The sequence below is a fragment of the Eptatretus burgeri genome, chromosome 7, assembly GCF_056783735.1.
Source record: "Eptatretus burgeri isolate ZD-2024b chromosome 7, Ebu_testis_v1, whole genome shotgun sequence".
In the NCBI taxonomy this organism is placed as follows: Eukaryota; Metazoa; Chordata; class Myxini; order Myxiniformes; family Myxinidae; genus Eptatretus; species Eptatretus burgeri.
The window spans coordinates 89,924,842-89,996,930 of record NC_140967.1 but is presented as its reverse complement, the minus strand read 5'-3'; the positions used below and the strand labels follow the sequence as shown (position 1 = coordinate 89,996,930).

General features: G+C 45.6%; 3 protein-coding genes across 12 annotated transcripts in view; 1 reads left to right on the top strand and 2 right to left on the bottom strand.

Moving 5' to 3' along the window:
- The window catches only part of LOC147023765 (B-cadherin-like), a 101,589-nt gene extending 92,944 nt beyond the window's left edge, over positions 1–8,645 (bottom strand). The window contains exons 1-4 of one of the 5 annotated variants that reach the window (XM_085889533.1): positions 6,705–8,645; positions 5,960–6,009; positions 5,248–5,433; positions 4,641–4,796 (exon numbers count right to left, since the gene is read on the bottom strand). In XM_085889533.1, coding sequence (XP_085745659.1) covers positions 4,641–4,796; positions 5,248–5,433; positions 5,960–6,009; positions 6,705–6,753 — 441 coding nt within the window. In that variant the 5' untranslated portion in view covers positions 6,754–8,645. Of the gene's footprint in view, positions 1–1,199; positions 1,508–4,640; positions 4,797–5,247; positions 5,913–5,959; positions 6,010–6,704 lie in introns of those variants that run through there. The other 4 variants (XM_085889534.1, XM_085889535.1, XM_085889537.1 and 1 more) reach the window with 4 other exon arrangements.
- A 19,581-nt stretch (positions 8,646–28,226) lies between these two features.
- NELFCD (negative elongation factor complex member C/D) lies at positions 28,227–57,576 on the bottom strand. 6 transcript variants are annotated; one of them, XM_085889522.1, is made up of 15 exons: positions 57,400–57,566; positions 55,118–55,218; positions 54,897–55,006; positions 54,634–54,743; positions 50,345–50,452; positions 48,342–48,494; positions 48,087–48,217; positions 47,600–47,765; positions 44,884–45,018; positions 43,999–44,138; positions 43,180–43,294; positions 42,976–43,071; positions 40,816–40,956; positions 40,480–40,609; positions 28,227–29,271 (listed from the first exon to the last, which is right to left on the bottom strand). In XM_085889522.1, exons 1-15 carry the CDS (start codon positions 57,463–57,465, stop codon positions 29,240–29,242), a joined length of 1,734 nt encoding a protein of 577 aa, XP_085745648.1. In that variant the 5' UTR covers positions 57,466–57,566; the 3' UTR covers positions 28,227–29,239. The 6 variants fall into 6 exon arrangements, with proteins under 6 accessions (XP_085745648.1, XP_085745647.1, XP_085745650.1 ...); XM_085889521.1 differs by having other exon boundaries at positions 55,118–55,224; positions 57,400–57,562; XM_085889524.1 differs by having other exon boundaries at positions 55,118–55,244; positions 57,400–57,496.
- Positions 57,577–60,834: 3,258 nt separating this feature from the next.
- IMPA1 (inositol monophosphatase 1) overlaps positions 60,835–72,089 on the top strand; it is a 55,788-nt gene continuing 44,533 nt past the window's right edge. Inside the window, exons 1-4 of the mRNA XM_085889528.1 lie at positions 60,835–60,985; positions 64,506–64,614; positions 65,110–65,243; positions 65,815–65,919. Of these exons, the coding sequence (XP_085745654.1) occupies positions 60,891–60,985; positions 64,506–64,614; positions 65,110–65,243; positions 65,815–65,919 (443 nt within the window). The 5' untranslated portion in view covers positions 60,835–60,890. The remainder of the gene's footprint in view (positions 60,986–64,505; positions 64,615–65,109; positions 65,244–65,814; positions 65,920–72,089) is intronic.

Sequence of the window (72,089 nt, the reverse complement as noted above, 5' to 3'; positions counted from 1 at the left end):
CTACGTTTCAAATTCAGCCTCCAAAGTTAGTCATCAACTGGACATCCCATGTCATACAAAGTCCTTCCTTGGCACACCTGAACTTCTATCCACATACAAGGACAAAGCTGAGTCGACTGTCAAATCGTGCCTCTTTTCTGGTCTTGCACCCTATGCTCTTTCCGTGCCTTGTATGGAAAGAGCCAAGGGTGCTCTTTCTGTGCCTTTCCTATGCTCTTTCCCCAACTCCCCACCCCCTCAAAAAAATCCAGAATCACTGCTCACCTCCAATCATTCGTTCCTCTCTTTTCCCATCTTTGGAAGCAACTTCCACATTCTCTTTAATCTCATTCTTCCATTCAGATCTTCAAGACAGCTGTTCACCACCATCTCAGATCATCCCCCATCCAAAGCCATGACAAAAATAACAAGAGCGAGAATTGCTTTGCAATACAAGTCCTTTCCGGTTCCAATGAATGTTTGGGAGATAAAAATCTGTTTGCGTTTAACGCATGCTCGAGCCGATAACGGAACCAAAATGAAGAAGAAGAACCCCTATAACCCAACATGTTTGGGTCTATTCGGCAAAATAAATGGAAAAGCAATTTCTATTTACTGATATATTTTGTAGATTAGAAACCAACAAAGACAATGAGGATAACAAATTGGAGATAAAAATGAGTTTGCTTTCATGCACGCTCGAGCTAATAGCGGAAAGAAAAAGAAGAAAAACCTTTCTAACCCACCCTGTTTCGTTTATTTCTAGGCTTTGCCCATCTTATATATTATTTCCGAGTTTGTGGTTTCGTGTTGCGCTATCTTCGACTTTGTTCTGCGCTCGAGTAACGTGATATTCGGCTTACATTATCTCAAAGACCATATGAGGTGCATGGTACAAAAAAAAAATGGAAATAAAATGGTTCTGAAACAGTGAAATCGTGCCAAAAACGGTTACTGCATTTGGCTTTGTGTCCTTTGGTCTTACGTAACCTAGATATAAAAAGAGGGTTATGTAATGGTACACGACTGATTGTTAGGAATCTCCACACCCATGTTTTCCATGCCGAGATCCTAACTGGGGCAAACAAAGGTGACTATGTGTTGATACCACGAATCAAACTGGCCCCATCAGATGTGAACTTGCCATTCATTCTTGAAAGAACACAGTTTCCAGTAAGAGTCAGCAACTGCATGACTATAAACAAAGCGCAAGGCCAAACCTTTGATAAAGTTGGGTTATATCTTCCACAGCCGGTGTTCAGCCACGGTCAGCTATATGTTGCCTTCTCACGATCACGTCGGTTCTCGGACATTACGGTGCAAATTATACCAACTACAAAACAAGGGTTCCACAATGACAATGCTATAACCCAAAACATTGTGTATCAAGAAGTACTTTGAACATTGTATTCCACTTACTGCATTAAAGTAAAATTACTACTGATACTCTGCATCAGTTCCTTTCTCAAACACACCCACCCCAACATGTCGCGCAGAGCGCGGGTTATGCTAGTTTCCTATTAATAATAACCCGATGTACATACGTGAAGCAAAAACATGCGTATGGCTTATGTGCATGCATAATACATCGTGATTATAGACCTGTGATCATTCCAATTTCACTGGGCCATGGAATAACATCCAGGCCTGAGGCCTTCTGATCTGTGCTGCTTCATGCAATGGCGGTGCATGATTTTATTGGGGTGGAGTCAGGCCAGCTGTCCAGCCAATGGGTTAGGGCAGGTGAACACTGACCCATGTATAATATGTGATATTTTCTAAGTTTAAAAAGGGCGTAACTCTGAAAAATTGATGAAATGCCCTGAATCTCGAACATGTTCTGTAACTTATCATAATAAAGATGCACCAAGTTTCAGTTGAATATGTCAAAGGATATGGGAAACTAGAACGGCACTCTTCGACATCGCGACATCTCCAGATATGCCTCCACCCACATTATTAACATCATTATGCATACTTGTACCAAGTTTGATTTAAATCCCTGAACCCAGATTCAAACAAGGACAAATGTGTCCAAAAGCCGTGTCATTCCACCAGTCAATCTCCTTGCTATGCTAGCTTCCAGGGCATCGAGTGCCTCCAGGGCATCAGGTGCCCTCAGGGCATCAAGTTCCCCAGGGCATCAAGTTCCTCCAGGGCATCAGGTGCCTTTAGGGCATAAAGTGCGTTTCGGGCATCAGATGCCTCAGGGCACATCAGGTACCTCCATGTAGCCTCCTTGCCTGCTTCACTCCCTATTCTCACCCCCAGAAAGGTTTTGTATTCACCAGAAGAAGAACAAGAAGAAGAACAAGAAGAAGAACAACGCAGAGCTCTCTTAGAGCCAGCATTCGCTTTGCAACGCGGCTAAAAATGAATTCTGGCTGCCAGATCCTGTGTCCAATCAGGTTGAAATTTAAAACATACAGTATATTCCCCATGACAACGAGATCATAATTGTGAATTTTCACTTCGATTGATGAAGCGGTTCAAGAGAAATAACATTTTAAAGATTTTTGTTCGATCCAATATGGCTGCCAGACCATGTGACCTATTAATTAATTATTCGTGAACACCGGTGTATTGCCAAGGCTTGGGGAACATGTGGGTGAAGTTTCCCCTCGATCTGTCAAGTCGTTTTAGAGAGGAAGATTTTGAAGGTTAATTCTTCAAAAACTCATAGTTGCCAAACCATGTGATCAATGACGTCATAGGTGGAGAACCTTTTGTTCCTCATGGATAGGCGATCATACTTAGAAAGTTTTGCCTCAACCTATTCAGCCGTTTTGGAGAAGAAAATTTTTGAAGGTTTTTATGTGAAAAATATATGGCTGCCGAACCACATGACTGATGACGTCATCAATTTTTTTCCCTCCATATAATTTAGCCCGAGATGACCCTCACATTTTCATGCTGATCGGATAAATGCTAACATGCTAACAAATCGGCGTATGCAAGTATGACATCATAATGAAGCCACTGATGACATAAAAAAAAAATCACCCTTGTTTCCCATGGGGAGTACTTCACAAATGCCAAGTTTAACTTTTTACCATAGAGCAGTTTCAGAGATATAAAAGGTCCAAAGTTTTTCCTTTTTTCCAACATGGCTGCCACACCACGTGACCTGCAACTACTCATGCAGAATGTTCTAATGATAATGATTACATCATCATTATCATAAGAACGTTCTGCATGAGTAGTTGAACCTATGGTGAAAATTTTGTGTCGATCGGATCAGTGGTTTTAGAGAAAACAGAGAAAATTAGCACGGACAGACGCAGGTATGTACGTACAGACGTACAATCCGAAAGCATGCCTCTGGCGACTTTGTCAGCAGAGGCATAAAAAGTCTGAAGAACCACAGGTGGGATGGATGGACAGATGGACAGACGGAAAGCAAACCTATTGTCCCCTCCAGTGAAACCGGTTGGGGACTAATAATATGTTCCCTTTCAAGGAACTTTTGATGCAGAAGGAGGCCATTAAGCTTATCAAAGCCTGCGCTATATTATTCTCAACCTATGGTTGTTTGTCCATGCTCTATCCTTTTAAATGCTGAGCTTCAAGAATGAAAAGCAAAGCAAAGCAAAGAAGCAGCAAGTATCGTTTTTTCAATAAAGTCTTTGGTACGACTCAGCCAGGGTTCGAACCACCGACCTCCCAGACTTAGAGCGAACGCTATGACCATGACATCAGCAAAACTGGTGAGCTTTTTGTACCCCTGTTACCCCCTCCCCTAATATAACCCTTCAAGCCCACCTCCTTCCAAATTTCCAGTTTTTCCTTGCTGAAAGCTTACTTCTGTATCAATCTTGTCCACCCCATGTGTCCTCCTCTTCCCTTCATCCTCCCTACACCCATTATTTGCCCAACTCTCCCTCTATTTTGTCCTTAAACTCTGCTGTTGGTGTCCCCCTCTCCTTCTGCTGTCCCTTTTTTCTGTTGCATCCAGATTTATTCAATGTTTTTACTCTTCCATGAGTCTTGATTGAATGCAAAAATAAAAATAAAAATCAAAACTTTTATTCAAAGGTTCCACTGAAATGGACATGTAATTATTTAGCGTTTATTTCTGTTGGAGGTTTGCACCTAATCTGTGTCCCACAATGTCACAAATGAATCACATCAACAACTCGAGGGGGAGCACTCGGTAGTGCAAAACCTCCGCCGCCAATACTGCTCGGTCACTCAAGTGAACCTTATATCTTATTCATTAAATATGACGTCAACAGTGCTGACAGAGTTATAGTTCTGTTCTCCAACATTTTTTTTTTGGGGGGGGGGGGTGGAAATCACTTAAAACGTGTAGAAATGCAAAAAAAATTCAAATATTTTTCATAGCAGTCATATTGGATTTTGGACCTAGTCCAAAATCTAATGGCATGGTCCTTGGACTATACCAAATCCCCCCACCAAGTTTCGTCGAAATCCGTCGAGGAGTTTTTCCGCAATACTGTTCACAAACAAACAAACAAACAAACAGAAAGGGGTGAAAACAGTAACCTCCAATCTTCGATGGCGGAGGTTAACAATCAAGTGCTCGTTTTTTTATGGCAGAGAGTGTATATGTACATACATTCATACATACAAGCAGCAGAGATGGATAGCAAGTGAACCTTCAAATCAATATACTCCCCGCACTCCCAGCACGGCCGCACCTGGTACTCGGACACCTCCTCCCGGTCCAGGCTGTGCGTCACGTTGATGCGTCCTGTTGAAGGTTCGATTACGAATACGGTGAGCGGTTCCACATCCACACCTTTCCCAGTCAGGCTGTATCTCACCTGCTGATTCCTTTCATGATCAGACTTGATCTATGAGGATAAAACGGTCAGCCATCTGATTTAAAACATACCAGGATCGATCAGTGCTTATGCTGGTATGGAAAAGGATCATAAATCTTAACTGTGATGCACAATCCTCCTTTTGACCAACATATTTCAGCAGAAATGTCAAATGATCAAGGTTTTATGAATAATGTATAACTGGGGTAAGAAAGACATCCAAAAAAGACTGCTTCCTCCGCTCACCCTGGGTCGTATTACTCTTACATACAAGTGAATCAACCAATTATATTGTTATGTTTACCAAGAACAGCAGGAAGACCAATAAACACAAAAGGTCGTTTGCTATTCATGCTCATTGGTCTGCCTGGTGTTCTCAGTAAACTTCAATGTCTGTATTAAAATACTGTATATAAAATAATAAAAGTATAATCTACTCTTCTATACAGATGCCATGAAAATCGAAAGCTTCGCATCTCACCACCATTATCGTTTTTGGAAAGGGTCCTACATCCCTCTCCACTACTTTAATTGGGGGTATGAGCCACGTTCGCTTCTTCCGATTCATTCGAACAGTTCCATCACGTAGAGAAGGTGTCACCAACCAGCACCCCGATCCCTCTCTTCCCACCTCCTCGATCCACCAACCTCGAGCATCACGTGCGGCCTGTCGTAGAGATGAACGGCAGCAACACGCCTTCAAATTCCAGGTCACCTCGGTTTCCCAAGCGATTACTCCACCATCAATGGAGGTTTAAATAAGTAGAACATCTCCGTGTCTTACTCAAAATGGGGAGGGGGGGGTTGGTTGTATCGTTGATGGCAGTTTTCCCAAACGGCGCTCCCTGCACGACGAGCAGTGATAAAAAGCCTGGCAAGTTGTCAAACAGCTCTATAATTAACAGCAATTCCAACACGCTGGTGGTGTAACAGCTAAAAGAGACCCCTTTCCTACGGGTAATTTCTTAAGATGAAAAGACAGCAGAAATAGGTGTTGAAGTGCTGCAATTGGGATGAACTACTTGCTACTCCCAGGAGTTTACCAGCACAGTAAAAAAACATGCTTCCCATTTCTGTACACCACCTTATAGCTTCCATTACCATAGAAGATACTGCATAAAATCCCTGTGGGTAACATCACTTGTGCTGCTGCAGAAGCTTAAAGAAACATGAAAGGAGTTCAGGTGCCTTACCCAGAATGCCATGGGCTTTCTTTCAAACAACAAGCCTCCAGTGTTCTCAGCTGCTTTCCATCGAGACAGACAAGTGGTTATACTGTGAGAGTTACTCATATGGGATACATCAGTAATGAATGTATGTGATCATATAATCCAAAGATACAGGGTATGCAATAAGCAATTTTAGATCTGTCTGTATTTGATGACCCAATGCAATTTCCTGCATTTACCAAACTGCTTTCAAAACTCGTGTAGACTCCGTGAGAGTGCCGCTTTAATAGCACCACCATTACTGCTGGGATTGGGAAGCATTTAGAGTCTCCTTTGAGGCTGTGGGTGACCCCGTCAGACTGGCGCGAGGACATGGCGCAAACTAGATTTGAGAAGACCTCAAGCACCATGGTATTATGGTTAAAGGAGTCAAACCAAATGGAATTTTTTTTTGGTACCAGTGCATAACCACACCATCTTTGCCCACAGGTCATTATAACCTAACTTTTACTCTATCTCCAACTTAACATCTCCAATCATGAGATTTCAATCCATCTGGAATGAAACAGGTATGGATTGCTCACTGGATGTGTGTACATGTGTGTATATGTACGTGATAGAATTGTGAGGAACAGAAATGAAAAAAACGAGGTGTGTGTGTGTGTGTGTGTGTGTGTGTGTGTGTGTGTGTGTGTGTGTGTGTGTGTGTGTGTGTGTGTGTGTGTGTGTGCGCGCGCGCGCGCGCCCGTCAGATTTAATGCTTGCTCACCAGTCTCTGGATTTGTAGCATACAGCGGTACAGAGATCTGGAGCATCATACTTGGTATTGGGATCTGCGTTCAATCGGAAAATAGTCCACAATTTGCTTCTTCCAAGTGACAAAAATTCTCCAAGAACAATAAACCATTTTCTTCACTTTTCCAAATTCATCACACAAACACTCATTATAATTATTATTATTACGATCCATGGTCTAGGCTCGTGGAAGAGCAAGGACACAGAACAGATCAGGACACAATATAACGAGAACAGCAGGAGAAAGGGGAAACGCCAACAGCAGGCCAGAGGGGGGAGGTAGACGGAGAAAAACAAAAAAGGGATGCAGGTAACGATGAGGGTTTGGGGAGAACGCAAGGGGTGGACAAGATAGACACAAGCAAAATTTTGGGAGGTGTGAGGGTGGTTTAATGGGTGTAGAAAAGATCATGGCTTTGGATGGGGGATGACCTAAGATGGTGGTGAACAGCTGTCTTTAAGAGTGGGAGAGAATAATGAGATTGAAGTGTGTGTGGAAGGAGGTTCCTGAGGCAGGAAAAGCAAGGAATAAATACGTGGAGGTGAGTATTCGTTCTGGATTTAGGCAGTTTCACGAGGAGAGGGTTACTGGTACCTGGTGGACGACGTGCATCCTGCAGATACTTGGAGGGAGGGGACAGAGCACGGAAAGGGCAGAGGGTACAAGATCAGAAATGAGGCAGAAGACAGAAAGACCACTAACCTGTCAGCAATGGTGAAACGATCAGCCCATGAACTCGGCTTCATCGCGAGAGATTCCAATGATCTTGAAAGGCTTGGTTTCCACAACGTCAAGCTGAGCAAGATGCGAGGCAGGGGAGCCAGCCCAATGAGGAGAGCAGTATTCCACAAGCGGCAGATGAAAGCCTTGCAAATGGATAGGAGCTCAGGTGTGCCAAGGAAGGACTTTTCACGATGGAGGATGTCCAGTTGGCATCTGGCTTTGGAGGCCAACTTTGAAATGTGGCTTTCCCAACAGAAATATGGGGATTAGGATGTCCAAATCACATTTGGCATGGCCTGTTGTTGTTGTTGTTGTTGTATAACTCCAGACAGTTCTCTCGAATGGAGACGGCTGTTTGATCTCCCATGAGCGACCCAGAGATCCCCCACATCCAAGATGGTGTACCTCCGCCACCTTCACAAAGTCAGGGCCACAAAAGAGTAAGAGAGTGAGTGAGAAGAGGGAAAGGGCTGGCCCATAGGGACTGATCGGCACTTTGACCATGAACACACTGGCCTGACAAATCCAGGCAGAAAGGAAAAATGGGGTTAGATTTGGCCCCCGATTTGCATTTGGGGGTACAACCACTGCGAAGAGGCATCCCCAATAATTGCTGAGCCTGTATCATGTCACGTTGCAAATATAACACTTTTGTTCTCTTGGCAAGACCGGGCTCATGAAACAATGTTGGGAGTTGATGTTGGAGGGGGGTAAAGAAGCAATAACTAACAGCAAGGTTAAAGTTGAACACAACAAACAAGGAAATAAACAAACAGGAGAGAGGAGAGAGAGGAGGAGACTAAACACTAACCTGCAAGAGGGTTGGGTTGGATAGGATTGATTGGGTAGAAAAGATCACGGGTATGCATGAGGGATGCCACGTGATGGTGGTGCATCGTTTGCAATGGTGTACTGGAGGAAAGAGTGCGAATGAACAGTCTCTGGAAGGAGGTTCCATAATCATGAGAAAAGAGTTGAGCTGTTTGGAAATCCTGGATTTCAGGACTAACCAGGAGAGGGTTCCTGGAACATCACGTGTGAGCTGGAGGGACTGAAGAATGAAAGAGGAAAATGAGCAATACTTTGTAAAACGCTGTCATAGTTTATATTGCATATTCTTCTTCTTAAGTCAGCCCTCAGATGACATTGATCCTCAGCTTCCAATCCTCTTGATCAAGCATTGCTGTGTGCAGTTCCTCTCCAGGCCTGTATCCTTCTTGAACATATTGATGTAGTTGAGAGCAGGTCTCGCCCCACTTTGGCCTAACATGTTTAGGTGTCAAGAGTGAAAGATTGGAAACAGGTCCATTTTTTGCGGTGGTTGCAGTCTTCTTCTAATTTTAACCGACAGTCTTGGAAGAGAACCAGAGCTCTTTCTTTGTTCAGACCAATGGACACTGTAAGCTAAACAAAGAAGTTGAGTCGAGCATCCATCATATTGACGGATTTTGGAGACTCCCGGGATAGCACATACCAACACACACACACACACACACACACACACACACACACACACACACACACACACACACACACACACACACACACACACACACACACACACACACACACACACACACACACACACACACACACACACACACACACACACACACACACACACACACACACACACTTTCCCTGCTAGAGCAGGGGTTAGCCTTGCAGGTCCATGACGATCTTCTATAATGGTTCCCGTTTTGATGCAATGTTTTTTTTTTTTATAGCTGAATGCCCTTCCTGACACCAACCCTTTGATCACCTCTTGCGACACGCAGGGATACGGTGTACCTATTCCAAGCCGGGGCACACACCAGGACATTGTACTCATTTTGCCGACCTCGGAAGGATGACAGGCTGAGTCAATCCCACTTGGTATTAATTCAACGGCAGAGCAGGATTTGAACTTGGGACCCGAGGATCCCAAGCCCACTACCCTAATCATTAAGCCAATGACAGGCTTTGCATACCAAAACACATTAAAAAACAAAAAAACCCTGATATAGTTATTTTGTACTATATTGTGTAGCTAACTTGGGAATCCAGTGTTTTCAGTACGGGAAGGGAACATGCGTTGTGTTTGTAGTAGCATCAACCCCATTGTAGTTAGTACTTTAGTTTTCAAATTAGTGTTCTTTTTTTGTCTCTGTCTCTCACTCACTCAAACACAGGACAAATTCAACAACTCCACATGGGAAAAGCCTGCATTTGCCATGGCAGAATGGCATCATTAGGGTAAGAAAGAACAGTGCAGGACTCAGCACGTGCTGCTCCACCCCATCCCCCACAGCGATGCCCAAATCTCGGCACACACTGGACCTCAGCCCCAGCCACACTGCCAGGCTTCAAGGTGATCAATGGGCTTCGCAGGATCACACGGCCAACCAATAGGAAAGCAATCAGATCAGGGGACTAGCGAGCCTGGTGAAGAACACATTTTCCGCTATAAAAGTCAGAGTTCAAGTTCAGAACAGTACGCCATGTATGGGAGGTGGGAGAACGAGAAAGCTGGAGCCCAGAGAGAAAGCTGGAGCCTGGAGAGAAAGCTGGAGCCCAGAGAGAACGCTGGAGCCAGAGCGAAAGCCAGAGGGAACAAGAACCAGTTTGAGGCAGAAGGGCCAATTTAGTGAGAGCTCCTGGGTGCGGTCGCCAGACACGCTGACCCATCCAGACTTTCTTCCTTCTTTACTATCTCTACCTCGTTCCCTTTGGACAAAGAGCTATCAACATAGCATCAACTGTCCTTTGCAGGCCTGACTTTCATACTTCACACTCCCATCTTACACCCGCACAATCACCCTACACATCTCTCCAAACACCCACATCACACACTCTGTTCGGGCACACTTGAACCAGCTGGTTTACGTACGGGTGAAATCACGGTCGACCCTACACCCCCATCACCATCTCTCGGTCTATCTTCTTGCCCATCTTCTTTTCCCAGAATGAGAGTGGTGACGATGTATTTGTACTGGGGAACTGAAAACCCTGGTAATGCATCAACTGAACTGCTGCCTCGATCTGCTCTCAAAGTCACCATGTGGGTGGTAGTTGGTTGGTATGGGATAATTAGTCCATACTTCTTTGAAGATGACCAGGGACGCACTTGCACGATAAACCAGAGGAACTATCGCGAAATGATTCAGGAATTCTATCTGCCTGAGCTACGTACTCAGGCCCGTAGGAGAAACAACCTGATCCAGATGAGAACCCAGTGGTTCCAGCAGGATGGGGCACCGCCCCATACAGCCAGGGAAACAAGGCGTTTTCTCAACCAACATTTTGAGGACCACTTTATCTCCCTCTACGAAGACGTTGAGTGGCCATCGTATTCCCCTGACCTTACTCCTCCAGACTTCTTCTTGTGGGGGCATCTCAAGGACAGGATCTATGGAAACCCAAGGCCTCAGACTCTTGATCAGCTGAAGGAAAACATCCACTGAGAAATCAAGAACATTCCTCAGGAAACGTTTCCCAAAGTGATGGAGAACATGACAACGCGTTTGCAGGCACTGATCGGACAACGTGGAGCCTACGTCGAACATGTGGTCTAAAAGAAAACGACGATTCTATCGCAAAATTTAAATTCTGGTGGCAATTTTGACATTGGTACAATAAACTTCAACCTTTCAGCTTTCTATCCAGCCATATATCTTTTTTTAAAATATGTTATGACCATCCTCTTTGCAGATGAAAAGTTGTATATTTTTTGGGACACCCTGTATATACAAGCCAGTAGGCGGACATGGGTAGTCGCCTACTCAATAGAACCTGACACGATGGGCCCGTTCGATGGGGAATGACCTGAGGATTAAGCACAAGAAAATTCATGATTTGCTTCAAGGGTTAATGCTGCAGATGGTATTTTAACGAAAAAACACCCACATTGAGGTTTTTCGGCCGTTGCTAGGCAACGGAGGGGTCCATAGCAATGGTTCTTTCTCACACATAACTAGGACATACCATGAACCTACTATGCCAGTTTCATGTATATCTGACTCAGTCTCTGAGATATAACGAACTTCGTTTTTTTATTGTTTTCGACCAGGGTTCATTCAAAGTATATCTTCTCCGACAGTTTTCATAGGATCCGGCTGGAAATTTTTGACAATATGGCTGAATGTACTGCCCACAGTCGCTCGTGGCCCGATTTTTGATTTTCGAAAAAATTAATTTATGATTTTTCAAAAATTTCAAAGTCCCGTTGCTCGGCAACGGTGGTATCCATAGCAACGGTTCGCATTTGCACACAACGAGGTCATGGTATGAACCTACCAACCAAGTTTCATAGAAATTGCCATTGTATTAACTGAAATCGCCATTTTAAATACTGATAATAAGGGTAGAACAAGTCTCAAAAATTTTTTTTTTCGACTCGATGGATGACCCAACAGACAGACAGACAAACATATCGATGGAAATACTGATAATAAGGGTAGAACAAATTTCAAAATTTCTTTTTGAAAATGTTTTTTTTCGACTGGATCGACTACCAAATATATATATATATATATATATATATATATATATATATATATATATATATATATATATATATATATATATATATATATATATACATATATATATATATATATACACATATATATACATATATATATATATATATATATATATATATATATATATATATATATATATATATATACACGAGCAATGCCTGTGCACATGCACGGGATAGCAGTACAACATAGCTGGTAGCAGACGACAGACCGTACACGGGGAATGACAAATACGCATTGTGCAAAATGCAAGTGGTACTATGGAACGCCAAGACTTCCCAAACATTGTCGGCATGTCCGCTAAGTGCCACAGCAATTTCATAGGGATCGTGTGACGGCGAGCCGAGATTTTAGTGTGCAAGCTTGGTATATATATATATATATATATATATATATATATATATATATATATATATATATATATATATATATATATATATATATATATATATATATATATATATATATTGTTGCGGATTCGCGCCCGCCGGCGTGCTGGCGGCCACGTAACTCGAATCGCGGCACGTCGCCCACCGGACGGACAATCCAGTCGTGACCCTCTCGGACTAACGCCGGGAACCAGTCACGGGTGGACCTTTCGGTCTCACCGCGATCGAGCCAATCAGCCCCCGCGTGGGATAGGGTTGCTCGCCAAATTCGACCTACCTAAGTACCCACGCGGAGGGTAGACCGGGCGTCGCACCTCGCCGCAGGTCGACTTCGGACACGGGCCACTTAAGCGACCCGTTCCGTACTATCAGAATAACCGAGCGGTGTTATCGTCGACCTCGACGGTTCGATTAATTATCGGGCGTATTCAGCCCACTACCAACCCTTTACGTGAAGCAAGATGAGGATTCAATGAAGGAAATGACGAAGCGAAGCGGGAAACAGTTCAACACAAAGCACATTTATTCGCGACGAACGGAAAGCACACATATTCAATTCCACCAAAAGCACACAGAAAAGACACATTGCAATTTACACAAAAAGCAAATGTAAGCGAAAACACAATGCAGAGCTAATTACCGACTAGCGAGCACGCGGCAACACTTATACATTTCTACCTCACAGACGGCGCCGACAACACATACCCAAAAACAAGGAAAAGAATACCCCCAAGAATGAGGCGGGCCTGAGGCCGAGACCGGGTCGCGCCTACCCGTCTGGTGATGAGACGCGGAGCGGCGATGGCGCCCCAACCCCGCGGGCCTCGCGGGCAGTGTGTGGTAGGGGGGGGGGAAAGGGGCCCCTTGGTCGCACTATCTCAGCGCGGGGGGAAACAGGAGGGGTTGCTGATGCTCGGGGTATAGAGGATCTTTATTATCCCTGGTGTGCGTCTCCACCTCGGCCAGGTCGCGCTGTCGGCCTCCCTCGGGTGCAGCTCCCTGCACGACGCGAGCACCCCCTCGTCTGGTGTCGCCGCCTTTCCACAGCTCGTCCCCTCCGTTCCGACTCCAACGCACACGACGAGCAGCTCCTCCGCCCGCGAAGTCTTGACCCTCTGCTTCCGACTCTCCTACTCTCCGCCTCTGGACTCTCCGACTCTCCACTTCTTGACTCTCCGACCGACTCTCCTGACTGACGAACACGGTCCTTTTATCCCCCCGTAGCTTCGCCTTTGACCCCCTCCCTTTGACCTTTCACCTCGCTCCCCATTGGCCCGAGAAAAAGTGGGCGTGAAGGCTTTTTGATCCACAAATGGGGTTGCATATATCGATCGTCCTGGAGGCGGGGCCAAATCGCCCCTCGCTCACCGATTGGACGGCAAAAAGTGGGCGTGTGTCGTTTTTGATCCGTTTTTGAAGCACAAAATCCGTGATTTTGTACACGCTGTTCGGCGCGCGCCCTGCACGAGTCCAACACCGGTACCCACAGGCGGCGCAAGAACGGTGGCGATGCGGACGATTTGCGAAGTGTGACGTGAAGGTCGTGGCGGTTGTGGTGAAGCGGCGTTGTGGTTGGTGGTTGATGTTGTGGTTGTGGTGGTAATCATGGCGGTTGGTCCAAAATAAAGATAGCAAAAGAAAAACGGCTATCCTGAAGAGTCGCAGCACGCATATATGACATGTATTCCCACTAGACAACGGGTTTCGGCCTAACTACACATGCACTTACCGAGATACCTCACCTAAGGGGCCTGAATGGTGGTTTGCGAATTTGGTAACCACAACACTACCCCCTCCCCTTTTTACAGACTCGTCCCGAGTCGTCAAATTTTCGTGTGCCATCATGTGTAGTTTTCCCCTAGTACATTTTACCTACGGATCCCTGAGTGCGACATTCATGGTATTCGTGTCCCCAAAATAAATAACCTGAGGGCTGCGTAACTATCTAAACAAACTCACTCACACGGACGACTTAAATAAAATTGCCGGCGCTAGACAGACATGCCGGGGGCGCACTCATATTTACAGTACATCTTACCTTAACTTACAAATTTTACACTAAACCATGGCCCAGGATCATTGAACTCTGCAAAAGAAAAGCAGTTAGCAGGGAGCCAGGCTGCCCACATGCAGTCTCTGGCTCAAACAATGCAGGTGACAGGGAACGTGGCTGGCTACTCACACGCAGTCCAAGGCCTTCCCTTTTGAACTGAACGCAGTGAACCACAACGGTGCATGGGCTGCACAAACGCAGTCTCCGTGCCAGCTCAAGTGGCACACGCAATGAGCACAACGAATGGATGGATGAACACAAACACGGTGCACGGGCCGCCACTGCAGGCCCGTGTTGTAGCTGCCAACAGGGCAGTTCTCGCAGCTTGCAAACTGTTGCCTTGATCCTGGCGCACATGGAAATGAACAGGGGGGGCAAAGCAAAATTGAACGGGGCTGGTGAACATGGGCAATGGGCATGGCATGGCAAAGGTGAGCAGGCAAACACAGCCCGCAGAAGAAGGCCGCTGCAGGCAAACACAGCCGGCAGACGAACTGGTCGGAACAGGCCTTGAAGCACCACAGCTGCAGATGATCCGGCCGGCACAAGCCTTGCAGCAAAACAACAGCTGCCGATGAAGTTGGCCGGCCTCCGCCTTGAAGCAAAACACGGCCAGCCGATGAAGTTGGCCAGCTTTTGCCGTTCAGTGGAGGTTGGTGGAGGGAGTGCGGTGGTGCTGGCCACTTGGAAGGCGGGCTCGGACCTACCTACCTGTCTCCCTCCCACCTATCGCCTTTGCCTGTCACTGTACATACCCACTCCCTTAATTTGTCAAACCCCAATTTAGCCCCAACTTATTTTTTTTTTGTTGTTTTTATTTTTACTTCCCCACTATAAATCGTCCCCTAACCCCCTTTATCGTCCTTGTTCGGCTAACCTATCCTGTCACCTAGCCTACTCCCAACCCCTACGTTCCCTTCCCGGAGGGGAACAAGGGAGAGCTAGCGTCCTGTGTCGAGGCCCAACGAAGCCTCAGAATGGCCTCCCCAGAGTTCGGCGATCTAACCCAAAGTGGGTCCAGCGGCCCACAACGAGACGAGGGATGGATGGTGCGGAGGGTACATCTCCTAATCTACCCTATCCATTTAACAGTTAAACTACCCGGGGTTTTCAACAGCGCCTCTCGCTTAAACTATTGGTTCTAACAACCCAGATTCCCGTCGCCTGTGTTGGTGTCCTCACAATTTCGGGCCTCGCCCCCAATTTTCTCTCCGTGCCCTCACACGGTCTCCTGGCTGGGACACGTGGCTCTCTCTGGCAGGCACGACCCTCTGCCGAATCTCCCGCTATGGCACCCCCGGGCACTACACTGCCTCCGAGCCTACCAGCTCCCTAACACCGGGAGTGCCCCCATGGCACCTCCCTGAAACGCACACGTGGCAGGCCGGCCTCCCGGGCCCCTTTCCGAGGGTCACCCGTGCCCACAACACTGCCCACGCGGCTAATGGCGCCCCGGGCCCCGCACCAAGCAGGCGCACCCCGTGCCCACTACGCTATCCCGGCCCCCCATGGGCCCATGGCCTACCGCGGCCGACTAGCCTGGTGCCCGGGGTACCCACTCAGCGATACTCACCTTTCGCAGCCACGCTCCCAAGCCCGTCAACAGGGCTCCTGCACCCCTCCAAATGGGTCTCGAGCCTACTTTCCCACCAACAACAAAACGACCTCCATTTTTCAATTTGACTAACCCAGCTAACTCACTCTACACTGACCCCGGGGTCCCTTGGGCGGGAGTCACTCCTCCCCCCAATCACTCATCGCACCATGCATTCCCCATTCACTCCACACACACAGACCCGCTGGCCTCACTCACTCACCAAGCACATGCCTCACAACTCACCAACTCTTCAACACACACACCACTGAACTCTGCCATCCTTCTAACTACCTCCCCTAACTAACTCGTGCTGAACTAACTCGTGTCGTCCCTTAAACTACAGCACGTTCCTTTTAACACTACGTAGCTAAGCTACGTCCCCTCTACACATTCACAAGTCTGTCCATGTCCCCAAATAAATCATTTTATTTCCCCACCTAAATCTGGCTACAATCCCTCTAACTAATCCATTCCACGGACTCCATGAGGACTTACCCCTGCCCCATGAAGTCGGTCTAGCTAAGCTAACCCTTCCCCCTAACTAGTTTCCATCCTGTGCCCAGGGGTCAAGGGGGTCTTCCACCCCTTGCCCAGGAATCCTGTGCACCCGAAAGTGAGGCTTGCTTTTTCTTTTTTTTTCTTTACATGCGCAGCACCTGCGCGGCAACTCGCGCACTTTGCACCTGCCCGTGACGTCATGCAGCTGCACGTGTTCCTCGTCCCTCCTTGGACGGTACCATCCGGCAGAGATACCCCTCCTGCCGGATTCCAACCACACGTGCAGCCATGACGTCACCGTGCGCATAAAAAAAACACAAGCCCCACGTCTCGAGGGGTTCCCCACGCGAACACATGTGCTTTGCCCGTTGGAGCTTAACACACACGATCGCGTGGAGAACCCGTCCGGTCCAAATCCATTTACCTGCCTAAACTTTGTCCGTCCGCGGGATCGGCAAATCCACCGCGTGCGTTTCCGGACCGGGACTTCACTCTCGCAAGCGAGCACGTGGTGGTCTCGTGCGTTGCACAGCACGAACCGCGTGCTCACTGCTGGGTGAACACGGCACGGTCCCCGAAACAACTACAGCCGCTACTCGGCTTTCTTTCTTCTGTCGCCGTCTCCGTCTCCATTCCACACACGCATACCTGCGTGTTACGACGCACACAGTCCACTCCATCACATTCACACCGGGAGACGCGGCTGCGTGCTCCCGCATGCCAACCGACATCTCCCTCACATACCGCTCTCTCACACACACGGTCTCCCTTGCACACAGCGACCTTGCACACGGCCGTTCACTCACGCGTGCGGGGGCACTCACCCGCGGTGCCTCACCCACACACCGTCCCTCGCTCACACACGCGGGGGCACTCAACCGCTGTTCCTCATCCACACTCCGTGCCTCACTCACACACGCGGGGGAACTCACGCGCGGTTCCTCACTCATACACACGGCGACACTCACACCCGCGGTGCCTCACCCACACACCGTCCCTCGCTCACACACGCGGGGGCACTCAACCGCTGTTCCTCATCCACACTCCGTGCCTCACTCACACACGCGGGGGAACTCACGCGCGGTTCCTCACTCATACACACGGCGACACTCACACACGCGGTCTCTTCCACACACGGTGCCTCACCCACACACGCGGGGGCACTAACCCGCGGTGCCTCACTCACACTCCGTGCCTCATCCACACACGGCGTGCTGGGAAGCACGTACTCCGGCACCATCGCCACCACACCACTCACACACGGGGTCGCTGCCACACACGGGGACGCACTCACACCCTGCACCACACACACCGGGACAACCACACTGGGGATTCGTGTCCCCACAAGGGTCTCCGGGGCCTCTATACCCCCCAAGCTCTCCAAGCACCTGTCCACAGCACCCGTCCTCTCAACCTCGCAAAGCACGACCGAACTCACCTGGTCGTGACTCCCTCCCCTCGTTCCTGGAGGAGACCATCCAGGTGCTCGCACTGGGTCTCTGCACGCTCCGCGAGCTCACCCCCATTATCCTCCACTACCTCCGTGTGTGTGTGTGCGTCACTTACCCCGTCTTCCTCGTGTAGTCTTTCCTCTATTTTTTCTATCTCCCGTGTCTCTGCCAACTCTTCACCCTTTACCTCCCTTGTCTCAACTATTATTTCCTTTGTCACGGCCTTCATGCCCGCCTGCAGGCATCGGCCCATGTTCTGCGTCTCACCCCGGAACTTTTTCATTTCCTCCTTCATGTTTGTTTCCATGGTGTTTATTTGCTTGTTCATTTCGTTTTTTATTTCATTTGTCTTTGTATCCATCTTTTTGTTCATGTCTTTCATTTCGTTTTTTATTTCATTTGTCATTGCCGCCAGCATGGCGCATAGCTGGGCCACGTCGGGTGCGCTTGAGTGAGCCGTTTCGGCAGGGGTTGGGGAAGGGTCTTGGTGGAGAGGGGGGGGGGAGGTGTCATACACCGCGGCCGCTGCCGCACCCACCTCGGGCCCTGGGTTCAGTTGGGCGAGTCCGTGTTCCTGCACAATCATCATTTCCTGCTCGGGGATTCCATCCTGGACCATGGATCCTACACATTCTACATCCATTTCTAATACCCCCGGCTCCCGCTCGCCTTGAGACGCCATCTTGCTTCTCGTGAAGGGTTAATTTGCTCGCTCGTAATTTGGAGGGGAATCGGGGGTCGCTTCTCTCACCCCTGGACCGATTCCCGTGAATTTAGCCGGAGACAGGAGAGCCCGTTTTCCTGTTCTCCGATACCAGTGCCGCGAGGAGGGCGATGAGTTTATATCGCACGACCTGACACCAGTGTTGCGGTATTTCGCGCCCGCCGGCGTGCTGACGGCCACGTAACTCGAATCGCGGCACGTCGCCCACCGGACGGACAATCCAGTCGTGACCCTCTCGGACTAACGCCGAGAACCAGTCACGGGTGGACCTTTCGGTCTCACCGCGATCGAGCCAATCAGCCCCGCGTGGGATAGGGGTTGCTCGCCAAAATTCGACCTACCTAAGTACCCACGCGGAGGGTAGACCGGGCGATCGCACCTCGCCGCAGGTCGACTTCGGACACGGGCCATAGCGACCCGTTCCGTACTATCAGAATAACCGAGCGGTGTTATCGTCGACCTCGACGGTTCGATTAATTATCGGGCGTATTCAGCCCACTACCAACCCTTTACGTGAAGCAAGATGAGGATTCAATGAAGGAAATGACGAAGCGAAGCGGGAAACAGTTCAACACAAAGCACATTTATTCGCGACGAACGGAAAGCACACATATTCAATTCCACCAAAAGCACACAGAAAAGACACATTGCAATTTACACAAAAAGCAAATGTAAAAGCGAAAACACAATGCAGAGCTAATACCGACTACCGAGCACACGGCAACACTTATACAATTCTACCTCACAGACGGCGCCGACAACACATACCCAAAACCAAGGAAAAGAATACCCCCAAGAATGAGGCGGGCCTGAGGCCGAGACCGGGTCGCGCCTACCCGTCTGGTGATGAGACGCGGAGCGGCGATGGCGCCCCAACCCCGCGGGCCTCGCGGGCAGTGTCTGGTAGGGGGTGGGAAAGGGGCCCCCTTGGTCGCACTATCTCAGCGCGGGGGGAAACAGGAGGGGGTTGCTGATGCTCGGGGTATAGAGGATCTTTATTATCCCTGGTGTGCGTCTCCACCCCGGCCAGGCCGCGCTGCCGGCCCCCCTCGGGTGCAGCTCCCTGCACGCCGCGAGCCCCCCCTCGTCTGGTGCCGCCGCCTTTCCACAGCTCGTCCCCTCCGTTCCGACTCCAACGCACACGACGAGCAGCTCCTCCGCCCGCGAAGTCTTGACCCTCTGCTTCCGACTCTCCTACTCTCCGCCTCTGGACTCTCCGACTCTCCACTTCTTGACTCTCCGACCGACTCTCTGACCCCACGAACACGGTCCTTTTTATCCCCCGTAGCTTCGCCTTTGGACCCCCCTCCCTTTGACCTTTCACCTCGCTCCCCCATTGGCCGAGAAAAGTGGGCGTGAAGGCTTTTGATCCACAAATTTGCATATATCGATCGTCCTGGAGGCGGGGCCAAATCGCCCCTCGCTCACCGATTGGACGGCAAAAAGTGGGCGTGTGTCGTTTTGATCCGTTTTGAAGCACAAAATCCGTGATTTTGTACACGCTGTTCGGCGCGCGCCCTGCACGAGTCCAACACCGGTACCCACAGGCGGCGCAAGAACGGTGGCGTGCGACGGTTGCGAAGGGTGTGACGTGAAGGTCGTGGCGGCTGTGGTGAAGCGGCGTTGTGGTTGGTGGTTGATGTTGTGGTTGTGGTGGTAATCATGGCGGTTGGTCCAAAATAAAGATAGCAAAAGAAAAACGGCTATCCTGAAGAGTCGCAGCACGCATATATGACATGTATTCCCACTAGACAACGGGTTTGGGCCTAACTACACATGCACTTACCGAGATACCTCACCTAAGGGGCCTGAATGGTGGTTTGCGAATTTGGTAACCACAACAATATATATATATATATATATATATATATATATATATATATATATATATATATATCTATATCTTCTTCTTCTTCTTTCGGCTGCTCCTGTTAGGGGTCGCCACAGCGGATCATCCGTATGATCCGCATAGTGATTTGGCACATGTTTTATGCCGGATGCGCTTCCTAACGCAACTCTGGTCGCCTCTTACGACACAGGGATAATAAATAAATATATATATATATATATATATATATATATATATATATATATATATATATATATATATATATATATATACATTGTTACGAATTTGGGAATTTGATTGCACATAACAACATTCAGGTTCCTTTAGTCAGTTATGTCGATAAGTGCTCGTTCCCTAGATAGTTCACCTTCCATTGTTTCATGGGCAGAAATCGATTAAGTGCGCTGCGAGATTCAATTTAATAGTTTGGGAGCAATCATAACAAAATGGAGACGCCCCTCCCCCTCTTCTGCGAAGAGGACGAAGAGCCCTCCTGTCCCGTGATTGAAGGCTTTCTGCTTTGGCTTGGCTTTTACTAAGCTTTTTGCTTCGGCTTGGCTTTTCGCAGGCCTTTGGGTTCTGCTTGACGAGGGTTGAGACTTTTGGTTCAGTGAGCTTCGGTTCTGCTTGGCGAGGTGGAGGCTTTTTGGAGAGCTTTTTGCTTCGGCTTGGCTTTTCATCAGACCTTCGGGTTCTGCTTGGCTCGGTTCATTTTTTGGCTCGGAGTTCTTGGTTCGTGTCGTCAGAGGCTTTGTTCATCAGAAGAGAGTTGAGCTGATTGCTCGGCTGGCTCTTCTTGGTTCATGGAGCTCCTTGTTCTCCGCTTGGTTCCCGGCTTGGTGCGACTCATCGGCCTCATCTTGGTGGTGGTTCTTCAAGATAGCGACGCATCTACGGGAAGGATCGGCGCCTCTTCTCACCAGCACGTGTTCGGAAGTGCGAGAGGATTCGCTGGAGCTCGGGAAGGATCGCGGCTCACGGCGATTGGATCCAGCTCGCTCTCGCTGGAGCCCGGGTCCGAACAGCAAGAAGACCACACTCGAAGACCACAGGTGGAGAGGTTCGAGATAGGTTCTGGGTTTCAGCTCATCTGTCCCTCCGAGCTGAAGTCCATTATTAAAGGCATCAGCCACCATTTATTGTGTGTGTGTGTGTGTGTGTGTGTGTGTGTGTGTGTGTGTGTGTGTGTGTGTGTGTGTGTGTGTGTGTGTGTGTGTGTACGTGTGTCCGTGGGCCCGTCTAATAATTAGGAAACTGTTAAGTGCTTTGTGTGCTGTAAATGATTGCATTTCGTATAGTCGGTATAGTTCTGCTCTTACGTGCTTCCCTAGTTTCCCATTATTATTAATAAATACCCCAATTGTTAAAATGTTTTCAGCTCGTCGCGTCGATTCTTTCATTCAGCATTTCGTGTGTTGGTAATTAGAAAGCATTGGTTTGCCGTAAAAGGGGGACATTCGGATCGACGGTTCTCGGCGATTACGCCGCTCGGAATCGCACACGGGACAGGCTCGCTTAAGCAGCCTGTTCCGTACGAGTTCCGTCGAGGGTGGAATACCCCGGTAGTTGGATCACGTGGGTATTCAGGTAAATTGAAGATTGGCAATCGACCCTACCCCACGTGGTCTGCCCATTGGCGTATTTCGGTTCTTGTACAAGGACCCATCGGCCTCGGAGTTATCCGGGCGGCGATCTATATTCCGGGCGATCGGTCGGGCCGACTCGACTTGCGGCTCCGTCAGAGCAGTCGGCTCGCGGGCGACGCACCGGAACCGTAACAATATATACATATACAGTATACAATATATATATATATATATATATAAATATATATATATATATATATATATATATATATATATATATAAATATATATATATATATATATATATTGATATAGTGTTCATTCATTCATCGTCATTGTCAACAAGTCTATAGACTCGTCTCAAGTCTTGAAGGCCAAGTGTCACGTCAAGTTGCAAATCACAAAATTTGCGACTTGAGTCGCCATCTCTGACCTTTGGTAATGCTTGGCCGTACCTTGATCTCAGTGGCACGTTGGAAGCACAGTTCCCTATTTAGGGTGTTTAATTTGGCTGCAAAGTAAAGCGGAATTTGAACACTGGACCCTATTTAAATTCAATGTCTCAGACGGCATCTGTGTTTGCCTCGCAACTCGTCGCAGAATGTCGACCACTATCGGGAATCGATTGTAAGAGCTGCTCTGATAATCCACTCAGAGGCGGATCCGTGACTGTGTGTGTGTGTGTGTGTGTGTGTGTGTGTGTGTGTGTGTGTGTGTGTGTGTGTGTGTGTGTGTGTGTGTGTGTGTGTATGTATGTATATATATATGTATATATATATATATATATATATATATATATATATATGTATATATATATAGTTACAGATCTGGCTTAATGGGTAAAATGGAGAAGAGATCACAACAGTTATTTCATAGTGTATGCTTGAATAAGTGTGTTGTAATTGCTGCAATTAGATAGTGTCGAGCACATATTTAGAAAGCCCTTGTCTTCTCCACCACCCCAGTGTTCTGTCTCAGCCCTGGCTTTCCCCCTTTCCCACATTCTTCAATATTTCCCGGTGAAACGATCTGCTTATGTGTAAATTTTCATTCTTAAGCAGTTTGCAGCACCAAAGCTCAATGACGTAACACAACTGTTCAAAAGGTCGTGACATACTGGGGACATGCCCCTATATAATCAAGTCCATTGGACCGTGCATGGTGGGAAATTCTCCGACTTGCCCCGCCAATCAATGCAGGCCATTGATCGCCACCTGACAGGCTGTGGCGGCCAACAATGGACACACGCTGGGGGGTGGTCCGGTACGTCCGGCATGACTTTATACAAGCTCGCACACTGCACTGGCCCTGTCTTGCTTCTGGGTCCCTGTGGTTGGTTGCTGTCCTTACTGCTGTCGTTCAATATCCACACGTCCTGAGGTACTTTCCCAGTCTGCTGTTCCAGTGGTTTGTGGTGTGCTTCCTGGTCGGACCGGCATGCAAGGCACCTTAAGGACAACTCCAGATCAATCCACTGCACACCTGGTGGGAAGACCATGCCAAGCGTGAGAGCATCGCACGTGTTAGCAGGTTTTCATCTTCTGTGTCCCATGTGTTCCTGAGTGAATGCAATGAGGGATCCGTTCAAGCTGTCGAGGTCCTGATGGTGCGTCGGCTTATTTGGTATATACAGCAATTATTTGTTGGAGTCAGTGATCGTCACTTGATGGCCATGTTCTTCTGCTTCTTCCACCTCCTCCTCCCCCATTTTTCTTGTAATAAAGCTTATGTTGGTAATGTGAATTTGTGTGTGGTCATCGGGAGCAGGCTCCACAGCATGTGGGAAATTGGCAAATTAACCCTTTCGACAGGCACATTGGGTTCGCGTTGAAGTGTTTGCAGGGTGAATCGCTTGGTCAATGTCAGGCAGATGCGCCATGATCATATGTTTTCAAACGATGATTCATGACAGATTAAAAAGTGGACATGGGGGCTTTTTGACCTTTACGCAGCATGACCGTAACAAGATCATATATATATATATATATATATATATATATATATATATATATATATATATATATATATATATATATATATATATATATATATATATATCGACTGCTACAACTAAATCACAAGCTCTTTAATGGCCCCAATCATTCCCTTCTTGTGGGGTCAGCTGGGGAACCATTTTGGTTCAAGTCTTTCACCAACCCACTAGCCAGACCTGGAATTCGAATGAAAGCAACTTGAGCAGCAATATGCAATTTTTCCAGGGTGTCAGTAATTAACGCATCTACCCTTTGTGAAGGACACCATGCGATCTTTAACGTCCACCAACTAATGATAGCACACGAGATGCCCAGTGTAACGTTCATCCGAGGGACAGCACACAATGATGAAATGCCTTGCCTGTGAAACACCAGGTGACCTGGATGAGTTTCAACCAGGATTCTGCTTTTTAACACCCTCATGATGTCCCTGAGCCTGCAACACCTTTCTCATCCCTCCAACTCCCCCAATGAAATGAAGTCATCAGCTTGATGGATTTATTTAAGCTGGTGTTGGTGTAGCACAGGCATAACGGGACGAATGGCCTCTTCCAGCATCAAATTCCCTCGTTACCTCCACCATCGAAGGTGAAAGAGGTTATGTTTTCACCCCTCTCTATCTGTTTGTTTGTGTACAGGATATCTCAAAAAGTTCTGGGCGGATTCGGATGAAATTTTGTGGACAGGTTGGGTGTGTGACAAGGACGAACGGATTCGATTTTGATGAAGATCTGAATCTGGATCTGGATAAGATAGTTATTTAATTTTTAAAGTGATTCTTCACCATTGAGAGGAAGGGCCAAAAACCATATATAGCATGATATTTCAAAAATGTAATGGGCCTGATATGTTCTCGTGGATCAGGCATTACGTGGTGAAGGTATGCGCTCCACCAAGTGCCCTTCTAGTTTCAGCTGGATCGAAATTCAAACCCAGGGTAGACAGCTCAGAGGCAAACTAACGTGATCACAATGCTTCGCATTGTCGGACCGGTCACACAGTCAACAAAGATGATGTTTTGGAAGGAATGTTACGTGTTCGTCATGGTTCGTGCCTTCGTCACTTCTCGTGCATGGAAATTTGTGCTTTCGTTTTCTATCAGGGCATGTATGGGGCAGGAAACAGGTTTGAACTCATCCCTTCTTTGAAGGCGATTTCTCTAGATTCACACTCAATGAATCACATCATGGGATGTGAACCATAATGACCACTTTGGATGAGCCAGGGTCGAGCTCAGGATGATCATGCCTCGACGGGACATCGTTCCCACCTTTGGTGAATTACACCAACTCATTTGGGAAGGTGGAAGAAGCTCAGTTGGTGACGTTCTCACTTCCGAATGTCTGATTAGGGATTTGTTCTCCTGTGGAGCGGAATCCACATGGGGAGAGGAATTGGGGAGGCGGGAGGTAGGGTATGGGAAATTACCACCCTGGCGCAGTGCCAGCAAGGATGCTGCATCTTGTAGCACTCCATGACTTTGTGACAGTGAGAGCAAGCCAGCTGTCCTGTCTGCATTTATCGAAAATAGTAGGCCATTGTGTGCCAGAACGATAATGACATTCAACAGTATGATATTAAATGGGATATGTTGATTTATTATAAACACAAGGGATGGTATCAACAGAATGTTCATCGAAGTGTGCTAATCACCGTGGCTTACCACAACCGTTAGCACAATTCGATCAACATTCTGTTGATCCCATCTATAAGCCGACACAAATTCTCAACCACAGACCTGTACTAGTTTTCATTCCATTAAGAAAAGTAGATGAACCTCTAGACACTCAATTACGATTGTATATTTTGCACTTTTTTTATGGCAGATCCGAGAATTTTTTAATTTTTTAAAACTGATTCTTCACCATTGAGAAATGGAGCCAAAAACGAGATATAGTATGACATCCCAAAAAGCTGTGGATGAATTATGACAAAACTTGATGGATGAATTAGTTAGATGACAAGAACAAGCCAATTCGATTTTGGTTCAGGTCAGCAGATCCGGTCCATCAATAAAATACAAAACGTAAACTGCTCAGCCTGGCGGAGGTATGCGCTCTACCGAGTGCCATTCTAGTTTCCCATGGAAATGGATCCAACAAAAAGACAACAACATTGTGGGGTGTTCTCATGAAGTTGTTGTCATAAGACGTTGATGGCTCCTGTTGCATAAATTCCAATAGATGCATCACAGTAATCTGAACTCTGAATGCATAAATCAACAAACAGGGATCAAGTGCTGCATATATGCAGTCTTTGTCCTCATAATTAAATGCATAAAAATTAACAAACGATCTATGAACATTCACACAACGGAAATCAATCATCATGGATGTTGGAGCACCTGGGCAGCATTATTACCTCCACTACCGAAGGTGGGCGGAGTTCATGTTTTCACCTGTTAGCAGGATATCACAAAAAAGTTCTGGACAAATTTGAGCAAAACTTGGTTGACAGGTTTGGTGTGCGACAAAGAAGAATCGATTTGATTTTCGTGAAGATCCGGATCCAATAATTTTTTTCAATAATTATTCACTGTTGAATGAAGCCCAATGTTGTCCTAACAGTTAAAGTGACTGGCGTAAGATCTTGGAGTCTTGAGTTTGAGCCCCCAGTTGGCCGTTTAATTAACACTAGTTGGGATGGACTCAGCCTGCCATCCTTCTGAGGTCAGCGAAATGTGTACCAGTGTACTGGTAATAGAGGGGCACTGCATCAGCAGTAAAGCCATGCCCCCAGAAAAATTATACAACCAACAGCTTCAGACTGCACACGATAGCTAACAAAAACGATATATAGCCTGTTATTTCAAAAAGTTGTGCATGAGCTTTGAAAAATGAGATGGATGAGTTGGTTATGTGACGAGAACAAGCCATTTCAATTTTGGTTCAGATCCGGATGCAGATATGGCCTTTCAGTGGGATTCGAAACGTAAACTGTTCAGCTTGACGGAAGTATGCGCTCCGCTGAGCACCGTTCTAATTGTTGGAGAATCGCAATTGTATAAATTATTTCACCTCCATGATCAATGATGAAGAGTAATGGGTGGTGACAAGTCACAATAACAGCTCAGTGGAGCGCATATTTTCACCAGGCTGAACAGTTTGCATTTTGTATCCCATTGATAGGCCATATCTGCATCCGGATCTGAACCAAAATTGAATGGCTTGTTCTTGTCACCTTACCAACTCATCCACCAAGTATCATCCGAATCCCTCAACAATTTTTGAGATATCATGCTATATATCGTTTTTTTTGCCCCATCTCTCAATGGTGAATAAGTTCTAGTATCCAGGTCTGGATCTTCACCAAAAGCAAATAAATTCATCCTCGTCACACAACCAACCTGTCCACCAAGTTTCATCAAAATTCATCCATAACGTTTTGAAATGCATGCCGAGAAGAATAGGGTTGAAAACACCTTCATTGGCATCGGTAATAAATGCGGTTTCACCCACTGAGTGCAGCGCCGTGGACAGAATCCCCCCCCCCTTTTCCTTCCAGTATCCAGACTCACCAGTACCAGTGCGAGGAAGCAAAGACCGTGAAACAGTCTTGCTTTGACTCGAAAGTTTCCCATGTGGAGGTAGACGATCTAGATCGGTTCAGGCGATCACACAAAGTCTATCGCCATTAAACGTTGCACCATTTACGACTTCAAGCTCTACTTTTCCTTATGTTGAGTCTGGTATAAATGAAGGTAAAAATGCCACATCACCATACACTCAAATAAGTGAATCCTCGGAGACTAGATCCACCCATTTGGAACTCCCCAATACGCCCCCTCCAAGGTGCGGAAGGGAGGGGAGGAGGGGGTCGCCTAACAACTTGAAGCCGAGGTCATTTCAAAATGTACTTTTGAATGTAGGTCAGCAGCTGGATCGGTGGGATAAAGCACTGCAAGAGAAGTTGCAATAACGCAGAGCAAGGGTTCGCATGCTACAAAATGCCAAGTTGATTGCTCACAACATGCAAGGAATAAGGAATGATGGAAACCACCAAACCTCGTGTCAATCTCCGTCTCCTGTGCCATACAAGTCAACCCCAAAGAAGGTCCTGCACTCCTACAAGTACCTCCATGTGAATGATGTACAACGCGCAGTCATTGGTAATAACACCAACAACGTGCATCATTTTTATTGTTGAAATCAAATCAAACAAAAACATGGGAATAGTAAAAATTAAAAATTATGATAATTTGCTAACAAAAAAAATAAATAAATAAAAATCAGTGTTTCACTCAAATCGATCATCCCTCGTCCAGTGCGTTTGAAAGAGGAGACAACCGGAGCACGCAGAGTGCACATTCTGCTTGGAGTCAAAACTACCCAGGGGCAGGAGTGGGAAGTCATCCCACAACAACGCCGGTGAGCCTACGTCAGACTCTTGAGCTGTTTTGCTGAAGAGCTAACAAGTTGAATGGTAGGCCCATCGAGATGGTGCAACATCAAGCCACGCGAAACCCTACACCTCATTCTGATGGCTTGGTACAACGCTCCCCAAAATACAAGACCTCTGCATTACACCTAGTTTGGTACAATGTCCTCCCTGGATGACGTGGTTTCAAGCTCTGTGACCCCCTTGGGAATGCAGAATTTAAGCTCAGGGAATGCAAACCATAGATTATGAACACAAGCAACAGAGCTTGTTCTCACAAGGTACCTGGTGAAATTTAAAAGAATAATAATAATAATAATAATAATAATAATAATAATAAAACACAAAAAAAACACATGGGTCATCAAACTGTAACAGCAGGTATTAAACCAAAATAAAAGGTCAATCAAGGGTTCATAACGTCAGTCACTCTCAATGTGCACATGTTGGACAAAACTTGCCAGATACCTGTCCGACCGTGATCTTGCAAAGCAGCAGCAGAGACTTTTCAGGCAAGCACCAATAAGGCCCGCGAACCTGCTGGCAAGTTATGAGGCATCAGAAATGACAAATAACCATAAAATTCCATCGGTCTCGACTCAAGCCAGGTTGTCTCCTCGCAGCATCGCAGAAAAAGTGCAGAGGGACAGGTCGGCATGAAATACGCTGGCCTAACACAGGCCCCACCGGATCTGTGGCACCGGCACCTCATTTTCCTTGCACCAAGTCCAATGAAAATGAAAATTTAGCTCCCCATGAAGTTAGACTTGCAGTGAGCTGCAACACACACACACACACACACACACACACACACATACACACACACACACACACACACACACACACACACACACACACACACACACACACACACACACACACACACACACACACACACACACACACACACACACACACACACACACACACACACACAGAGTTATTAACCCATTAAGGGTCCTGGTGTTATTGTGACCAAAATAGTTACACAGCTCACAGAGAGGAGACACGAATCCGAGGGAGAGTGGCGTAACCAGAATGGCTTTGCATATCATGCCTGTGGTCCCATTAATTGCTTTCTCTGTCAACTCGATTCTCACCGTCACAAACTGCTCTCTCGCTCGCTGTATCTCTCCTCTATTAATTATTATTCAAAAGCTACAGATTACTTTCCAAGCAACAGACTTTGGTTTCCTTCACTGCTGATGCATTCAAACACCTTTGGTGTTCACCGAGCACGCATCCCACATTAAATCTTGTACAGTACACCAAAAGGCATGGTGAGAGTAAATTACATGTATGGTAGGTTTTCTTTGTTATACAAGGCTCCGGGCCTCTAAGGTAATGTAGGAGCAAAATGACAAAAGGCAGCAGATTCACAAACTAGCAAAGGGTATTGGGAAGGGTGCTTGAGGGGTGGGGGGACACACGAGAATGAAATAAGGGAATAATACACAAACAGGCAACGATAGCCCAGAGAGGAACACAATGGGAAAGAATCAGCACATGTTGAAGGGATTGTGGATGTGCATGGCTGAGCCCATGAGGTAGTGATGGGCAGTGCATTTGAAAGACTGAATGCTTGAAGGACAAGACAATGGACACAGGGAATGATCCCACAATTGGGAGAATAAGGGGACGGATGAATGCGGGTGGGCAACCAGTGTGGACCTTGAGAGATATGACATCGCATGGGTAACTTGGACAAAGAAAGACGCGTCGTGGGACGAATGCTTCAAACGTCATGTGCGAGTTCCAGCCTTTCACCATGAAGGAAGCTACTTGCGAGGGTGTGACCATAACGTTTTACAAGCTGAAGCTGTTGCCCTGCTCTGACACCATGCTTACGATACAGTGGAAGGTATGTCTCCAAAATGCACGAGAAATGATCGCAGGTTTCAAGACCGGTGGCACAAACCAAAATAAAAAGTAGTGGCAGCAAAATACATTTAAAGGCAGTCGCTAACTGGGCGTCCAGTCATACAAAATCCTTCCTTGGCAGACCTGAACTATCCATCTGCAAGGCCTTCATCCACAGTTTGATGGAATAATGCTCGCTGCTCTGGGTTGGCTCCCCTGCTTCACACCTTGCTGAGCTTGAGGCTGTCAAAACCAAGGCCTTCAAGATTATTGGAATTTCCTGTTATGAACCTAGGTCTAAGGACCTATTCACTTTCCCATTGCAGACAGGTCGATGGTCTCGGTCTTCAACTGCCTCCATTCTGGTTTTGCACCTCGATCTAGTTTCTTATCTGACGGAATTTGTGAATTTCGAACTCTCATGAGAATATGCACTGAATGAACTTGCTCATGAAAATTTGGTGAAAATATAGCTTTCCATCAATTTAACAACTTCAATCAAGCTTTCCAGATAAGAATTCGGTGAAAGTGAAAACTGATGTTTCCCTCATGACTTCACCAAACCATTTACCAAAAAGGGAAGTTAATGTGACTGCCATATTTATTAGAATGTTTGCTATTCACGAATGTTATTTAATTAAATGCAGTGCTTGTATGGAACTCGTTTTGCAGGCAGGGCGATAAATCGATGTACGCCTCCCATCGGAGGGCCGGGTGTTCTATCTGCGAGCATTAGTATGTGACAAAGGTTCCATGGTGTTCTTCGCAAAGAGGTACAAGAGCCATCACCGTCACTCTGATGAACAAATGACAAATTCCTGCTCTAACTACCAGGGGCACTGCATCAGCAGAACAGCCACACCCCCAGGAAATGACACAATCCAACAGCCACATGGTTTACAATAAGTGATAATGATCGTATGCAACTCCAGGACACCTTCTTTCCTGCACTACTAAAGAGAGTGGACTGACCAGAAGTGCGCTGCATGTAACAGTTAAGGCAGGCCGGGACATCAATGCTGGATTCATATGAGAGCTTCACAAAGAAGCTATAAAATGAACCTACAGCTTATTTTGTTTATCATATGCAGACTGCAGAGGGCTTTCACAATAATAACTCAAAAGCATCTGAAAAGGCAAAGCCTGTCCACTTTGAATTCAGACTTCTCTTCCATATGCCAAACGGTACCTTTGACCTTTTAACCAAATTATTAATTTGTCCTCTCCATATTTTCATCAAACTTTGTTGAAAATATGATGACAAAAGCTCAAATGGTAAAAAACGATATGGCCTGGACAGAGACACACTGACAGACACACAATTGCAAAACCCCGTCTCCCACTGCGCGGCGTATGGTCTAATAAAGAATAATTTTGCTGGTGTCGGCTCAAAGTCGTGTCATTGTGGTTCTGGCTCCTCGGCAATAAAAAAAAAACAAATAAAATTGGATCTTTCGTAGAACAATAGTTTTTTTCCATTTACCTGTTTAGTTAAGGGTACGGTATTGTAATACATGTGGATAAATTAGCATTGCATATGTATTAGATGGTCTTTTCCCATCCACAGTCCTTTTCATGATACAACACCTCATTTTCTTCTTTTGACACTACTTCTTGAAATGGTTTGAACTGGATGAGTCACATCTTACCGCCTTTTTGCCAAGCTGTTTCCATGGTAGCAGGTTTTATACGGGACAGGCTCGTTAATTACCAATCGTCTTGTTGACGTGGATTAAATAGCTATCTGTGGTTAGCTTTGACGTTTGATATAGGACATATCAGCAAAGGGATAGATAGCTCCCTTTGCCAAATGATTGCCTATTGGATGTACCTCTCTCCCCGAACTGGTTTGAACTAACCGATCGTCACAGTACTGGTACGGGAGAGGAATTCGGATTAGAAAAGATACACACACCCAATTAAAGCAGAAGAGGTCTGTGAAGCTCAACGCACGCAAACAATTGCATAGAGTGAGGAGACTACATGTTCTAGGCAGTCTATGGTATCCCCTATGAGATTGGGGGGGCACATGTAAATTGGTGGACAGATGGTAATAAAAGGCTGGTGAGCATGAACCTTCAGTCTTGTATTGGAATCTGGACTGGAGCCTTTGGATGTTGTCTTAGTCATGTGTCTTGGAGTCGGACACAGCTCACGCTCACCCGGTTCATCGCTGGCTCAATTTGTCAGCCCTGCCACGTCTTCAGTCATCTCCCTGCGATTTGCAACAAGCCATGCTGTGTGAGACTAGCGCTGCACATCGGAGAGGAGAGTGGAAGAGACTGCACCGGCTTTTCAAAGCTGTCGCCAAGGTTCGAGGGGTCCAAAATATTTACCCACACTCTTTTTCATCTGTCTCTGTCTCCTTGGGCCCATATCATAGTGCAAAGTTGACTTTCTATATCCGATATCCATGGGTCGAGAGTGTACGTGTCGTGGATAATGGGAAATTGTTGACGACTTGACTTGTATATACAGGTAGTGGACAAAAAAACAAATGGAAACACCTGGGTAAATGAGGGACACCAAGTATATTGAAAGCAACAGCTTCCAGACAGGTGTGGCCCATGTGTTGATTAAGCAAATAACGTCCCAGAATACTTAGGGACATGCATAAAAATGCTGCACAGGTTGCCTATATTTATAGCTAGCATGGCTGCAAGAGACCTCAGTGACTTCGAAAGAGTGGTGATTGTTGGGGCACGTTTGCCAGGAGCTTCAGTGACAAAGGCAACTCAACTTGCTGATGTTTTATGAGCAACGGTGTCCAAGGTGATGTTGGCATGGAACTCTGAGGGAAAGACATCAGCAAAGGGCAATAGTGGGCAGAAACGCCTTCTCTAGGATTGTGATATCAGTGCAATAATTCAAAGTGCAAGGCAAAGCAGGTGAGCAAATGCAGATCAATCGATTTAAATTTCCATCTGGGGTGCGAGCAGCCAGTTTCATAAAAAACGATCCGCCGAGAACTCCATAGAGCAGGATACCGGTCGGGTTGCAGTGCACAAACCGCTCATCACACCTGGCAATGCACGTTTGAGAGTCGAGTGGTGCAAAGAGCACAGGCAATGTACGACCGAGGCAGTGGAGAAATATGGTCAAATGAATCATCCTTCACCATGTTCTCGACAAACATGACGAGTGCACATGTGGTGCCAACCCAAAGAACACAACAAGCCTGAGTGCTTGGTTCCAACAGTGAGGGGTTATTGTGGTTCTGTAATGTTGTGGGGCACATTTTCCTGGCAGAATTTGGGTGCAGTCATTCCCTTAGAAGGCAAAGTCAATGCCAATCACTACTTAATGGTATCGAGTGATCATTTCCACCCCAAGTTGCAGCATTTCTTTCCTGCCAGGAAGGGTGTCTTCCAGGATGACAATGCCCCCACCCACAGAGCACATGTGGTTGCCCAATGGTTTGAGGATTGTGACAATGATGTTTTCCATATGTCATGGCCTTTTCAATTACCAGATCTGAATCCATTCGATTCGTTATTTTATGGGATATTTTGGAACGACACCCGAGACAGCGTTTTCCACCTTCATCAAACAGGTGCAAGTTGATCGACTTTCTCGAGGAAGAAAGGTGCTGCATCCCTCCTGCAGAATTCCAAATGCTGGTGGACTCTATGCCAGGGTGCATACAGGCAGTACTGGCCAGAAGCAGTGGACAAAACACCCTATGAAGTGACTCTACATTGGAGTTTACAATTTTTGTCCAGGACCTGCATGTACTTTGTTGATTTTTTAATACATGTGTGAAACCAAACTTGTCTCCTGACGATGACTCCTGCTCACAGGCTTCAGCGGGTTTGTAAAATGTTACAATGCCGTTCACAGGTTTCTGATTCGGTCATTGACAGTCTCACAAGACCCGTTCTCATTGGCCGAGTGTGCAGACACAGACTGATAATGAAAGTGGTCAAACATTTCCACGGTACAGGGCATTACAGCAATCCACACAGCAGCGACCAATGGCATTTGGCTGTTAACTTGGATTTACGAATATTTATTCATCAAGCCGTATGCACAAAGATTGCATAGTTGCCAACTCTACTGCTTTTAGCCATAATCTACCGTTTTTTTGCATACACAAACAGCCTACCGATTGCCAATAATAGTGAAAAATTCCACTTTCACAAAATAATAGGTCTCATTGAAGTTTTTGATAGATTTATAAGTGGCAAGGTTTCTGGAAGCCTTAGGGTTTAATTCATTAGAAAACATAATTATTCTGCTTTAAATTTGCAGAAAGTGGCTTAGAAGGTACAAATTTAAGTATAAAATTACAAAATTCCCCTATCCGTGGAGGGCATTTTTGAATGTACCCCTACGTGCATTATCTAGTACCTATTTAATATACCTACTCATGCTTCATATAGCACAGATTAGTGCATATCCAGTAGCTATTTAATACACCAACCAGTTCTTAATACAGTACTCATTTGTGCATTATCCCGTCCAGATTAGTGCATATCCATTACCAATCAAATACACCCACTAGTGCTTAATACAGTTCCGATTCTTGCATTATTCACTACCCACTGAATGTACCCTCGAGTGCATTATTCAATACCAATTGAATGTAGTCATCAGTGCATTATCAACCCACACTGTCTGCCTTTGAGCTGTACTTCTCAATCAAAAACAACAGTAACAGCATTTTAAATAACATCGTTATGGTCACGGGTCTTCAAAGGGTAAGGTTCGGAATAGTTCCCAAGTCCGCTGGTGTAATTTGGTGCAAATTGGTATTTAAAAACACACGCCCGTGGTAAATTTGCCTGACAAAAATCGGCCGAGCAAGCCATCAAGCAATTCGCTAATGGACGCGCTGAATGCGCAAGACTAATTTACCCATCTAACAAATATATTTGCCAATTTGCTACGCGCTATATTGCCCATGGCCAATTACCACACACGTTGTCATTTAACAATGGATTTATTACAAAAACAATTGGGTGGGGAAGAAGAAGAACAGCAACAACAACAACAACAACAACAACAACAGCAGCAGCAGCAGCAGCAGCAGCAGCAGCAGCAGCAGCAGCAGCAGCAGCAGCAGCAGCAGCAGCAGCAGCAGCAGCAGCAGCAGCATGGCCATGAAGAGTTGAACAGAACTGTAACAAATTAATCTACTGATATATTCTCCGCCAGTCTATGTCTGCCCATCTGGGCGGGGCTTCAAATTCAAATCGCCGCCATATTGATTGCTCAGTGTCGGTTCTCAGGCCTCTGGTGTATATGAACTGCGGTGAGTTGTCTGCATGAGTGCTGTAGTTATGCAAATGGGTGTATGTATGGATATTTGGAGACACGAGCATTTCCTGAGAAGAATAAAGTAAGTGGTGTGCTTGTGCGGTCTCAGGTTTTGATTTTAAGAAAGTTTTAACATTTTGTATGTTTTGAGCCTCAAGGATATGTTGGCCACAATGGATGTTTACAAATAAATGGGCCGAAATTGTTTGTTTGTTTTTTCCCCAAGCAAATAATGCATTCCATTACATGCCTGACATTAAAAGCTTTTTGATTCTATAAAGAATGAAGATGAATGTTTTGAAAAATCACATTTCAAAATAGTTTTTAATGTATCTGTTTGGCATGATGCAAGGAGGAGGGTGAGGAGAGAGAGACAGAGAGAAGGGTGTGGGGGGGGTGGGGGGGATAGGATCTTTGCATATTGTTTGTCCCATTTTACATCGTGCGGATGTTCCGCAGATACCAGCAAGTAATATTGTTGCGAATCTGGAAGCCATGAGCTCACAGACATTCAGGTTCCTATAGCTCAGTTATTTCGATAAGTAAATGTGGATAGATAGCTCCCTTTCCCTAGTCTAATGGGTGAATAAATGTACTTGCGCTGTGAGTTACTTTGATAGTCAAGGTTCTTTTATATTTCCACACCACCATCAATGCCAGCATCATCTTCCCCTCGCTCTGCTCGACGCCATTGTCTACGTGTGTTCGATCACGTACGGGGCGGAGATTTCCATCGCCTCAGATCGAGACTCTGCCCAGGAGGGCAGGGGCGTGCCCAATCAGGAATCTCAGCACCTCAGGCTGGCTCCGCCTTAGCCAGATAGAGTGTTCGGCCCCGGCCAATCGGGAGGCCGCGACGAGTCGTCCGAGAACGAACCGTCCAATGAGGAGGTGAGTGGCGAAAAAAGGAGGTCTCTCGTGCCTGAGCACAAAAGGAGGGGTGGTCTGGACGAAAAAAGGGGGAGAGACGGTGTGCTCGTGGCAGCAGGTTTCGTGAGTTCGGAGGATCGTGTGTGAGACATCCCTGGCAGTTTCTAACCTGGCATCCAGGGCCAGTGAGTGGTCGACGAGCGCCCTGCAGACGGTTGTGGTGGCGGGTTCGAGTCCCGTCCCCCCAAGATCGCGAAGACCACACGAGGTGGAAAAGTCTGAGACAGGCCTCAATAAAGACCGCTTTGGGACCGATTCTTTTTAGTGTGTGTGTGTGTGTGTGTGTGTGTGTGTGTGTGTGTGTGTGTGTGTGTGTGTGTGTGTGTGTGTGTGTGTGTGTGTGTGTGTGGCGCCAGTCCAATAAGTAGGAAATTGTACAAGTGCCGTGCTGTACATACGTGCCTTTCTATATTCGGATAACTCTGTTCTTACGTGCTCCCCTGCCCCATTATAAATAAACCCCACGTGTTAAATGTATTGGTTCGTTTTTGTCTTTCTTTTATTAGGTCAACACGGTGCGTGTTGGAGAAGTAGCCAGGCTGGTGCCGCTGTAAAAGGGATATTTGGACCGACGGGACTTTGGTGACCGTCCGCTCGGGTCACACACGGTTCGAGTACGCGAGCGGCTCATTCCGTACGGGTGCCGTAGAGGGTGAATTTCCCCGGTAGTTTGGACCACGTGGGTATTTAGGTAAAATGAAGTTGGCAATCGACCCTACCCCACGTGGTCGACCTATTGGCGAACTTCGGTCCGATAAGGGACCCGTACTTCTCGGAGTTTTCCGAAAAAGTACGATCTAAATTCCGGGTGATCGGCGGAGTCGACCCTACGGCTCCATCTAGCGGTCGTGCTCGTCACCGATACCCGGCCACGCAACAATATAAACCCCAACGTGCCATCGGAACCATGGTGGACTTCCACATAACTTATCCTTTCGGTCAGAAAACACAAAACAGAGAGAAAGAGTGAGAGCGAGAGAGATGGACGACACCAAAAAAATACTTTGGCGCAAGCCCTGCTCGCATGCAGTCTTAATGCTGCTCAAGCCGGTACACTGCGGTCCGGGGTACACTGCGGGGGGGGGAGGGGGAGGGGGGGTCCATGCCATTCCCTCCCTCCAATCCTGGGAATACCATGAGCTACCACCAGTGCATCATGAGCAATCAGGAACACAAAGTATGCCAAATGGGCATGAGAGAGAAACGCAGCAGCCAGGAATCCACAGCCAGCAGCAAACACCTAGGAGAATGCTATCATGGCAACCACCAGATAGAGAGAGAACACGTGAGCCCTTGCACTTTTATAAGCCCATGCAGATGAGGCCTTCAGGACAGCGGTGGCATGCTCCCATTGGCTGATCAGCAGGTGGGGTGGGGAGGAGGGATGGAGAGTGGCCCAACCTACTTCGCCGGGTGACCTTTTCCTCACCGAAGCCACTTGGTCTACTGACTGCTGCGAGTTGTTTTGATTGCTTCCAGTTGTGGAAAATTACATTTCGACACACACTGGGAAATGTTGCAGAATTTCAGGAGGAGGGAAAGGCAGGACCAAGATACAAACACCTGGGTGAGGGAGGATGACAGCGTTCTCTTTAATTACAGCACTTATTGTAATGTGCAGTATGAAATAATTATTCTAATCTATTCCTATTTTACCCCCTCAGCAGGATCATCAAGAATAAAAATCTGTTCCTGTCAAGCCTGGAGAGAAAGGGGTTTGAACAAGTGAATGATGGTTCGTCCATGGCTACCAGATACTTTTCCTACAGAAACACTACTTCAGGAAGCTAAGAACTGTACATTCACACTTTTTTCATTCTCCCTCCCCCCCCACTCCACCCTTCTCTCATTTCCCTAAAATCTTTGATCTTCCAAAGCCCTCGGTAACAATCATTTGATTTATCAAAATAACGGTTATCTGTGGTATATACCGGATCGTTTTTGCAATATCTTCCTGAATCAATTGTGCTGTTGTTTATGGTTGGTCGACGAGACCAAGCCAATAACAAGTCTCCTTTATAAATTTTTATTCCATTTTTTGCAGCGTTATACCCCATTTGGCCTGAACAGGATAGATGATCCCATTTTATCCCATGAAAACACATTACTGCAGAATCTTTTCACAATTCAATGATTACAAATATGAGGTTGATGAAATGCAATGTGAAAAGTTTACGTTTGTTCAGTATCAAACACACATTGCTGGACCCCATCCCACATATAATAAATTCAAATGGAGCTCATCCTACATGTATTGGAGAGTCTACCTAAAGGAAACAAAAATCAATCTGATGAAATGTCTTTAATAAAAATAAAACGCGTCCATACAAAGTTAGGAAAGTGCGGGAATCCAGAGGAATGGCACACCAAAGGTTGCCACGAAGCATATATATGATAATAAAACAAGATCGGCCTTTTATTTACTCAGAGACAATTTAACCAAACAAATCCTCCCTCCCCTCCCCCAAAGTAAGATTAAATGCTTGCATACAACCTGAAAAGCTCATGTTCTGAATACAATTTTACCTGATGAAGCAAATAAGCAACGTTTCACTGGGACAATATTACACCTGCATCCTACTAGAAAAACTAGAAAAAGCAATCAGAGACTGCAGTCCCTCACCAGGACTTATTTGGTGTGGTGTATTTTGTTGCGGCAAATAAATGGAAGGATGCCAATTCCAATGAAAAATACTGAATGAAAAGGTCATTGATTGCAAATGAAAGGTCTAAATGGTCTAAAGAACAAAGGTATCAATATTTGAAAAAGCCCAAAAGCATGTAATCAGTCAACAGGGTCTTAAGGGTGTATTTTAAAGTCTTAATTGTCTCGAGGGGTCTTAAAAAAAAGTGTCCAAGCAGGGTATAAAGGTCGAAAAAGTACGTTCCAATAGTAAGTAATTAATAGACATACATTCCAATTGAGATTTAATTAATCGACATAGTACTCACAGTTAATGAGTATTTAATAGACCGACACAAGTTCCAACAGCATGTAATTACACTCACGTTCCATTATCGTTATTATCATTTTCAATATTGTCATCATTATCATTATGTACCATTATCATTATGATCATTGTGTACCACAATCATAGCCTGGTGTTGGCTTAGCGGTTTGGGTGGTGGCGTGGGATCCTCGGGTCCTGAGTTCGAGCCCCGTTTGCAACTGAATTAACACCAGGAGGCTAACTCAGCCTGTCATCCTTCCAAGGTCGGTGAAATGAGCACCAATATACTGGTAATAGGGACACTGCATCAGCAGCATAGCCGTGCCCTAACCAATGATGCAACCAGCATCCAAAAAGGCTGTACACGATGGGAACCACTATCATAATCAGTGTTATTTCAATAGTATGTAATTAAGAGACATACTCATGGTCAGTACAGACAGACAGACAGACCCAAATACAATCCCCTCTCCTCTGGCGTAGATAATAAGACAATTCTCTGTGGATGTGTGCTTCAGTCCAATAATTGTAGTATTGAACACGGTTGGGCCAATTTCCACCAAATTTTGCAAATTTGCTGAGGGTACACAGGATCAGGTCATGGTCACAAAATAACCTACCCCCCCCTCCTCCCCGGTGAGGGTGGAGAAACTTACGATTTTCGCCTGTACACATGGCACAGTGCAAGTGGTTTACTGAGCCCTGCTGGAGAGAGGGGCGATTACGAGCCAAGGCACAAGATATATATTTCCCACCGCCCCCACCACTGACACACTGGTTGCCAGTTTTTTCAGAAGGGCGCAGGTGTTTATAGTTATATTAAAATAAGGCAATTCTCTGCATGTCTGTACATCCAATGATTATAGAATTGAAAACTCGCTCTGGGAGGGAGTGGGTATTACGAGTATTACCAAATGTGGAAAGTACACCTTGTATTTACATCAGCCAAAAAGCTTTGCTCACATGACATGCTTGGCACACTCACCAATGAAATCCGCGACCGGGTCACACTCGCCCTCAGGCTTGATGGTGCCAGCAATGCTGTCATTCTCCAGGATGGGCAAAAAGAGGGATACAAAGTCAGGGGTGTATGGTGGGGCCACCATATCCAACACCTGCATGCAAGTAAGATAATGAAGCAGCTGACACAGAATGCATTAGTTATTGAATGAATGATTAACTAAACACAAAATAAGTAATTGTTGTAAAGCTAAACATAATACTGCAGGAATTTCATTTTCAGGCAAGCAGTTGATAGAGGTTAAATCTACATGCCAACCATGACAATGAGACTCCTAAAGACCAGATTAAGGTGGCATGCCTCAGTGACGAAGTGCCGGATGAGGGATAGGTCGGTGTCTTGCTTGTCCAAGCACCGTCGAATATACGAAACCACAGGCAAGACACACCCTCTACTCAAAAGATGCACCATGCGGTCTAAAAGCGTCTTCTTGAGCTCCAGCTGCAGACAGTAGTAAGTGGAGATTCCACGGTTCAATACCGAGTGGAGAACACGCTTTTTCAATCCCTCAAGTTTCATTATTTTCTCCCAGGTGTTGACATTGACTAGGATGCCAAAAAAAAGTGGATGTCATGAGGCTGTGCTAGACACATACCATATGATAATGAGGACATTATATAACACAATAAGAAAAAGAGTAATCAGAGATTGCAGACCCTCACCAGGACTTGTTTTGTGTGGTCTTTTTTGTGTGGCATTTGTGTACTGGTGTTGCATAATAAGAGACAAGCCTGGTGTTGGCTTAGTGGTTAGGGTGGTGGCTTGTGATCCCAGGGTCCTGAGTTCAAGCCCCGTTGGGCCACTGAATTAATACACCAGGAGGTTGACTCAGCCTGTCATCCTTCCGAGGTCGGCAAAATGAGTACCAGTGTACTGGTAAGGGGGACACTGCATCAGCGGCATAGCCGCGTCCCAACCAATGATGCAACCAGCAGCCACAGGCTGCACTCGATCGAGGAATAAGAGACAAAACTAGAACTGCCACTCATAATAATAATAATAATAATAATAATAATAATGGAACTGTTATGTAATAACTGCTGGCAGTGATGACCAGGAACCAAGACTTCCCGCTTTGATCGGCCACCTGACACTGACCCATGACGTTTTTTTATTATTATTCAATTTAATTCAGAATGGGATAAAAAAAAATTCAATTCAAATAAAATGGAAGACCAAATAGGTACAGTTCTGCATTGGAGGAATCAGAAGGAACCCAAACAAGCAAAAAGCAAAGATGAAGTCATCAGGAGGAACCTGAAAAAAAAAACAATAATGATAAAAAAAACAAAAAGAACCCAGATCAAAAAATTAAATCATTCTGGCTGCCAGACCATGTGGCTGATCAAGTTGAAATTTAAAAATTGTATTCCCCATCATTACTAGATCATAATTGTGAAGTTTCACATCGATTGATTAAGCGGTTCCAGAGAAAACAATATTTAATATTTTTCTTAACTCCAATATGGCAACCAAACCATGTCACCGATCAATTATTCCATCCATTGGGACCATACTCTGTGCAGAGCGTTGGTGCTGCCGAAGCAGTCTCCTTTGCCATTAAACAGAATCCTGGACGGGTCGCCTCTCCGACACAAGATACCAGAATGCTGGCACTCATTTTGCCGACCTCGGAAGGATGACAGGCTGAGCCAACCCCATCTGGTTTTAATTCAACAGCTGAGTGGGATTTGAATTCAGGGTCATAGGATCCCAAGCCCACCACCTTAACCATTAAGTCAACACCAGGCATTATCAATTATTCCTTAACAAAATTATATACCCATGCCTTGGGGAACATTTGTGTGGAGTTTCCCTTCGATCTGCCCAGGGTAAATCCAATATGGCTGCCAAACCATGTGACCTATGACGTCATATGTGTGAACCTTTTGTTCTCATGGATAGGCGGTCATACGTGTTAAGTTTCGCCTTGATCTGTTCAGCTATTTCAGAGAAGAAGATATTTGAAGGTTAAAAAAAAAAGAATATGGCTGCCAAATCACGTGACCGATGACGTCATCTTTTTTTGGTGGACCATTTTATCCCTAGACGACCCTCAAAATTTTTCATACTGATCAGATGTAGCATTCTACATATGCAATTATGACGTCATAACAAAAATCACACTCAATACCCATGAGGAATACTTGCTATGTGCCGAGGTTCAATTTTTTTTCCTCAGTGCGGTTTCAGAGAAACAGAGGTCCTAAGTTTTTCCGTTTTTTCAACGTGGCTGCCATACCACGTGACCTATAATGTCGTAATTAGCAAGAGAACACTCTACATGAGTAGTCGCTCCTCTGGTGAAAATTTCGTCTCAACCTGACAAGCGGTTGCGGAGAAAAACACGAAAGTTCTGTGCGGACAAACAAACAAACGCATGCAAATGTAACACTCCTTCGGCAAGGGTAATTAGCCTCCCCCAACCCCCACAACCAACCAAAGGAAGAAAGCATTCACCTGTTCCATGACATCCAGTTGGGAATGCTCAGTCTCAAACAGCTTCGTCAGCAGCTGGAGAACCAGTGGCTGCATCAGCTGGTGGCATGTGCTGATCTGGATGCAATGGACAGAGAAACAAAGGAGAGATTCATGGATGAGATCCCACAGGATCAGTACACAGCAGCAGTTCAAGCAGCTGAGCAAATCCCAGGCCCCGTGTACCTCGTCGAGAAGGGCGAGGTGTACTGGCGTATGATCAGTTTGTAGCTTGAAGTAGCTTGGCTCAGAGACTGTCCAGTCAACCCAACGCAGTACTCCAACTGCTACCACAGGAAAACTAGCAAAAGGCGAAGCACTTAGGGTACTTTGATGTACAAATACTGTCAACTTGCATGTACGTGTCATTCCCTTAAAAGGAACTTCAATGCACCAGGCCATTAGGCCAATGTGCAATGGTTGCTAACCTATGATTGTTTGCCTGTGCTCCACCTTTTTCAAATGCTGACCGTTACAAGGTATTTGTATTCATGTGTTCTACCCGAAGCAGTTTATTGGCAAGGGTTATACTGTGTGGTTTGTCATCACCTTCCCAGCAGTAGCTCGGGCAGGAATTTGGAATTCGTTAATGGTGCTGGCGATAGTTTGCCTAGTCTTCATGAAGAACACCGTGGATCTTTAACGTCCATCACCGAATGTTGGCAGACAAGATGCCCAGTTTAACGTCCATGCGAGAGACGGCACACACATTGATGATAACCCTGCCTGTGAAACCCCAGGGTGACACTTTATAGCTGAGTCGGGATTTGAACCCAGGCTAGACAGCCTAGAGGTGAGTATGCATACCTCCAAGCCATCCTGTCAGCCACATTACAAGGTAGAGAGCATTTATAAAAGAACTCTAGTGAATGAAAGGTGGGAGAGGGGGAGAGAAAAAAAAAACACAAAAAGGTGATAAATAAATATAATTGGAAAAGAAAAGAAAGGGGGGTGGGGTGGGGGGGAGAGAGAGGAATGGAGACATGAATGGAAGTACAGGATTACCGTATGCACTGATATAGCGTGGCAAGCTCGGCGAGCAGCTCTGAGGAACCTTTGTTTTCATTACAGCAGAGAACATGTGCAGTCTCGATGGCTTTCGACGTAGTTTTGAGCTCATCTTTGTTTATGTTCACACGTTTGTTCTGTCACACAACAATAACCTCACCACTACAGAAGAGCGCACACAATACTTCACAAAACTAATACACCAATCTCACTTTCAACAGGCCATGCCATCGTATTCTTGGGTCTCGCATCTCACCAATTAAAATGCGGTTTGAAACACAGAACTCAAAAATTAATTCATTAACGTGAGGGTCATTCTTTATTTCTGTTTATTCAATTTCAAACTTGTGTTTTTCCAACACCGACTGTCTCACCATTAGCTTCCTGGAGAATATCCAGTGAAGAATGAGTATGGGTAGACTCTTTAGCATTCCTTTCTGAGCACACAACTCATGATGCTGGGATCCCATGTTCAAATCCCAAGCATTGCCTACCAATGTCCTTGTAAGTTTATGTACGAGGACAGCAACGTCTCCCATCCTCGTTCTACATTTGTGTACAAATGTCCTCTGCAAGCCTTTGCTCACAGTAATATTTAAAAAGTAATAATAATCCTACAATTCAAAAATAAAACAAAACATCCAACAATAATAGGTCACTAAATTAAAAGGGATTTGACCTGCCTGCTCATTCCATCCTGCCCAGTATTCATCACCCACAAATCCCCCAAACATGATCTCACCTGCAACGTTAAATAAACTTTAACTAAAAGTCCAGCTTCAGTACACGAGGTTCAAAACAATTATCGCAGAGTAATGAAAGCAAATCGCAAATTACGATCTGTTAGCGTGTGCCCGTTAAACATCAGGTCCTCTTCCTCACCTTCTTCCACGTTTCCACGACGCTGGTGGTGTACGCCAGGATGTAAATGTACTTGTGCTTATGATCCGGATTCACTTTAGCACCAGGTTTAAACAGCGTGTGCATAAAGAGGTCCAGAAAAGCAGGAACTCTTACCTGCAATAACCACACAAAACCAATTCGCCACGACCTAGCTTCATGACACTCAGCCTCACTCTGCCATAGTGGGCTATATGGACAATCAAGGTGCAGTCATGCAAACCAAAAGCATCTCCATTCAAGGAATGCCACAACCGTTGTGGGCGTTTTCACTTGCATGTCACACCAATAACTCGTGGGATTGCTCAGAGTAAATATTTACTTCATTCCTCCTTACCCACCCCCCCCCCCCATTCCCTCAGCAATATACAATTCCATCACATGGATCTGCATGGTTCCATTATCTTCACTAACCAGCTTATGTGGTCTTGTTGCTGTTCGTTTGTGTGCAGCACAGAGCATCGCTGGCCGAGTGCCTGGCTGTGTCCCTGATGGAATGCCCTCTGCTGGTTAGGGCAGGAATTTGGAATTTGGCCATGGTGCCGGCAATAGCTAACATACTCTTCACGAAGGACAACATACGATGTTTAACGTCCACCAACTAATGTCGGCAGACAGGAATCCTGTTTCACGTCTATCCGAGGGACGGCACACAAATGAAGAATCACCCTGCCTGTGAAACACTGAGATGACGGTTTATAGCTAGATCGGGATTCTAACCCAGGCGAGACAGCTGAGAGGCGAGTGTGCATACCTCTAGGCCATCCTGTCAGCCCGATACTATGAAGACTAATATAGTGGGGAGAACAAGTATTTGACACACTGCCGATTTTGCAGGTTTTCCCACTTACAAAGCACGTAGAGGTCTGTAATTTTTATCATAGGTACACTTCAACTGTGAAAGACGGAATCTAAAACAAAAATCCTGAAAATCACATTGTATGATTTTAAAATAATTAATTTGCATTTTATTGCATGAAATAAGTATTTGATACATCAGAAAAACAGAACTTAATATTTGGTAAAGAAACCTTTGTTTGCAATTACAGAGATCAGACGTTTCCTATAGTTCTTAACCAGGTTTGCACAGACTGCAGCAGGGATTTTGGCCCACTCCTCCATACAGATCTTCTCCAGATCTTTCAGGTTTTGGGGCTGTCACTGGGCAACACAGAATTTCAGCTCCCTCCAAAGATTTTCTATTGGGTTCAGGACTGGAGACTGGCTAGGCCACTCCAGGACCTTGAGATGCTTCTTACGGAGCCACTCCTTAGTTGCCCTGGCTGTGTGTTTCGGGTCGTTGTCATGCTGGAAGACCCAGCCACGCCCCATCTTCAATGCTCTTGTTGAGGGAAGGAGGTTGTTGGCCAAGATCTCACGATACATGGCCCCATCCATCCTCCCCTCAATACGGTGCAGTCATCCTGTCACCTTTGCAGAAAAGCATCCCCAAAGAATGATGTTTCCACCTCCATGCTTCACGGTTGGGATGATGTTCTTGGGGTTGTACTCATCCTTCTTCTTCCTCCAAACACGGCAAGTGGAGTTTAAACCAAAAAGCTCTATTTTGGTCTCATCAGACCACATGACCTTCTCCCATTCCTCTTCTGGATCATCCAGATGGTCATTGGCAAACTTCAGACGGGTCTGGACATGCGCTGGCTTGAGCAGAGGAACCTTGCGTGCGCTGCAGGATTTTAATCCATGACGGCGTAGTGTGTTACTTATGGTTTTCTTTGATGCTGTGGTCCCAGCTCTCTTCAGGTCGTTGACCAGGTTCTGCCGTGTAGTTCTGGGCAGATCCCTCACCTGTCTCATGATCATCGAGGTTCCACGAGGTGAGATCTTGCATGGAGCCCCAGACCAAGGGAAATTGACTGTTATCTTGAACTTCTTCCATTTTATAATAATTGTGCCAACAGTTGTTGCCTTCTCACCAAGCTGCTTGCCTATTGTCCTGTAGCCCATCCCAGCCTTGTGCAAGTCTACAATTTTGTCCCTGATGTCCTGAGACAGCTCTCTGGTCTTGCCCATTGTGGAGAAGTTGGAGTCTGATTGATTGAGTGTGGACAGCTGTCTTTTATGCAGATAACGAGTTCAAACAGGTGCAGTTAATACGGATAATGAGTGGAGAATGGGAGGGCTTCTTAAAGACAAAACTAACAGGTCTGTGAGAGCCGGAATTCTGACTGGTTGGTAGGTGATCAAATACTTATTTCATGCAATAAAATGCAAATTAATTATTTTAAAATCATAAAATGTGATTTTCAGGATTTTTGGTTTAGATTCCGTATTTCACAGTTGAAGTGTGCCTATGATAAAAATTACAGACCTCTACGTGCTTTTTAAGTGGGAAAACCTGCAAAATTGGCAGTGTATCAAATACTTGTTCTTCCCACTGTATATACTTGCACACAAAATGCAATTATGGTTTTACGAACGCCGACAACAAACAAATCAACCACAAAGGAAGATAGAAGGTGAAGCAGAACAGCCAAAGATTCATTGGCGGAGTGAGTATATGAAGAAGATTAGAGATTGTGCTTTATGTATGCCACATTTTCATTATTACAGCTCAGCACTGCACACTGGTCCGACCTGCAGCTGGAAACGCACGATCAATGAATGACCTAATCCAAGGAAATTTGTTGCATCTTGCCCGGATGCCGTTTCAACACACCATCCTCTGCATGCTTACCAGCTCCACGGGTGGAGGGTCAAGGCTCGTGAACATCTTGTACAGGGTAGTGATGTCTGCTGGATTAAGAGCCGCTTTGGAGAGCATAGCTCCTAAAGCCTGACAAGCTCGGGGATATGCAGAGGCGTTGCCCAGCGCCAGTGTGATCTGGCTTACGTCATGCCCACTGGTTTGGAAACATTTACAGATAAAAGGCAGAATTGCGTCAGCGAGCAGTAAAAGTCAAACATTGTACAAAAATCCAATGAAAAAAAATTTGTTTTTAAACAAATAAATGAATAAAGTTTTGTCGATCAGGTTGGCATTGAAAAGAACTGTCCAGTTACAGCTACTTTGAGCAACAGTTACTATTGTTTGAGACCACAAAGAAAACTTTCTGCAGCATGTGTGCGGTGAACGCGGCCGTGGAAAGTGTACGCAGTGAACGCGGCTGTGGAAATGCGTCAAGTGAACACAATTGTGAGACTTGGAATGCAAGTTTTCCCACCGATCCTGTGCGTATCTTTGCACCTCCTGTGAGAGGCGCCGCAGTACAGAGCCACCTTGCTCTTCTTGCGCCAACAGAGTCAGTATTGCCTGCGCAAACAGATATGTGTGTTCCCCGTGGCACACCATCCTCTGCAGGACACGAAGGTGGCAAGCATTGCCATGTGATTTTCAAGTGAAGGACCGTTGCAGATCATGTTTGAGCGAATGTGTGACGAGTATCAGAGAATAAGGGAGATCAACATTGATGGCTCACGGCAAATTCGGGCAAAGTTTTCTCAAGACTCTCCTCGCCACCATCCAGGATGCTGGAGAGTGAGGTGCGAAGCACGCGCGCAAACACCTCCAGTTGCTGGCAAGCTGTAGATACGCTCATTATCTCTCCCTGGTAACCCGCATCTGAGATGAGCTGAAGATGAGATGGAAAGCATGGTTAGGGCTTTGCAAACAAACACCCAAACAAATAAACAAGACGGCGACGTCGTGCAGAGCACGATACTTGCAAAGTCCATAAAACAAATTTGACCTAAAAAATAATTGGTGGTTGAATTCCATGACTCTTCTTCTTCTTCTTTCGGCTGCTCCCGTTAGGGGTCGCCACAGCGGATCATCCGTGTGATCCGCATAGTGATTTGGCACATGTTTTACGCCGGATGCCCTTCCTGACGCAACCCTGGTCGCCTCTTACGACACAAGGATATGGTACACCTATTTTAACCGGGGTATACACCGGCCCAGTATACTGGTACTCATTTCGCCGACCTCGGAAGGATGACAGGCTGAGTCAATCCCCTGGTGTATTAATTCAGTGGCCCAACGGGGCTTGAACTCAGGACCTTTTGGATCCCAAGCCGCTGCCCTAACCACTGCGCCATCACCAGGATATTGGTTGAATTCCATGACCTGAAATATAAATCCTCTTCAAATGTCGTCAATCAGATGAAAATTGAGGATTTTAGAAATCCCACTAAAGTAGTTGACCTTTGGCCTATGTTAGCCTTTTGACATTTTGACCTCAAAAACAATAGGCTCCTTCCTTATGACAAACTCTACCAGGTGATGAAGTTTCGTGAAGATCGGTTTAAAATTGTGACCTGTAGGCGATAAAGACAGACAACCAAGACAAACAGACAGAATAACAAAATCGACGAAACAATATAATTGAAAAATCTTTGATTTTGCAATAACAAACAAGAAAGATGTTGTGCATAGCATGATACTTGCAAATTCCAAATAAAGAATAGTTGCCATGGAAACAGCAATTTCGAACATGTGATCTCAAGTGTTTTACCTGATTGATTGTTATGCATAACAAATCTTACAACTGCGGCCTAATAGGTGTTTTACAGGTTTCTGACGGCCTCCACCTTTGACTACTTTTGTCCACATTTTACACAAATATACTACACATACCACAAATAAGCTGTACAAGTTTCAGTTTGAGATCTTGAAAAAAAACAATTGAGATATGGCAATAATAAAATCACAAAGGGCCCATTTGATTACAATGGGGTGGAATTGTTGTCATGGAAACCATTGACATCCACAAAATCAATCATTCTGATTTTGGTGAACCAATTCATTGACCCAATAGGCAAATGCAAGTCAATCAAATGAAAATTGGCGATTTTGTGACCCTGACCTTTATCCTTTTGACCTCAAAAACAATAGGCTTCCAGGTTTTAACGAGCTCCACCAGTTGATTAAGTTTCGTGAACATCAGTTTCGAATTGTGACTTGTAGGTGACTGACAAACAAACAAGCAGTCATAAACTGGTACTTACGAAATCGTCAACTTGACCTTTGACCTTGTCTAATAAAAGCTGTCTCTAGAGAAGGTAGCGACGCAAACCAGAAGTTTCTACGATGATTCTGTACCAAACCATTAAAAATCGAATGTTTGACCTCACTGTGACCTTGACCTTTGACCGATTTTGACCAAAATCTAATCAGCGCTAGCCATCACCCTCCTGAATCATGTGGTGTAATTTGATATTGGTAGCTTCTTCCGTTCGAGTTATCGTGCCTACAAACAAACACATAAACACACAAATAGAGGACGGACGTCATCAATATACTTACGGAATCTTTAGATTTCGTAAGTAACAAACATAGGAAACAAATATACTGTACTTGCAAATCTTCGATTTCACAAGTAATAAAGGTTGGCCACTGTGTGCCAGTACCAATACCAAATCACCTGTCAATAGAGAAAGTGGACAAAGCTGTGGCCTAGATGATGTCGACTCAAACACAAACCTTAACGGTGAAATTAAGCATGAGGCAATCAGGATGAGCCTCAGCTAGTTTGTAGAAGAGGTCTCGCCATGTGGCGTGCGCAATCATCTGCTCCAGCCAAGCCGGTGTCTGAATTGGGGAATATAGCACGGCACTCAGACTGGGAAACAGCATTGCCTTTCCCATCACTCGAGAAATTTAAGTACTAAAAGCCATGATCTACACTTCGGCAGGAAAAACAAACAAAACAAAAAAACCCGTGAGATACATATTTCATTAATAAAGCAATCATCATTCCAGACAAAGGTTCAGAGAGTAAAGTGGATGGAAATATAAACAACCGGAGGTAGATGTTCGCAATGGCCAATGATGAGGGAAAATTAGTGACCCACAAACAGGTCTATGATGAAGACTAACAGAGGAGGAGCTTGTACATTGTTATATACCGTATACACATAGGACAAGAACAGAGACATTAGCATACATGGTTTTACTTGAATCACAAGGACATTGGAAGACATTGGACAACTCAACATAGTACAGTAAAAGGGATCTGATCCTGGGATCCCATTCTCATAAACCATGTGCTTATATCAGAACACCAAACATGAATGGTACAACCCATGTACGACTGCATCAAAATGGGTTGGTAGGACAGTCACACTTGCCTCAAAGTCATCTAGTCTGGCTTTATATATATATATATATATATATATATATATATATATATATATATATATATATATATATATATATATATATATATATATATATATATATATATATATATATATATATATATATATATATATATATATATATATATATATATATATATATATATATATATATATATATATATATATATATATATATATATATATATATATATATATATATATACACATAATCTTAACCATAGAAATACATGCTGTGATGAACCAAACTAACATCTTAGGATTAAAAGTGCAGATTTCTTTAAAACGTTACGTACTTCCTAACGACCTTTGATGTTCACAATACTGAACACAAACTGGCCTTTGGTATTGATTTTTATATCATAGGGCCATCTTGGTAAACTTATTCTATGGTTATAAAATCAAGCTTATAGCTACCAGTAATTTGGTAGCAGCTTGGTAAATGCAATTTGTTACGTACTTCCTAACATTTTTGACCCAATCGTGGAAGTGAACCTAAAAACTGGTATGTAGTAATGATCCATGTTGAAACTTGCCATTTTAAATCATCACTTTATGCAGAAATAAAATGCTATTTAAGATGTTCTATCAGATGCATTTCTAATTTCTGGAATAAGATTTTGTAAGCTTCACTATGACTGAGGGAAATTTTGCAAAATCTGAGATTTTACACATTTGAAGGTGCCAAGATATGCAGGTCATAAGAAATGTACTGTTTTGAGGAATTGTTCTATTCTTATGTATAATGATGTATATCAAACAAAACATGCATTTTCAACCATTTTGGACAACATATACAATCATACATGTAACCCATTTCTAAAAAAATGAGCTATAAAAATGGAAAAAAAATAGCCTGTGTTTGGATAAAAAAACATGCTTTGTAAGCAACTATATCCATTGGACCCATAGCAAAGTATACATTTTCTGAAAGCACAGACACTTGGGCATTATATAACATTAAGATTGTTTATCTTCTTAAAACTGGGTTCAATTTCTAAGCTTTCTCCTCATTTAGGACCACAGTGTACACAATACCATGCTACAAGCCCCCAGCTATAAACCATCATCCTGGCATTTCACATCAATGTGTACAGTGGTCTGGTCTTCTTGGAGGTTCTTTGACACCAGGTTACACTGCTCACTATCTTGGAGTGTGGTTGGTGTCTGGTCAGAAGCTTCTGCGTTATTAACAAAATGACCAGGTGGTTCGCAGGTTTCATGTGAACGACCTTCTTATACGAAGGGCAACCGACATAGTGTATCAAACTCCAGTACATTTGGTTCCCACTTATTTACCTGGTCCATTTATCGTTAACTAGAAAAGGCTGAGAGTGGTGGATCGACATCTCTAAACGATTTATTACCGTTTCGTTGTAACTAATTAGTGATGGGAATTTTTTTTAATCTAGAGGAATCCATCACGAACAATCGTTCTGATGCTTATACAGGCAAGGCATTAGCCTTATGATGTACACCAACCAGCCAACCTCCACAGCAGGAGTCGATAGGGCAGTCGGTCCAACCTTCACCTTTCCTTCTACAAATCACAGTCTGATTGTCAATCAAGTTAAACCAACATATGAAGACCATCGAGAATAGAATCCAAGATTATCACGAATCGGATCAAACCTTGCTTGGGCATAAAGGTTAAAGAGCAACTTAAACACACGGATCCAGTAAAAATCGCGAACAATGGTTTTCAATGTCTGTGTTCACTTATGTCTTGACATAGCATTATTCCGATCGCACCACGTAGCGATCAAAATCATGCCCGCAATGCCAACGGACGGTGAACTGCCACCATAATCAACATGTGGGGTATCAAGAACGATGCCACACCATTCTTCTGAAAGAGTTGAGAAGTTGATGGAGCTGGCGAGGGGAAACCCTTGCCTCTAAAACCCAAGACTCCCAGAGCACAAGGATGCTCAAAAAAAAACTACACCATCTGGGTCTACATTGCTGCACCATCTGCGCTTCCTTTTGATGTCTTCTTTTTCTGCATTTCTTCATACGAGATGTTCACGCTGGGATAGTTGGTGATGCAAGGAGAAATGGCATTACGAGCTGTGAACCTGGAGAAGGCCTATGACACTGTGCCGAGAGAGAGAGGGTAATGGCGACACGAAGATGGATGGGAGTGCAAGAAGCAGAATTTAGGTAGATGGAAGGGGATGGATGCACAAGGGAACGAACGGAAAAGTTTTGGTTGGTCCTAGAATGTTGGAGGTCAGCGTAAACATCTGTTTGAGGCAGGGAAGCTCACGTTTATCATGGTGATGGATATGATAAGCAGGAGGGTAAAAATGAAAGGTATTTTGTAAGTGGGTGACCTGGCTGTTGTGGCAGAAAGCAAGCATGGACTGAAGATGAGTATGGAGAAGACCGAGGTGATGTGGGTCAGGCAGCAGAGAAAATAAATGAATATCAGGTTAGAGGGGAAGGAGATCAAGTAGGGAAATAGGTTTGAGTATCTGGGATGAACAGTGCCCGGGGTTGGTTAGTCAGAGGCAGAGTTGCGGAGGAGGATGCAGGTGGATGTGAATGTGCTTGGAGGAGGATGGAGGGAGTAATAGCAGACAGAAAAATATCAAAGAAATTGAAAGGGAAGGTTCTGACGTCATGTGTAATGCCGACTTACCTTTATGGTCTCGAGAAGGTGGCAATGAGAGAGAGAGAAAGAGGTTGCAGGTCTGCGAGAAAAACTGGGTCAGTGGGATTGCGTGAAGTGAAGAGGATGGATAGAGGGAGGATGGATGAACTGAGGAAGGAGATTGGTGTGCAGATGAGCTTGATGGAAGAGATTGGTAAAAAGCTGGCTGAAGTGGGCTGGACACTTGGTGCTGATGGGAGAAGAGAGAATGTCAAAGATAGAGGATAGGTTGAGGGAGTGAGGTAGGAGAAAAGGTAGACTACGGTTGAGATGAGAAGATTGTGTGTCAGTAGGGATATCAATAAGGTGGGGTGGTTGGAGAGTGGAGAGAGTTGACCGAGGACAGGGGGAGGTGGAGGTGGAAGAGCATCATAGTCAAGGCAGGGTAGGATATTGGTACTATTGGACCTCATCCCTTATAAAGGGAAGAGAGGAAGAAGAAGATTGTGTATACTCAATATTACCATCAAACTCATCGTTCAGCAGAGAGCGCTGCATCCTCGACATAGCTGGGGCCATCTTACTCGTTTGTGCAGCAAAAAAAAAAAAAAAAAACTATTTCCACACTTGTCACGTGCTTCATATCCGTATCCATGTATATATGAAGACAGCCTTAAATCGGCAAATAGATCGATGCACGAAGTTTCTTTGCTGCATTTGTATCGAATAACGAGGTGCGTAGAGGGTTTTCAGAGCTATCCCATAATGCAGTGCACGCCGTCACGTCGGTTGTATTCACTTCCAAGGCAATGATATAGTATCAGTAGCTCTACAACCCAGCACGTTTATCTCATGGAAGGTTATGCTAATTCTTTGGCCAGGTCAGCTCTCGTTAACCTTTTCTTGCTCATTTCGCTTGCTCACCAATATGCCCCCCCCCCAAGCACTGCATTATGGGTACTGAAACCCCTCTATAGTCGAGATTAAACACAAATGAGAGTTTGCAAGACAATTACCGCTCCTTCCTCCGTGAAAATGGAATCCGCCTTCCTCGGGTCAAAGTGTTTGATGAGCAGACTCTTCAGGTGGTTTTCCACCATCTCCTGCACCTGTTCTGGCTCCACACCTGCACATTTGTAATCGCAGGTACAATAGAGCAGAAAGACACCCGACAGACACGAGTCGCAGTCAACAGGATAAAAAGTGGACGAGTTCACGGGAATTACTGCAGGCTGAAATTTGAAAGCACGTGTGGGGTGTATTGCAGGTGTTTCGATACCTGTTTGGATGAGCCACTCCGCCAGCAGGTTTACCGTTTGAGCCACAGCGGTGTAGTTCTCACTGAGGAGCTGAATGACGTGCTCCGGAGAACCTCCAGCCTGGAAATACCTGTTGCGTGTCACACGAGACAGTGAGCCGATATTTAATGGAGATCTGCAAGCCTCTCGGGCTATTCGAACCGTGCGAGTTTAACAGTGGTAGAAACAAAAAAAGAAACACCTTTTCAAGGTATTGAAGATCGTCGGTTCCATGATGAAATCCCGGCTCGCAAACTTCTGCAAGCATTCCCTCTGCAGCTCAGCCTCATCTTCCATGGAGTCCTGGAACTATCGGTGTGAGCAGCAAACTGAGCATAATAAATAATTATACACGGTCCAAACGCGTTAATCACCGTAAAATACATACATACCATGTGAGAATGCTCGTCGGACTGTTCTGCAGTGAATGCTCGTCGGACTGTTCTGAGGTGAATGCTCGTCGGACTGTTCTGAGGTGAATGCTCGTCGGACTGTTCTGAGGTGAATGCTCGTCGGACTGTTCTGAGGTGAATGCTCGTCGGACTGTTCTGAGGTGAATGCTCGTCGGACTGTTCTGAGGTGAATGCTCGTCGGACTGTTCTGAGGTGAATGCTCGTCGGACTGTTCTGAGGTGAATGCTCGTCGGACTGTTCTGAGGTGAATGCTCGTCGGACTGTTCTGAGGTGAATGCTCGTCGGACTGTTCTGCGGTGAATGCTCGTCGGACTGTTCTGAGGTGAATGCTCGTCGGACTGTTCTGAGGTGAATGCTCGTCGGACTGTTCTGAGGTGAATGCTCGTCGGACTGTTCTGAGGTGAATGCTCGTCGGACTGTTCTGAGGTGAATGCTCGTCGGACTGTTCTGAGGTGAATGCTCGTCGGACTGTTCTGAGGTGAATGCTCGTCGGACTGTTCTGAGGTGAATGCTCGTCGGACTGTTCTGAGGTGAATGCTCGTCGGACTGTTCTGAGGTGAATGCTCGTCGGACTGTTCTGAGGTGAATGCTCGTCGGACTGTTCTGAGGTGAATGCTCGTCGGACTGTTCTGAGGTGAATGCTCGTCGGACTGTTCTGAGGTGAATGCTCGTCGGACTGTTCTGAGGTGAATGCTCGTCGGACTGTTCTGAGGTGAATGCTCGTCGGACTGTTCTGAGGTGAATGCTCGTCGGACTGTTCTGAGGTGAATGCTCGTCGGACTGTTCTGAGGTGAATGCTCGTCGGACTGTTCTGAGGTGAATGCTCGTCGGACTGTTCTGAGGTGAATGCTCGTCGGACTGTTCTGAGGTGAATGCTCGTCGGACTGTTCTGAGGTGAATGCTCGTCGGACTGTTCTGAGGTGAATGCTCGTCGGACTGTTCTGAGGTGAATGCTCGTCGGACTGTTCTGAGGTGAATGCTCGTCGGACTGTTCTGAGGTGAATGCTCGTCGGACTGTTCTGAGGTGAATGCTCGTCGGACTGTTCTGAGGTGAATGCTCGTCGGACTGTTCTGAGGTGAATGCTCGTCGGACTGTTCTGAGGTGAATGCTCGTCGGACTGTTCTGAGGTGAATGTTCGTCGGACTGTTCTGAGGTGAATGTTCGTCGGACTGTTCTGAGGTGAATGCTCGTCGGACTGTTCTGAGGTGAATGCTCGTCGGACTGTTCTGAGGTGAATGCTCGTCGGACTGTTCTGAGGTGAATGCTCGTCGGACTGTTCTGAGGTGAATGCTCGTCGGACTGTTCTGAGGTGAATGTTCGTCGGACTGTTCTGAGGTGAATGTTCGTCGGACTTTTCTGAGGTGAATGCTCGTCGGACTGTTCTGAGGTGAATGCTCGTCGGACTGTTCTGAGGTGATTGCTCATGGGACTGTTCTGAGGTGAATGCTCGTCGGACTGTTCTGAGGTGAATGCTCGTCGGACTGTTCTGAGGTGAATGCTCGTCGGACTGTTCTGAGGTGAATGCTCGTCGGACTGTTCTGAGGTGAATGCTCGTCGGACTGTTCTGAGGTGAATGCTCGTCGGACTGTTCTGAGGTGAATGCTCGTCGGACTGTTCTGAGGTGAATGCTCGTCGGACTGTTCTGAGGTGAATGCTCGTCGGACTGTTCTGAGGTGAATGCTCGTCGGACTGTTCTGAGGTGAATGCTCGTCGGACTGTTCTGAGGTGAATGCTCGTCGGACTGTTCTGAGGTGAATGCTCGTCGGACTGTTCTGAGGTGAATGCTCGTCGGACTGTTCTGAGGTGAATGCTCGTCGGACTGTTCTCAGGTGAATGCTCGTCGGACTGTTCTGAGGTGAATGCTCGTCGGACTGTTCTGAGGTGAATGCTCGTCGGACTGTTCTGAGGTGAATGCTCGTCGGACTGTTCTGAGGTGAATGCTCGTCAGACTGTTCTGAGGTGAATGCTCGTCTGACTGTTCTGAGGTAATTTACAAAATCATAAAAAACAAAAACAACATTTTAATATCCTTTAGGATTCCCCCACATTCCCTCCATTTCTCACTCTCACCTGTTCTTCACTGTCATCCCACGATGTACGAACACGAGAGCATCCAAACTCACGCTCTCCCTCCATTATAGAACGATTAACTGCCAGAAAACGCTTGAATCGTTCGTCATGACTTCTTCGTCAGACGAATCACGTTTTTTTTTCTGCTTTCCTTTGTAACCGCAACTTTGTTTTAATGTTAAACTGCAATATTCGATAAAAGACGGTTGATAATGAAAGAAAAGTATGCATTCACAAATCGCGGATTATTAAACCGCATCTTGCACCACCAGCCGCTACACCGCCTTGTTCAAAGGCTTAAAGAAAACAATGATGAAGATGGAGAATTAAAAAAAAAATCGTTTGCTTTCTCTTGCTGACAAAACAACTAGAAATATTTCTTTATATTTTGTTATTATTATCCATTTTAACCTCAATGCTACTTTAAAGAGATAGCACGACTCGGAAAATGCAGACGGTTTGCCTATTTCCGAAACTGGTACACCAGGAGCAGCTGGCTCGTGTTATTTTACTCTCTGGAGTATATAGATCATAGTAGATCCCGGCTCGGGTCCGTTAGTCAGTCGAGGACATGTGAATAAGCAAACACTGTAATGCTTCAAGAACGTGGAATTCCCTCCTTTTCAGTTTCCAGTTTAGTGTTAAACAGCATGCAGTAAATAAACAAGGACAAATGTGTCCAAGAGCAGCGTCCAAAAGGTTTTGTCGGCTAAAAAATAATATATATTAAAAAAAATTAAAAAAACAACAACAATTCCATTATTTCGTCACGTGCCTTGATTAAGCCAATAGCGAGAGCTATCATAATGTGTTTACGTATTTACGAAATAAATAATGTATTTTCGGAATAATCTTTAAATAGTAACGTGAACTTTTCGAAACTTTAAAGCAAATGTCCGAATATATTTAAAAGTTCATGATAGACGCTCTCAAAAGGCACCCTTAATGCGAGGATGTGTACAAGTGCTTAGTATTTAAGCAGATCCGGATCGTGTATATAAAGGAGCCGAGTCCGAATATACAGGTTTTGTCTTAACAACAACAACAACAACAACAACAACAACAACAACAACAACAACAACAACAACAACAACAACAACAACAACAACAACAACAACAACAACAACACAGGTTTTGTCTTAAGAAGAAGAAGGAAAGACGAAAAAACAAAATAAACCAATATGACCCGTATCTTGCCAAAAGTTGACCACATCTGACCTCCTTAAGGTCACACTGAGGGGAACAGAGCTGCTATCCACCAGGAGCGACTCCTTGAGGAATATCTGCCGATGAGAATCCTTCTACAGAGTAACCATGAAAAATATGCTTTTGCCTCATAACGTCACCAAATGACGTCATAATCTCTCAAGCTTGACATATCAAAAAAGCACTCATCGAGGTGTTCAATTTGAGGTCCTACACGATATGGTTCCTACAACATGAAAATTTGACCTTGGGGTCAAATATGTTTGACATCAGGCGCTAACCATGAAGGTCAAGGCCAATCGCCACCAAAAATTAATCAGCTGAGCGCCAGACCATGAACTATATTCCCATGAAGTTTGAAGACGATCCGATCAAAATTACTCAAAAAATAAGGGTTTCGTCGACTCCCTTGATTTGCGACAAAGTGACCTTGACCTTTGACCTTGACCTTCAAAATTTTGTGCACTGAAAGGGACCTCTATAGGCCTCTGATATGCGAAGATACAAAAATTTCCAATGATAACTGTGCTCTGCAGAGTGATTTATATGTGATTACAGACCCTCAAAAAAAAAAACATATGAAGGTCAAGGCCAATCGCCACCAAAAATTAATCAGCTGAGCGCCAGACCATGAACTATATTCCCATGAAGTTTGAAGACGATCCCATCAAAATTAGTCAAAAAATAAGGGTTTCGTCGACTCCCCTGATTTGCGACAAAGTGACCTTGACCTTTGACCTTGACCTTCAAAATTTTGTGCACTGAAAGGGACCTCTATAGGCCTCTGATATGCGAAGATACAAAAATTTCCAATGATAACTGTGCTCTGCAGAGTGATTTATATGTGATTACAGACCCCCCCCAAAAAAAACATATGAAGGTCAAGGCCAATCGCCACCAAAAATTAATCAGCTGAGCGCCAGACCATGAACTATATTCCCATGAAGTTTGAAGACGATCCGATCAAAATTAGTCAAAAAATAAGGGTTTCGTCGACTCCCCTGATTTGCGACAAAGTGACCTTGACCTTTGACCTTGACCTTCAAAATTTTGTGCACTGAAAGGGACCTCTATAGGCCTCTGATACGTGAAGTTACAAAAATTTCCAATGATAACTGTGCTCTGCAGAGTGATTTATACGTGATTACAGACCAAAAAAAAAACAAAAAAAACATATGAAGGTCAAGGCCAATCGCCACCAAAAATTAATCAGCTGAGCGCCAGACCATGAACTATATTCCCATGAAGTTTGAAGACGATCCGATCAAAATTACTCAAAAAATAAGGGTTTCGTCGACTCCCCTGATTTGCGTCAAAGTGACCTTGACCTTTGACCTTGACCTTCAAAATTTTGTGCGCTGAAAGGGACTTCTATAGGCCTCTGATATGCGAAGTTACAAAAATTTCCAATGATAACTGTGCTCTGCAGAGTAATTTATACGTGATTACAGACAAACAAACAAACAAACAAAAAATACAAGCTGACTAACATATCTTGCCAAAACGAACCCTGGTTACGTGCATATGAAGCAAAAGCATACCGACTGCTTATTATTCAAAACGCTTCACATCAACGTAAAACGTGTGTACGGGAATACTGTACTGTAAATGGTGGAGACTTGCAATACCCTCCACCCACCTATAGGAGGCGCTACACGATACACATTTACATGGAGAATTTGCATCCGTCCCTCACTCCCCCCACCATCCCGACCACGAGCGAAGATAAAACACCCCGATCCATTAATTGGGGTCATGTTGGTCCTATAGCACCAGAATTTGTCGGAGTACTGGGACAAACAAACAAACACATCCGTGAATTAACGTAAAGGATTCTTCAGCATTGAGAGATCGGGAGCAAAATGATACACAGCACGATATTTTAAAGAGCTCGGAACGGATTCGATTTCGGTTCAGGTCCAGATCCAGATCAACGGGGAACAATATGTAAACTATTCAGCCTGGCAGAGGGTATGCGCTATATACCGAATCGTATTTTATTAAATCGGTTATCTTCCCACCTTTATTGTCATCGTTTTAAAGTTAGTACTTCGGGTGTGTCCCATTATCAATCAGCTTGCTAAGCCAGCCGTTCCTTATCAACAGTCTCGTTGGAGCGCTTGCTTGAGTGCTTAAGCCGCTTGGCGAGCGCTCTACAAGCTGCTTGGTAACGGAACAGTACACAACGTCGCTGCGCGAGAGCGTGTTGTCGTGTTCGAAAACATAATGACGATTGCAGCAAAAAAAAAAGGGAAGGAAAGACGCCAAAGAATGAATTACAATTGATGAACGAATTTTCATTTCGTCACTTCCTCTTCCTCATCGCTTCGTTCGTCTTCTTCCTTCATCTTCCTGCTTCTCGGCGATCGTACGTCATGAGGTGAATTAATGCGCAGTCCAGTCAAAATAAATAATGCAGGTACCCAAGATATAATATGTGCATAATGTGTGGTATTGTGTTTTTGGTTTTTTTAATTTTCAAAAAAATTTTTTTTTATTTAAATAACCACCTCACAACCACGCTTCATCGCACGTCAACCGCGTCATCTCGGAATTAATGGAGGAGGGAGACCATTATTAATTATATTGTTCATTTTTCTTCCACCACAAAGTACATCATCGTCGATGACAACATTAAAGCACGTTGTTTCAGAGCAACTACCTCACCCCCAGGATTCGGTGGTGTACCATGAGCGGGAAAAAGGGGGAAGGACAACTGAAGATGAGATGGGATGAATCTGTACATGAGAGCAGGTTTCTGTGGAAGAATTCCCAGGCTGACTTAACGTTAGGGATAGTAGATTTGATGGGAGGATCAGTCCTGAAGAGAGATGGCTGCTTGCAGTCCCTCCCAATCAGCCTGAGTGAACTGCCAGACTAACTGGCATTGAGGCAGCTCTCTGAAAATAACCAGAGAGATGTCGACTCTCACAAACACATCATCAGATGAACCAATTGGACCAGAGGAAGAGCAGGAGACATTTAAGGAGAAGTTAATCATCACAAAGTCCAGAAAGGGAGGATTTGCCATTGGGAGAAATCCGAGTTGGAAAGTTCACACGTTGAGTCAGTCCCATGGAGTCACAGAAGTCCTTTGCTGAAGTGCTATGGCCGGTGAGAGAGGGACCAACACCTTGACAAATTTCATGCTGACGATTGAAATCACCACGTATGAGGAAGAGCGAGTTGGGATCTTGTGGTTAAAGTTTGTCCATGTTGTCTGAGAGATGTAGATGGAGTTGTCACTGTTAGGAGGATAATGCAACACAGAGACGAATTAGAAGTGAGAGCAAAGGGGAAGTCGCAGCCACAGATACTCCTGGGGGTTGAGAGTTGTAAGATCTGTACAAGGATAGTCAGAAATTTATTTATTGATGTGAAGTGCGACTCGGCCACTGGGGCGTGGTTCAGGCCTATCAAATCGGAGGAGACAATAACCGGGGAGAGACAATAAGGAGTCAGGGACGTCCTGTGGGAAGAAGGATTCTGTTAAACAGATGATGTCTAGTTTGTCGGCAGGAGCCTGGATTGAGAGATCTGTCAGGAACAGAGACCACGGATGTTTGAGGTTCACACAGTTAGATATAGTGGGAGGAGGCATTGGGTTGGAGCAGTATAGGGGTGTGCGGGAAGGTTTGAGTGTGTGGGGGAGGGGGGGAAGGCTTGTATGGGGTGTGTGAGAAGGTTTGAGTGTGTGTGGGAGGGGGGAAAGGCTTGTATGGGGTGTGGGGAAGGTTTGTGTGTGGGGGGGAGGGGAGGCTTGTATGGGGTGCAGGGGAAGGGGGAAGGTTTGTGTGTGTGGGGAGGGGGAAGGTTTGTGTGTGTGGGGGAGGGGAAGGTTTGTGTGTGTGGGGGAGTGGGAAGGTTTGTGTGTGTGGGGGAGGGAAGGTTTGTGTGTGTGGGGGAGGGGGGAAGGTTTGTGTGTGCAAGGGAAGGTTTAATGGTGCAGGGAAATTTTGAGCGTGAGAGATGCAGGGGATGGTTTGAGTGTGTGGGGTGTGTGGGGAGGTTTGAGTGTGTGGGGTGCATGGGAAGGATTGAGTGTATGGGGTGCGTGGGAAGGATTGACTGTGTGTTGTGCGTGGCAAGGATTGAGTGTGTGAGGTGCGTGGGAAGGATTGAGTGTGTGTTGTGCATGGGAAGGTTTGAGTGTGTGGGGTGCCTGGGAAGGATTGAGCGTGTGGGGTGTGTGGGAAGGTTTGAGGGTGTGGGGTGTGTGGGAAGGATTGAGTGTATGGGATGCGTGGGAAGGATTGAGTGTATGGGGTGCGTGGGAAGGATTGAGTGTATGGGATGCGTGGGAAGGATTGAGTGTATGGGGTGCATGGGAAGGATTGTGTGTATGGGATGCGTGGGAAGGATTGAGTGTATGGGATGCGTGGGAAGGATTGAGTGTATGGGGTGCGTGGGAAGGATTGAGTGTATGTTGTGCATGGGAAGGTTTGAGTGTGTGGGGTGCATGGGAAGGATTGAGCGTGTGGGGTGCGTGGGAAGGATTGAGTGTGTGTTGTGCGTGGGAAGGTTTGAGTGTGTGGGGTGTGGGGAAGCATTTCGAAGGTGGAGTGAAGGGGAAGCATGGAGAGGATGTGGTGAGGAGGGATACAGAAAGAGGGATATGAAACTTTGAGAGGGTGTGGTGAGGATGGAATGAGGGTGGGGTGAAGGTGGGATGTGGGTGAAGTGATGGTGGGGTGATGGTGGGATGAGGGTGGGGTTATGGCAGGATGAGGGTGGGATGTGGGTGGAGTGATGGTGGGGTTAGTGTGGGATGAGAGGGGGTGAGGGTGGGATATGGCAGGATGAGGGTGAGGGTGGGGTGATGGTGGGGTCATGGCGGAATGAGGGTGGGGTGTTGGTGGGATAAGGGTGGGGTCATGGCGGGATGAGGGTGGGGTGAGGGTGGATGCTTTTTCTGATGGAAATTCCAAAAAAAATTCTTCAAATTCCAACTTTGACAAATGGAGATAAAGTTCATGAGATGGGAGCTAAGATTGCTTGTTAAACGCATGGAGATATGCTTTACTGTATGAGTGGGGGGTGGGGGTGGAGGTAGAGTGAGGAGGGTTAGGGGAAGAGGTTGGTGCATGAGACACAGAGCAAACACCTCAGAAAAAACAATCATGTTGAAGAAGAAGAAGAGATGCATATCGTGGTGGAGAAGAACAACATGTGTTATGTGGAATTTATGAAGGGGAGATACAAGGGTTGAAATACATTCTTAAAATGTTTCTTTTTGAAATAAACATTTCTATTTAATATAGATTCAGTTTGAAGAAAAGAGGGAAAAAATCACCATTAGAGAGGAATCACAATAAGCTCGAAATGTTTTTGTTTATCAGTGCTATGAACCCTGAAGGTGTTGTGCAGCTGACTTTGAGACATTACTTTATGGTACTGCACACTAATTTGCCCTTGGTGTGGGATAGCCCGGTTTACCTATCAGGAGTTATTCACCCACCCAGGAGTATAATAACAACCTTGTAACTCTGTCCGTGCCATGATTACCAGTAAACACTGTCTTTATTCCATGAACTATGGGTCATCCACATATTACCTTTGCAAAATGGTAATTTTTTTTGGTTTCGGCCACTGCTGAGTCGCCCCTCCACCATTCACCCCCCCCCACCCCAACTCAACTTTTCCTATTTCTACCTCCTCCTCCAACTCTCTATCTTTCTCTTCCCCCTTCCCTTGTTCATGATATATGCAGATGGCCTTTTACAACCTTAATGGAACCAACTGATGATTGAACACTTACTATTGTACTTTTCTTGCCAATTCAGCAGCTGAAATTTACAGCTAACAGTGTTGGCTCTTGCTGGTACAAATGACGATGACAAAGCACAAAAAAGTTCAAAACAGGCACTGCTATGATGTTGTGTTACTCGTTTGTTTTGAAGTGTTGTGGATAAAACTGCAGCCGGACAGGACAACGCGAGGCCTCGTGGAGGGGAGTCATGGGCACTGTGCCTGGAGGCCGCTGTGACCGTCGCTAGGCAGGCCGGCGTGGTAAGGAGCCACCATGTATGTGTTCTGTTTGTTCATAATTGCATTTGTTGCCATGGTTACATGCCATGCTTATTCTCAAGCTTCAGTGTTCTCAATTCACTGATTAACGGTTAAGTTGGTTGGCTTAAGATCTCAGGGTCTTGAGATCAAGCCCTGTTGGGCCATTGAGTTAACACCAGGTCAGGTCAATTCAGCATGTCATCCTTCTGAGGTTGGCAAAATGAGTACCAGCTTGCTGGTAACGGGCATTCTGGTAACATCAGCAGCACAGCCATGCCCCCAGAAAATGATGCAGCCAAGCAGCCACAGGCTGCAAATGCACATACATACAAACAAACCAATTTAAATTAACCCTTCTCACTCTTCAAAAAGCTCGAAACCTCTTATGTTCCTCTTTATGACATTTCGCACAATTATTTTGTTTACTGTTCCTAATATCCTATTTCATATAGTCTTTTCACATCACTCTCTCCAATATCTTCAACTGCATTGCAGGTGATACGGGAGGCCATTAAAGATGAAAAGCAGGTGATGTTGAAGAGTTCCGTGGTTGATCTTGTCACTGAAACTGACCAGAAAGTGGAGAAATTTATTATAAATTCTCTCAAACAGCAGTTTCCCACACACAGGTGAAGTAATTAATTAATTGATTAAAAGAATGTCATTGCTTACACTGATTTTATGTCTTTTATCCACACAATGGATTTGTATTCAAATAATAAATAAACAAGCAGTCATAGACTGGTACTTACGAAATCATCAACTTGACCTCTGACCTTGTCTAATAAAAAGCTGTCTCTTGAGAAGGTAGCGACGCAAACCAGAAGTTTCTACGATGATTCTGTGCCAAACCATCAAAAATCGAATGTTTGACCTCACTGTGATCTTGACCTTTGACCGATTTTGACCAAAATTTAATCAGCATGAGCCATCGCCCTCCTGAATCACGTGGTGTAATTTGACATTGGTAGCTTCTTCCGATCTCAAGTTATCGTGCCTACAAACAAACACACAAACACACGACGGAAGTCATCAATATACTTACGAAATCTTTAGATTTCGTAAGTAATAAAGCTCATTATTTATTTAAAGGTGTCGTATTCGAACATACATTTTGATGACATTGCTTTGACAAGAGGCTCAAAGTACAACTTGGGTTTGTTTGATCACCTTCCGTTTTGCTGCCATTTGTTTTCTCAGTTTCATCGGTGAGGAGTCTGTGGCTAATGGTCAAGGCTGCAGTTTGACCGATAATCCAACTTGGATAATCGACCCTGTGGACGGCACCACAAACTTTGTACACGGGTACGTGATTTTGCTCGACTTGAAATGTGCATCATTGTCATTTTCTGATTTTAAAAAATTGGTTGTTGTTGAGAAATGGAGAAAAGCAGAGCAGAACGGAACACGGTTCGAGTACAAAATGCAAAAAAAACGATTGGGTGCAGCAAGGATATTGGTTATTTCACTAAATCAAATCATAGAAAGCAGATGCTTTTAAATAAATATCGAACTCAAAGGGGTGGACACTTATCCAACCAAAATATTCTAGTTTTGTATATTTAATTAATTTTTTGAAATTCGTAGAATTTGTTTTTGACTCGGAAGTTGTGGGTTACAATGTGTAAATATAGGTGGAGAAAGTCTGATTTAAATGCAATTTAATTCCAAGCTATAAGGAAACAAAAGGTGAAAAATTTGAAAGGGGGTGTACACTTTCTACAGGTACTGCATCTATTTTTGGGGATTTGACTCCCAGTTCATGCCCCAGGGCTTGGGGTCACAGGGGTCAAAGCAGATTAATTTTAACTCAAAATTTAATATTTGGTCATTCCTGGTGGAACCTTTTGCCATTTTTCAACTTTTCTTTAGGTGGGAAGCATGGGGATTTGTGATGGCGTGCCATCGACTTCGCTCTCGTCTTTTATTTGCAAATGAGATGGAAGTGTCTGTCGAACAAGCAATGATGGAATACAGTTGTCAAAACTGCACTAACAATAATTTTTTACTTTTGCAATTCACATTTCATAACATTTATTTGTACAGATGTTGGCGATGTAAAAACATTCATTCAAAATCCTACATTTTAAAGGATATGAATATACAAAATAAAATGCACAAAAGTACACTTCCCACAATAACGTGTACATTCATAATGGGGGCTACAACCGCACAATGGGCAATGGGGCCTATGGCAGCCCGCTTGTCGTGTGCTCGAGTGTCCTGTATATTTTTCCTTCAGACCTGGTTACCCTGGTGCTGTCCCTCAGATGGACGTTAAACTGGGCATCCCATCTGACCACATTAGTTGGTGGACTTTAGAGATCCTACAATGTCCTTCACATAGAGTAGGCGAGCTATTGCCAGCACCCTGAACAAATGCCAAATTCTTGCCCTAACTACTCGGTGGAATGTGACGCATGGCCAGCTGGGTCATGAAAGATCTGGGCCAAAAACTCGCCCGGCCAACCCCACAAGAATGTGGGAATAATTGTGCTTGTGAAAGAAGATGACTCTTGGCATCATATTGATGTGGATGGGATTATCAATTTTGATATAAAAAGGTACATCCAAGCAACAAAAGCAAATTAAACACCACAGATTGTGAAACAAACAGGAAAGAGCCTCAAATATATATATACAGTCATGCGCCACTTAACGACGGGGATACCTTCTGAGAAATGCGTCGTTAAGCGATGTAGTCATTGTGCGAACATCATAGAGTGTACTTACACAAACCTAGATGGTATAGCCTACTACACACCGAGGCTATATGGTATAGCCTATTGCTCCAAGGCTACAAACCTGTACAGCATGTTACTGTCCTGAATACTGTTGGCAATTGTAACACAATGGTAAGTATTTGTGTATCTAAACATATCTAAACATAGAAAAGGTACAGTAAAAATACGGTATAAAAGATTTTTAAAAAATGGTTCACCTGCATGGGGCACTTACCATGAATGGAGCTTACAGGATTGGAAGTTGCTCTGGGTGAGTGAGTGGTGAGTGAATGTGAAGGCCCAGGACATTACTGTACACCACTGTAGATTTTATAAACACTACACTTCGGCTACACTAAATTTAGAAAAAAAAAAATTCTTTCTTCTTGTAATAACCCTAACCCAAAAACACCAAACACATTATACAGCTGTACAAAAAAAAATTTTTATTTTTTTATTTTTTACTTTTTTGTTAAAAACTAAGATACAAACACACACATTAGCCGAGGACCAAGGCCTATAGAGGGTCAGGATCATCAATATCATTGTCTTCCACCTCCACATCTTGTCCCACTGTCCCACATCCAAGATAGACAGAAGACGCGTTCGTTTTACCTTTGCGCTGTTCATGACGGCCATGTGTGTTGTTAGTGGCTTCTTACAATGTTCTCTCGCATCGATTATAGAAAGGTGAATAAATGGCGTTTGGGTTTAATAAATAATCATTGCATCGATCTTATAATTTACAAATGAGGAAACGAGCATCTGTCAGTTGTGTGATATATTTGCGGAACAGTGTGAATGTTTTAGCAACATAAAAAGCTTCACTAAAATTCAATTTGTGTTTTAATTTCTACTGTAACAACAACGATTTATTCGCGGAATTCTTTAATTCAAAAGGTAATTTACTTGCTAGAAGGTAAACGTGCAAAAAACTGGTCAAATAGGGTAAAAATTGGGGTGTTTTAGGATGTTAGGTCAACATTGGGTTCATTTGAACGGTGATTTCCTTGAATCCCGATTTAGCGCGACCCCGCGACGATCGCGGTGACATTTTATGGACCTCAACGATCACGTTATAACGGGGCCACACTGTAGTTGTTTATTATCAATATCAAGTTTTATGTACTGTACATACAATAATTGTATGTGCTATACTGTACTTTTATACGACTGGCAGCGCTATGACGGCTACGACATCACTAGGCGATAGGAATTTTTCAGCTCCATTATAATCTTATGGGACCACTGTCGTATATACGATCCGTCATTGACCGAAACGTCGTAAAGCGGCGCATGACTATATATATATATATATATATATATATATATATATATATATATATATATATATATATATATACATATACATATACATATACATATATATATATATATATATATACATATTGTTGCGGTTTTCGCGCCCGCCGGCGTGCTGACGGCCACGTAACTCGAATCGCGGCACGTCGCCCACCGGACGGACAATCCAGTCGTGACCCTCTCGGACTAACGCCGGGAACCAGTCACGGGTGGACCTTTCGGTCTCACCGCGATCGAGCCAATCAGCCCCCGCGTGGGATAGGGTTGCTCGCCAAATTCGAACTACCTAAGTACCCACGCGGAGGGTAGACCGGGCGATCGCACCTCGCCGCAGGTCGACTTCGGATACGGGCCACTTAAGCGACCCGTTCCGTACTATCAGAATAACCGAGCGGTGTTATCGTCGACCTCGACGGTTCGATTAATTATCGGGCGTATTCAGCCCACTACCAACCCTTTACGTGAAGCAAGATGGGGATTCAAAGAAAGAAATGACGAAGCGAAGCGGGAGAACAGTTCAACAATAAAGCACATTTATTCGCGACGAACGGAAAGCACACAAATACAATTCCACCAAATGCACACAAAAAAAGAAAACACAATTCCATTTACACAAAAAGCAAACATAAAAGTGAAAACACAGTGCAGAGCTAATACCGACTACCGAGCACACGGCAACACTTATACAATTCTACTTCACAGACGGCGCCGACAACACATACCCAAAACCAAGGAAAAGAAATCCCCCAAGAATGGGGTAGGCCTGAGGCCGAGACCGGGTTGGGCCTACCCGTCTGGTGATGAGACGCGGAGCGGCGATGGCCCCGCAACCCGCGGGCCTCGTGGACAGTGCCTGGCAGGGGGTGGGAACGGGGCCCCCTTGGTCGCACTATCTCAGCGCGGGGGAAACAGGAGGGGGTTGCTGATGCTCGGGGTATAGAGGATCTTTATTATATGCGACGAGCGTCTCCACCTCGGCCAGGTCGCGCTGTCGGCCTCCCTCGGGTGCAGCTTCCTGCACGACGCGAGCACCCCCTCGTCTGGTGTCGCCGCCTTTCCACAGCTCCGTCCCCTCCGTTCCGACTCCAACGCACACGACGAGCAGCTCCACCGCCCGCGAAGTCTTGACCCTTTGCTTCCGACTCTCCTCTTCTTGACTCTCCGACCTCGTTCTGCTCCTTCTCTCGTTCCCTGACTGACGAACACCGTCCTTTTATCCCCCCGTAACTTCGCCTTTGACCCCCTCCCTTTGACCTTTCACCTCGCTCCCCATTGGCCCGAGAAAAAGTGGGCGTGAAGGCTTTTTGATCCACAAATTTGCATATATCGATCGTTCTGGAGGCGGGGCCAAATCGCCCCTCGCTCACCGATTGGACGGCAAAAAGTGGGCGTGTGTCGTTTTTGATCCGTTTTTGAAGCAGAAAATCCGTGATTTTGTACACGCTGTTCGACGTGCGCCCTACACGAGTCCAGCATCGGTGCCCATGAGTGGCGCGAGATGACGGTGATGCGATGGTGGCGAGTTGTGACGGTAAAGGTCGTGGCGGTTGTGGTGAAGCGGCGTTGTGGTTGGTGGTTGTTGTTGTGGTTGTGATCATGGCGGTTGGTCCAAAATAAAGATAGTAAAAGAAAAACGGCTATCCTGAAGAGTCGCAGCACGTATAAATGACATGTATTCCCACTAGACAACGGGTTTGGGCCTAACTACACATGTACTTACCGAGATACCTCACCTAAGGGACCTGAATGGTGGTTTGCGAATCTGGTAACCACAACACTACCCCCTCCCCTTTTTACAGACTCGTCCCGAGTCGTCAAATTTTCGTGTGCCATCATGTGTAGTTTTCCCCTAGTACATTTTACCTACGGATCCCTGAGTGCGACATTCATGGTATTCGTGTCCCCAAAATAAATAACCTGAGGGCTGCGTAACTACCTAAACAAACTCACTCACACGGACGACTTAAATAAAATTGCCGGCGCTAGACAGACATGCCGGGGGGCGCACTCATATGTACAGTACATCTTACCTTAACTTACAAATTTTACACTAAACCATGGCCCAGGATCACTGAACTCTGCAAAAGAAAAGCAGTTAGCAGGGAGCCAGGCTGCCCGCATGCAGTCTCTGGCTCAAAACAATGCAGGTGACAGGGAACGTGGCTGGCTGCTCACACGCAGTCCAAGGCCTTCCCTTTTGAACTGAACTCAGTGAACCACAACGGTGCATGGGCTGCACAAACGCAGTCTCCGTGCCAGCTCAAGTGGCACACGCAATGAGCACAACGAATGGATGCATGAACACAAACACGGTGCACGGGCCGCCACTGCAGGCCCGTGTTGTAGCTGCCAACAGGGCAGTTCTCGCAGCTTGCAAACTGTTGCCTTGATCCTGGCGCACATGGAAATGAACAGGGGGGGGGGGCAAAGCAAAAATTGAACGGGGCTGGTGAACGTGGGCAGTGGGCATGGCATGGCAAAGGCAGCAGGCAAACACAGCCCGCAGAAGAAGGCTGCTGCAGGCAAACACAGCCGGCAGATGAACTGGCCGGCACAGGCCTTGACGCAAAACACGGCCAGCAGATGAACTGGCCGGCACAGGCCTTGCAGAAAAACAGCCAGCCGGCAGACGATCCAGCCGGCACAGGCCTTGCAGCACAGCAGCTGCCGATGAAGTTGGCCGGCCTCCGCCTTGAAGCAAAACACGGCCAGCCGATGAAGTTGGCCAGCTCTTGCCGTTCAGTGGAGGTTGGTGGAGGGAGTGCGGTGGTGCTGGCCACTTGGAAGGCGGGCTCGGACCTACCTACCTGTCTCCCTCCCAACCTATCGCCTTTGCCTGTCACTGTACATACCCACTCCCTTAATTTGTCAAACCCCAATTTAGCCCCAACTTATTTTTTTGTTGTTTTTATTTTTACTCCCCCACTATAAATCGTCCCCTAACCCCCTTTATCGTCCTTGTTCGGCTAACCTATCCTGTCACCTAGCCTACTCCCAACCCCTATGTTCCCTTCCCGGAGGGGAACAAGGGAGAGCTAACGTCCTGTGTCGAGGCCCAACGAAGCCTCAGAATGGCCTCCCCAGAGTTCGGCGATCTTAACACCAAGTGGGTCCAGCGGCCCACAACGACAGCGAGGGGATGGATGGTGCGGAGGGGTACATCTCCTAATCTATCCTAACCATTTAACTGTTAAACTACCCCGGGGCTTTCAACAAGCGCCTCTCGCTTAAACTATTGGTTCTAACAACCCAGATTCCCGTCGCCTGTGTTGGTGTCCTTACAATTTCGGGCCTCGCCCCCCCAATTTTCTCTCCGTGCCCTCACACGGTCTCCTGGCTGGGACACGTGGCTCCCTTTGGCAGGCACGACCCTCTGCCGAATCTCCCGCTATGGCACCCCCGGGCACTACACTGCCTCCGAGCCTACCA

Bases quoted from the DNA above. Each gene is read 5' to 3' on its own strand.
- NELFCD (XM_085889521.1), bottom strand. From the start codon at position 57,465: ATGGAGGGAGAGCGTGAGTTTGGATGCTCTCGTGTTCGTACATCGTGG. The intron at 47,766-48,086 runs GTGGGAAAACTT...TTTCCAAACCAG, and splicing joins CAAAGATACGCACAGGATCG to TGGGCATGACGTAAGCCAGA. The intron at 44,139-44,883 runs GTGAGGAAGAGG...GTTGTGTGACAG, and splicing joins TCGTGGAAACGTGGAAGAAG to AACAAACGTGTGAACATAAA.